The sequence below is a fragment of the Adiantum capillus-veneris genome, chromosome 15, assembly GCF_014529385.1.
Source record: "Adiantum capillus-veneris isolate H3 chromosome 15, ASM1452938v2, whole genome shotgun sequence".
Taxonomy (NCBI): Eukaryota; Viridiplantae; Streptophyta; class Polypodiopsida; order Polypodiales; family Pteridaceae; genus Adiantum; species Adiantum capillus-veneris.
In genome coordinates this window covers 107,774,295-107,846,383 of record NC_140945.1, presented here as the reverse complement: position 1 = coordinate 107,846,383, position 72,089 = coordinate 107,774,295, and the positions used below count along the sequence as shown (strand labels likewise).

The 72,089-nt window shown below is 43.5% G+C and overlaps 1 protein-coding gene across 2 annotated transcripts; it reads left to right on the top strand.

Annotated features, from left to right (window-relative positions):
• The first annotated feature begins 24,689 nt into the window (after nt 1-24,689).
• On the top strand, nt 24,690-71,502 carry LOC147441232 (putative alcohol acetyltransferase). Of its 2 annotated transcripts, none has more exons than XM_086482908.1 (5): nt 24,690-25,100; nt 38,701-38,936; nt 70,719-70,828; nt 70,914-71,063; nt 71,190-71,327. In XM_086482908.1, exons 1-5 carry the CDS (start codon nt 24,869-24,871, stop codon nt 71,218-71,220), a joined length of 759 nt encoding a protein of 252 aa, XP_086339034.1. In that variant the 5' UTR covers nt 24,690-24,868; the 3' UTR covers nt 71,221-71,327. The 2 variants fall into 2 exon arrangements, with proteins under 2 accessions (XP_086339034.1, XP_086339033.1); XM_086482907.1 differs by having other exon boundaries at nt 24,694-25,100; nt 71,244-71,502.
• Nucleotides 71,503-72,089: the final 587 nt, after the last annotated feature.

Sequence of the window (72,089 nt, the reverse complement as noted above, 5' to 3'; positions counted from 1 at the left end):
CCAGTCTCCAAGACACCCTCTAGGGCCTCGTCATCTGTTACTCCTCTACATCCTCCTCCAATGCTAAGTTCTGCCAGCTCCGTGAGTCCGTACCCAACTCACAAGCTCTGCATTTCTATACCGCGACCTTCACCTCCCGCTCTCCACTCAGCTTGTCAACAACATCTCCAACCTTATGACCATGTACGACTCTATGGATGCCGTCATCTTCTAAGACCATATCGTTGGTAATCTCAATAGTTTTGGTATAAATTGCATTAACCATGAGCATCTTATTCTGCGTTTTGCATAATTGTAGTGGTGGCTCGAGAGGTGAAACGCTCCGCTGATCACTCCACCAAGGTGATCGACGTGCATGTGTGCTTACTGGAGGACCTCAACAAACTTAACATGGATGCAAAATCTACACTGGACGTGCTTGCGGTGGAGGAGAGGGTCAGGAATCGACAGGTAGAGGCCTACGAGAAGGTACAATTCATCATTATATTGCATAATTTATAATAACATTAGGGAGTAATGGGCTTGCTACACCCGGGGGATGATTTCCTTTCTTTTCCCTGCTTAAAAGCCCCCTATCCTCCTTAATCTCTCTTTTGCGGTTACTTCTTGCAGGGGGTGGTGGCAATAATCTCTCTCTCTCTCTCTCTCTCTCTCTCTCTCTCTCTCTCTCTCTCACACACACACACACACACACACACACACACACACACACACACACACACACACACACACACACACACACACACACACAAGAACTGCATGTGTCAATTTATAGAAGACACCTCAGAATCTGCGTTCTCATGCACTCTTCACCCAGGCGTCTCCCTTCCCTCAAAGCTAAACAAAATGTTATGGACGTCTATAATAGAACACTACTATGTTGTTCACTCTCTCCCTCGAGATCAATATCAACCCTCACCCTGTGTAGCACGAGTCTTCAACAATTTCAACACCTGTGTGTGCGCGTGCACGCTTTTTGGCAATTCTATCTCGATTTCAATATTAATCTACCTAGCCTAGAGCCTACGCAAGAATTGTTCCATGATTTAATTAAATGGCCCATCGCATTGATAAGACCACACTCCAAGAACACTGAACCTAGGACACATCACACCCAGCTAAACCAACACTCTAATGCCATAGGCCCTAGCAAGCCCAATCTTTTTGTCAACGTTTTAGTGGTGGATAAAAAAGTATTCAAAACAAAGGGCTTATACTGCTTGAAGATTGGATCATGGATCATAAGCAGATGAAGTATAGAAAGCATCGATGAGTATAACTACTGGTTTTATCCCAACATTGGGTGTCATGTGTGCCTAATCACGAATCACTAAATTGCCTAGTTTCAATGGGTTTTGAATCAGCACCATAATGTTTTGAATTGGCATCATTATGTATGAGCGATTCAACAATATGTGTGTTTGTGTGCATGCTAGAGAGAGAGAGAGAGAGAGAGAGAGAGAGAGAGAGAGAGAGAGAGAAGAAATGAAATGAAATGTTATATTAACGTCTTCGAAAGGAGTCCATGTTTCATTTTTAATAAGTGCATCATATTTTGATTGATTGTCACTATCCAATTTTCTAAATTCTATGCTTTATCAACAGAAAGAGGTTCCTCTTCATCACATAAACTACAAACAGCCAAAGCATAACAATTTGATGCATATAATTCCTAGCGAGAACATGAACGAGTACGACTAAACATAGATGCATCCAATTTACTATCAAGCAAAGTATGCACTAGCCATTTTGGCATACCCCTAACCTCAACTCTTTCAACATCAAGTACATCCTGTACATGTGAATTAGTAATATGATCATTTGTAACATTTTTCAAACTCTTGACCATGCATCGTACCATCTCCATAAGTGATATTTTTTTCCTCTTAGCAGCACTATTTTGGGTTTTTGGGTGCAACTTTTTGACTTTTGGAGGTGCAAACAATAAAATAGGTTTTTGGGGGCGGGGAGTGTTGGGATAAACTTAACTTGTGAACTATACATGGGGCCTAGCTACAAGGCTTGCATAACTTGGCTAGATTCAAGGTGCCTAAGACCTTAAGGTTTTGGTGTGTGAATTAGTAGACTAATTTGTGGAAACATCATAGTTAAGCGCATATGTGTAAGAATAGTATTGATATGGGTGTCCCCTAGGAAGGTGTTTCTCCCATGCCATATCAACTAGTATCAATGCCAAACGTTGTTTGGTAAACCTTATAAACCCCAAGGTTGGAGTGTTACCAAAAACCTAATGCTAATGGCTACTTTATCTCTACCCTAGTTCAATGGGAGGCTCTCTACATAGCACCGGGTTATGAAAATTGAAAACCCTTAATTATGGAGTAAACCTAGAAGCAATGATTAATGAGTGAATGAAAAACTCATACCAAAATAATGGTGATGAAATCCCCAAGTTTGAACTATGTGGTGCCTAGCTACAAGGTTTGTGTAAATCGATTAGACTAGAATTTTCCAATGCCTTAAGGTTTATGGGTATGAATGGCTAGACCAGTTTCTAGAAACCACATAGTTAAGAATGCACATACAAGAGTAGTACTGGGGTGTGGGACCTCCAGAGAAGGTGTCACCCCAATGCCATATTAGTATTAAGGAGGAAAAATATTAATTTTGAAAATACTTTTTGGAATCTGGGCCAAGAGAAGGGGGGGGGGGGGGGGGGGGGGGGGGGGGGGGGGGGGGGGGTTCAAAGTGGCTACTCATTGCTTGCACATCTCATTGATGAAGTTTGGTTAAATTTGGAGGAAGCACAAAATTCAAAAATTGGTAGCTTGCAATGCAATTTGCATATAATTCTATTGTGAAGAATGGCACATGGTCGTTGTGTGATCTGGCCCCTAGGAAAAAGATCATTGGTACTTAGTGGATTTTTAAATGAAAAAGTAAGCATAACAGTAGTGTTTGGGTGTGCTTCATGAGAAGGGCACTGATTTGGATGTACTGTTGCTCCCACTTGTGGTATGATTACAATTTGTAGCAATTGTGAATTGGTAACTCATAATGCTTGGAATGTACACTAATTGGGCATAAATACTCCATTTACTGGTGGTGATTTGCATGAAGACGTGTATGTAGTGTAGCCTCATGGTTTTGTTGAAAAAGGGCAAGAAAACAAGGTGTGTAGGCTTAAAAAGGCTATGTATGGTTTGACACAAACACCATGTGCATTCTACAAAAAGATTCACGGTTACTTGGCTGCACATAGTTTTTAGAATATTCCAAGTGATCTTTGTATGTCAAGCATGCATATGATCTATTTTTTATCACTGTGCTTTATGTGGATGACATGTTGCTCACTTCACCAAATGAGGAACGTATTACTGCTTTGAATGCCTCTTATGAAATGTCAAATTTTGGGCATGGGCATAGTATTCAAGCAAGTTGATGGAGGTATTTCTTTGTGTCAAACAAAGTATAATGAGACCTTGTTGCATAGATTTAGTATTGAAGATTGCAAGCCTATTGCTACTCCCACGGAGATAGTTTCATGATGTTGTAGACCACTTTGATGAGATGCATTGTTGTGCATGTGTCAATGTGTTTAGAAGGCTTTGCCTCTACCCATTTTGTCAAATAATCAATTGCCACTAGAATGTATTCACCATGAAACTGATAGAAATGGGAAGAAATGGAATCTACAAACTTGATTTCCCGTTTTGTAAAAGATATTTTTCCCATCATTGGTCATAGTGGCATTTTTTTTGTTTTGATTGGCTCTTTAGTACATTGACACTTATCACACCTCTTTATATAAGCTTTTGCATTCATTAAGAGTGTTGGCAACCATATTTTTGTCTCTAAATTTAATGCTTGGTAAGTCCAAAACTACTATGAAAGTAATAAAAAATCATTTTAATCGTTTGAAAACATTTTGAATATCAAAATGAAAATATAATGTTGGATGAGTAATTTGTTGTTTTAGCCTAGAGAGAGAAAATATTTGTGTCTAACTCAAAATAGACTACGGACTTAGCAAGAATGGAAAGACTAAGGCTAAGGTATTAAAAGAACCTTAGAACATAAAGATTTGTTGTAAGGGTTTCGACTTAACTTTTGGGAATAAAATGACTTCAAAAGGATCTCAAGACAACATTTTAACTATCCAAGAAGTCTCTATGGAATGGGGGAAATAGGTATGTAAGTGTCCAAAGCTCAAGAAATGTCAAAATAAGATAGCCCTAGAGTGATAGGCATATATATAAAGCACGATGAAAAATACCTCCTAGTGAGGGAAAAAAGTGCGCCGATGGTCCTAAGTGTGTTCACACACATCACTACCATATACATGGTAACAAATCCCCCCTAGGAGTGATGAAATGAATGAGAGCTGGGACACAATGTATAAGAGGTACAATGCCCTATGAACATTATTGATTAACAAAGGGAAGCAAGCCCAAAGCTTTGCAAAAAGCTTCTCACTTCTCACTTCTCACTTCTCACGTGACAATGCCTTTGTATACAAATCTGCAAGGTTTTCCTATGTTGGCATATAAATCAAGTTGATCTCTCTTGCCGAGAGTCTCTCCCTAACATAGTGATAATGTCTCTCAGTGTGCTTTGTGAGAGCACAAAAATCGGGTTCCTTGCAACTGCCAATGCACTCTAATTGTCAGTGTAGATGAGAGTGCCCGCCAACTCCCAAATCAACCATAAGGTGTTTGAGCCACACACACTCAATTATAATTGTGAAAGCTGCATTGTACTTAGCCTCACAACTAGAGGTGGTTGCATTAGGTTGCTTCTTAGCCAACCAAGATATGCATGAACTGCCAAGCATGAAACAAAAACTACTTATATATGTTGGAATTAGGGTTGTAGGGATGCAGATACAACTTGGAGAAGATGAAGAAGCTCAAGGAACACAACAGAGAGTCTATTTCTTAGTGGAAAATAGAAAGATGAGTTAGCCCTAAAATGATGGGTGCATATATAATACACGAGGGAAAAAAACCTCCTAGTGAGGGAAAAATGCCATAACAGTCCTAAGTGTGTTCACACACATCACTACGACATATATGGCAACAAATCCCCCCTGGGAGTGATGCAGTGAACGAGAGCTGGCACATAGTTTATAGGGAAGTACCACGCCATAAGGACACGATCAATCCACAAAGGGAAGCAAGCCCAAAACTTTGTGGAATGCTTCAAAACTTCTCACGAGATAATGCTTTTGTAAATAGATCTGCAAGGTTGTCTTGTGTTGGCACAAAAGCAAAGCTGATCTCTCTTGCTGAGACTCTCTTTGTAACATAGTGATAATGCACCTCAATGTGCTTTTCTCGAGCATGAAAATTGGATTTCTTGCAAATGGCAATGAGCTCTGATTGTCAGTGTAGATAATTTTGGTACTGTCTTGTCCAACACCCAAATTAGCCATAAGGCATGTGACCCAGACACACTCAATTATAGCTATGAAGACTACCTTGTACTCAGCTTTACAATTGGAAGTGGTCATAGAAGGTTGACTCTTGCTCAACCATGATAGGCATGAACTGTCGAGCATGAAACAAAAAACGCTTGTGAACATTTGTGTGTCATAACAACCAGCCAATCTAAGTCCAAAAAAACATGCAAATTTGGCGGTAATAATTCCCCTTGGGATAAAAGAACCCAAGATGTAAAGTGCCACTCAAGTAGTGAAAGATCCTTTTAATAGGCTGCTCATGCTTAGATCCTAGGATATGCATAAATTTAATGACTTATGAGATTGCAAATTGAATATCTAGCCTTGTATTGCATACATAAATAAGGAATTCAACATCAATCTCTGATTAAGACTGAAATCAACAAGATCTCAAGCATCATAAAGACTCAATTTCAAACCTGTTTTCATTGGAGTAGCAATAGATTTGCAGTCCTCAAAGTCCAAACTTACATATTAATGTTTCTATGTATTTTCCTTTATGCAAATCAGTCCCTCCATTAGAGTGATTAAATTATATTCCCGAGTACTGATGCAAAAGCCCCACGTCTTTCATTTTGAAGTGGCAATCAACTCAGCCTTGATTTCAACAATGTATATTTTAGGACCAATAATCAGCAAATCATCTACATAACAACGATGAGAAATATATCAACCTCATGTTTGATAGACAAAGAACTCTCACTTGGATTGTTATGAAAGCCTTGCTTAACCAAATGAGTATCAATTTTCTCATACCAAGTACACAAAGATTGCTTCAACCCAAACAAAGCTTCTCACATTTGCACACTTTATTTTCTTGTCCTTCCTTGACAAAAACCACGAGGCTATGTTACATATACTTCCTCAAATATATCACCATTCAAAAAAGGAGTAACAATGTTTGATTGATGCACATTCCATCCAAAATGAGCAACCAATGCACATAGAAAACAAACAATAGTCATACAACAAGTGGGAGCAAAAGTCTCTTCATAGTCAATGCCTTTCTGTTGTGCATAACCTTTTGCAACAAGTCAAGCCTTGTAGTGATCAATCTCACCTCGTATTAATGGCCTTTTTGCCAAAGAGGAACATAAAGTCCATGTGTCATTCTAATTGCAAGGCATCCATCCAATTTTTTGAATTCTATGTTTCAACAAAAGAAAGAGGTTCCTCTTCATTACACAAACTAGAAATAGTCAAAACATAACAACCTGATTCATATGGTGCATGGCAAGAACCTGAACAAGTACGACCATACATAGGTATATCCAATTTACTCTCATGCAAATTATGCACTAGTCATACTTCTAGCCTCTTTATTCTTAGCCCTTTCTAGATCAAGTACATCATGTACATTTGCATGAATAATAGTTTGTTCCATAACATTTTCAAAAACCCTCATAGGCTATACATGTGCCTCGTTAAAAATTCAAGTTTCTACTATTAGAAGGAGGCAACAAAGTGCCACATATTTGTCCTATGAGCTTACATTACTATCTCTGGTACATGATAACGAAGACTGAACAAAATCTTTCACAAATACAAGATCTCATGAAACCAAGCTACATTTTGTTTGCGAATGGTATAACCTATAACCTTTTCTTTCAACATTTTAACCAACAAAAATGTATTTGACAGCCTTATCATCCAACTTTCTATGCTGTGTTTCTGGCACCAAAGCATAAGGTAAACAACAAAAAATGCACATGTGATGAATAGATGGATTTTTATCATGGCATGCTTGATAAGGAGTCATAGACGGCTTTGGTAGGACACGTGTTAAGTACATAAGTAGCACACATGACAACCTCAAGTCAAAAAAATGTTGTAAAGCTTGACTATTGACCATACATCGTGCCATCTTCATAAGCAACCTTTTCCTTTCAGCAATGTCATTTTTCTACAGTGTATATGGCACTATACATTGATGTTTTATCCCACGACTAGCCAAAAATGCATTAAATTCATGAGATAGGGTACCCATAGTACATTTAGAGACATTTTCAACCATAACCACAAATTGTTTGAAACACATGCACTTCGGACTTAGCTTTAAGCGGATACACCCATGCATGCATGGAGTAGCCATCAATGAAAGTCACAAAGTATAGGTAGTTACCCAAGGATGGAATTTTCATAGGCCCACAAACATTGCTATGCACTAGTTGCAACTTGTATGTAGCCCTTCTTGAATCATCCTTTGGAAACTTTGAATGCTGCATCTTATCCAAAATACAACCTTCACAAACATGCTTAGAATATGCTTCAAGAGGCGGCAAGGAAGCAACCATATCAAATTTTTGCAAATGCAACAAATTGGAAAAATTTAGATGCCCAAAATGTGCAAGCAAAAGCTCGCATCTGAAACAGCCTTTGAATTGACAACTACATTTGCAAATTTTTTTTTCACACTTGTCATACAAGGTGAGCTTATACATCCCACAACACAAAATGCGAGATGCAATAACTTCATCACCAAAACTAAGATCATGAACTGCACATGTGTTATCCACAAATTTGACACAAGACTAAGTCTTGCAAGCGCAAATACAAATAAAAGGTTCGTTTTGATCCTTGGTACATAAAGTGCATCAACATGTCAAAGAACTACTCCCTTGATCAGATAAGATGCATTGTTGCCAAAAGTGATCGTACTTCCATGAAGGACACTAGAGGCAAACAAGTCATGAAGCAAAGTAGTGTGCTTTGTAGCACCACTATCAAAGTACAAAACATGTGACTTTGCAGCAACTTACATACATGCATCATGGACAAAAGGATCATAGATACAATTTGCACTAAATGCCCACTTTGCATCTACATCAATATCACAATCTCCATTAACAAAAAATTTTACAATAACTGCATTAGTAGTGGATCTCGCCTCGTTCTTCTTGGCCTTTTTTGCCTTTAACTTAGGACATTGCTTTATCAAGTAATCATTAGCCTTGCAATAATGGCAACACATTTTCTTCTTGACTTTTTCACCAGAATTTCTAGATGATTTGTTGCTAGTAGAAGCATTAGATACAAGTGATTTGCTACTCACTGAAGAACCATGAGAAGTGGCTGCATTGCTATTACCACCTTTTCTTTGAGCAACAACAGAAGCCTTTTCAACTGCACACTGTTTAGACTCGTTCTTTCTTGAAAGCGACTCCTATAGTAGCAATGTGCACAATGCATCAAACTTGAAAGCTTGAGGGTTTCCTTTGGTAATGAGTCTCTAAGTACTAGCAAAAGTCTAGTAGGAATTTGGCAATGGATCGAGAACACCTGCACACGTGAGCTGTCAAAAATAACTTCGCATGTAGAAATGAGTTGCTCATTGATATCGTTGATACCCACAACTGTCCATATCATCTTCCTCTTACATAATCTTTGACTCCAATTCTTTATGCACCAATGCAATTTTAGCCTCATTGCAACTTGCATAAAGACCTGCTAGAGTATCCCAAGCCTATTTTTTTGATTTTGCTGAGGGAATGTGAGGAGTAATAGTAAACTTCATAGGTAATGCAATCAATGCATGAGCCTACACATCCCAACGAGATTTCTCACCCGTAGACAAAACAACTCTAACAGCAATAAACCTGCTAGAACCTGTAACATCCTCAACAAAGCCTACATCCACAAAAGGCGGTTGTACACCGATGCCATGCACAACATTCCAAACACCCTTTGACACAAGAAGATGTGTCATCACGTAAGCCCACATTGGGTAGTTATCCCCATCCAACTTATACTCAACAACAAACATCTTGAAAACATGTGTGTTGTTGTCAGCCATGGTGAGTCACTATATCTGATGTGAAAAGAGCTCCAAAAGAGGAAAAACAAAGTAGGACTAACATGTGCTATATAGCATAACCCGAAGAGAACTATAAGAGACCTACTTTGCAAAGAATTTCATTGACAAAAATTTTGCACAAAAGAACAAAATTGCATGCACAATACTACCTGTGGTGGAAATGGTGGTGGCGATGCTAGTGAGTATGCCCACGAGGACACAACCTGCTCTAATACCAATTATTGGAATTAGGGTTGCAGAGATGCACCCACAATTGGTGAAGAAGGTCAATGCACAAAATAGAGTATATATTGCGTAGTGCGCAAATAGAAAGATAAGATAGCCCTAGAATGATGGACATATATACAATGCATGGGGGAAAAAACCTCCTAGTGAGAGAAAAATGTCCCGATGGTCCTAAGTAAGTTTTCACACATCACTACAGCATATATGGCAATAGTAGACACTCGTCATACGAACCAACCCAATTTGAGTCAGAAAAAGCATTTAAATTTGGTAGCAATGATCTCTCCTTGGGATAAAACAAGCCAAGATGTAGAGTGCTACTCAAGTAGTGAAAGATCTGCTTAACTGCTTGTGAATGCTTAGATCCCAAGCTATACAAAAATGTGCTCACTTGTGAGATTGCACACTGAATATTTGTCCTTGTGATGCATACATAAATGAGGGAACCATCAGCTGTTTGGTAGAGAATAACATCTGCACATTTCTAGCATCATGTAGACTTATTTTCAAACTTGTTTCCATAGGAGTGGCAATTGGTTTGCAATCATCAAGCCCCTGCTTAGAGAATTTTGCGGATACTTTGCCTAGCATAACGCATTACCCTCATCACACTGCTTAAATTGAATGCCCAAATAATGATGCAAAAGTCCCAAATCTGACATCTCAAATGTGACATTTAAATTAACCTGAAATTCGACAATATGTGTCTCATTTGGACTAGTGTATAGTAAATCGTTGGGAATTTTATATTTGCGAGCTTTTGTTTTTGAGCTTGTATTGTCGAGCTTTTTAATGCTCGTATTACACTAACAATATCTTCAAATATTAGTGTGGCATGTGAAAAGTCTACATAAGATTGTGCCTTACTTATCTCACTCAAGAAGGAGAGCTGCAACTTAATTTTCTTCTAGGAGTAAGCTATTGAGTTTGTCATGTGGAAGCATTATATATCATACAACATGTTTTTTTGTTATGTGTTGCTGTTCGAACTCTGAGCGTATTACAGGAATCAAAGACTATTTTGTCCCAAGTGTAAGATGCGAACACAAGACATGAAAGATATATGCTAGCCTAGAGTGAAGTTGCACATTTGCCAAGATTTCTCCTTTACAACGGGGTTATGATCCCATTGGTCCTGCGTAAATGCCCAAGTTTAATATCATCAGCATTTTGCAAATTTCAATTGTAAATCTCTCTCAACCTTCAAGTAGAATCACTAGACGTGCCTACTAGTGGTGGTTAAAGGAAGAGGGTGGGGCTACCAAAGAGGCAAGGCACTGTTGGTGTATGAGTACATGGCCAATGGGAGTTTGGATAGCTTCTATTCGGGAAGAAAAGAAGGGATGGAGAGGAGCTAGATGCGGGAGGAGGAGGATGAGGATTCTGGTCGGGCTGGTGCACTCGAAGGTGGTATTATAGAGCCCTCCTTCGTGCCTAGCACCATGTGCTACTTATATAATGCATAGTTTTGAGCTACTGGCATATTTTCTAATTGATCAAATGGTACAATGTTGCAGGTGGGCCCAATGTTAGTATGCAGTGCAATGCTACTATTGGCCTGCATGATACGTCCTTCATGAAAATTTGTAGTATTGTCAAAACCATGAAAACTTATTAAATTCATTTTTCCTCTTAAAATTAATTGCTAGATATAATTGTAGATCACCCATAATATATGTTCTTATCATTTGAGGGCAACATAAAGACAACGTATAGGTACATTTTATACAAAACATTATCCAATTTATTTGTTTTCAATGCACCATAGGGCCCACAAGGGAAGGTGCTTATCTCTTCCAAATATTAGCCATGAAACATGGTCGAGCAAGGGCTACGTACCATCGGGCAAGAGCCACGTGTAGGCATCACCATGGGCACCTAGGGTACATGACTCCTTTACATCCATGAGCTAGTAAGATATGGAGCATAGTCAAATTTTAGGGCCTCACATAAAACATGATATAGGTGCACTCTTGCTTCTTGCAAACAACATTAAAAGATGCATTTGCATGCCACCTTCAAAAGGACTATATATATAGCGATATATATATATAGAGCGTATGAATTGCGATGAGAAATATAGACAAGCACATGAGTTGTGATAGAAAGATGGGCCGATACAGAGAGACATTGGGGGGGGGGGGGGGGGGGGGGCTATGTTTCATTAAGGAATGGATAACTTCTCCTTACTGAATATTTTGTGTAGATCTAGTTACCTCCTTGTGTAAAATTGCAAGGGTTGGAAGCAATTGTACAGACAGAAGGGTCTATGACCAAGGTCCATGTGTTGCCAAGATCGGATCATGAAGACCAGAACCATGACTCTTGGCAAGGACAACTAAAGAGGCCTGTTCATAGCTTTCGCAATAAAAGGTTGTGCAAAATGTGACAAAAGATAATATAAAGGCTTTAGAGCGATGGTTTAATTGATGGGAGCAACAAATTGCCAGTGGAAACGAGATAAACCAATGATATATTAATATGTTCTTTGATTTCTACAACATACATGGAAATAGGGATTCACGTATATATGGTTTTTTTTGGTCTTGGATTTATAGGCCAACAAGAGTCCTTGGGACAATACTCAAATTTCAAGCGCAAACTAAATGCCCAAATAATGATACAAAAGTCCCAAACCTAACATCTCAAATGTGACATTTAAATTAGCCTTAAATTCAACAATATGTGTCTCATTTGGACTAGTGAGTAGTAAATTGTTGGGGATTTTGAATTTGCGAGCTTTTAGAATTGAAACATTATTTTTGAGCTTTTTAATGCTCGTAATACACTAATAATATCTTCAAATATTAGTGTGGTATGCGAAAAGTCCACATTACATTGTGCATTCTTTCAATCACCGAACAATCAAATGTACAACTTGAAGAATAGTGTAAGGGACCTGTTATGCAAAAAATTACACTGATAGAAATTCTACACAATAGGACAAAAATGCATGCGCAATAGTGCATGTAGTGGAAACGGAGGCCCAAATGAGTCCGAATGTAAAATCTTAGCAAAATTTTGAGCCCCAAAAATCTGTCGACCTATTGACACTCACAAAAGCTCACTTAAATTAGAGAAAGTGAGCAAGTGGATGCTGGCGATGCTGATGACTATGCCCAAGAGGACGCAACCTGCTCTGATACCAATTGTTGGAAATAGGGTTGCAGGGAAACACACACAACTTGGAGAAGATGAAGAAGATCAAGGCACACAACAGAGAGTAGTATTACTTAGTGTGCAATGAAAATATTACTTAGCCCTAGAGTGTTGGGCATATATACAATGCACAAGGAAAAAACCTCCTAGTGATGGAAAAAATGCCCCGACGGTCCTAAATGTGTTCACACACATCACTACCACATGTATATGGTAACATGTGGACGATTGTGAATTGCAGACCAATTTCTAATCATTGTGGATTGGTTTTTAACAATTTGGACTCTCCATAGGCTATAATGCCATGACGGATGACCTATCGGATGATCAAGACCACGATCAAAGCGCCATGACAAAGTGCCATCCGGGGTTCAATGGGTGAAGACGTGCAAGCCGGAGTGCACAGGAGACCGGGCAAGTGTGGACGAGATGCCACACACGAAAAATCCTAGGAATGAGAAAGGCTTCTTCATTATTCTCATCTATGGTTGGGTGGTGAACTAGGGTCGGCCCTTCTTGTGCACACTCAAAGTAGTGTAGTATGAGGTTATGTGGGTGTAACATTGGTATCAGAGCCGAACGTAGGGCCATGTGTGAGCAGGCCCACACACACCTTAATCTACGAGTGATTGAATTAATGAGGGATTGGAGAATATAAGGCAAATCTAAGGCCTACGAGGAAGAAGACTGTAGAGAGCTTAGGTGCCATGGGTGCACAGAAGTGATCTCTCTCTCTCTCTCTCTCTCTCTCTCTCTCTCTCTCTCTCTCTCTCTCTCTCTCTCTCTCTCTCTCGGCACTCTCCCTACACTCTCTCTTGCACACACCCTCGCCTTTGCCCTCTCCCTCTCCACTTGTCGTCGTTGGACCCCCTACGTAGTCCCTCATTGGTGCTGTTCGCTGGTCCACTGCCGTTCGCTTGCCCCGCCCCCCCCCCCCCCCCCGGCCCATTTTACCATGTGTTGCATTGCACCACCGTGGCCCCTCGCAACCGGTCGACAGCCCGCAACTCTTGCCGATTGCCTAGCACCACCGTCACCGCCCTCCGTCAGCTGCCGAGATCGCGAACTGCAACGTCACCATTTGTCACCAACTGTAGCTACCGCCGCTATTGCTTTCACCACCGTTGTCAAATACGACAGCCTCCTTCAGCCATGCTGTCACGCCATCATTGTGCCACCCATTGCAATTGACAACATCTCCACATAGTTTGTTCCCACACCCTCTAGATTTCTAGGTTTTGCGAGTTTTCTCTCATTAGCTATGGCCTTAACCCCGATCAAAATGGCTGCCCATAGACACCAAGTTCTCTCCTGTTCTTCAGCGCATTTGCCGATCATGGCTTGCATCGATGTTATGCCAGGTTCAAGATCTATAATTAAACCTCGTCATAGATTAAGCCACTCCAAAGCATAAGAAGTAGAAACATAGTTAATGGAATACTTGAAGAAAGGCTTTATTAGGCTTATTTTTAGTTCGTGGGCATCACCTATTCTTTTGGTAAAGAATACGCTTTATTAGGCTTATTTCTACTCCGTGGGCATCACCTATTCTTTTGGTAAAGAAGAAGGGAGAACCTATGCGGATAAAGCTCTTAATCAGATAACAATTAAGAACAAATACCCGAGGCCACATGTGGATAAGTTTTTTGATTAACTCTTTGGGTCAAAGTATATTTCAAAGATAGACGTGAGATCTCATTATCATCAAGTTAGAATTAAACTAGAAGATGTCAAGCAAGTCAACATTTAGGATCTGTTTAGGGCATTTTGGGTTCTCGGTTATGCCGTTTGGGCTAACCAATGCACCAACAACATTTATGACACTTATGGATAGCATTTTATATTCATACTTAGGAAAGATTAATTATCACTGTCAAAATGTATCCACAGAGGGAACACGGATGAAACTTGAGAAAGTGGAAGCTATTCTTAGGTGGCTAGTGCCAAGAAATCTCAAGGAACTACAGATTTTTCTTGGTATGCTAGAGTTCTACCAGCAATATGTGAAGGAGCACGTGAAGATTGTAGTCTCATCGACAAAACAGGTGAGGTCAAAAAGTAAAAGTATAAGTTGGGGGGAAGTCTAGTAGGAGAGCTTTGAAAATCTTAAGGTGGCTACAACAGCTGCACGTATATTGACTATAGTTTATTCAAATGAGCCGTTTGTCTTGGAGACAGACGCAAGTGACTGTACTTATGCAAAGGGGATGCCCGATTGCATTTGAGAGTAAAAAGTTAGATCATGCACGGTAACTACTCGGCCTATGAGCGAGAGTTACTAGTGATAGTACATGCACTTAAAAAGTGGAGACACTATTTATATGGTGCCACTTTTGAGATCTGAATGGACCATGAAAGTTTAAAATAGCTTTTAAGTCCGACTAAATTGAAGGGAATAAAATCTCGGTGAGTGGAGATCATAGAGGAGTTTGACCTTCAGATACTTTACCCAAAAGATAAATATAACATAGTGGTGGATGCACTTAGTTGCATGCTACAATTTAATGACTTAACCTTAACAGTCTTCAAGAACAAGTTCTTGGAATCATTCATGGCTTATGTGAGCATGATCCATCTTTAATAGAGGTTTGACGTGCTATACGTGATTGCACCATCTCATAGATGCAACCACCTCCCTCGTGGGCACCTTGTCAACACGTAGTGCTAGTCCGAAGAGACTGACCATAGGTGCGACGGGTTGGGAAGTGAGAGTTAGTTCAAAGAGACTAACCAAGACTTTTGGGTATAGTTTGGGGTCGGAGAACTCTAATTTAGGCCCTTCATCACCTTTAACAACTAGAACTTCAAAGGGGGGTAATAAACTTTGTTGGGGGGAGAAGTATGTTAATTACTCCATTGACGACGACAGGTACTCACTCTAAAAGGGTAGAGTGTGCGTACCAGCTATTGGTGGAAAATTTTGAGCGTGTATTCTTGAAGAAAGTCACGATAGTGCAAGTGCGGGTTATCTCGAGCTTCAGAAGACCTATGCACTAGTTAAAATACAATTTTATTGGTCTAATTTATTTAAGGGACGTCCAAACTTATGTGCTGCAATGCATAATCAGGTCAATAAACATGAACGTTTCAAGGTTTGGAGACTACTCCACCCTTTAAAGATTCCTTAAAGGAAATGGGAAAGCATTTCCATGAATTTCATTACCGATTAACCCAAAACTAGCCATGGTAATGACTTAGTGTGGAGGATAGTGGACATGTTAACCAAAATGGCAAAGTTTATTGGCACGAAGAAAATGGCTAAAATGCCAGTCCTGGCAAAATTCTTTATTGAACATCTCTACAAGCCACATGGCTTGCCTGCAAATATAGCATCAAATAGAGATAGGAAGTTCAATCTTCAAAAAGTTGGATACTACTCTGAGCATGAGTACAACAAATCATCCGCAATCTGATGGTCAAACCGAAAGAGTTAAGTAAATCCTAGAGAACATGTTTCATTTTTGTATAAGTAAGTATTAATCTAACTACAAAGAGTAAGTACCCATTGAGTTTCTTGATTTCTCTTTCATTTTCTCAACAAAGGTCTTGTTATAAGTATAAGGCCTTTTTCTCGATGGTTTTGCATCATCTTGTACCAGAATTGTGTACTAACATACCTTATGCTCAACCCTCTTCAAGTTCTTTGTAAAACAATGTAGCTACATTTTTGTATTACTTTAGGGTTTTGATAAGTATAAAAGAAAATAAGTCAACTTTGGATCTTCACCTATTAGAGCAATGTCGATTGGATTAGCATCTTTTGGATCATCATAAGATTTTCCAATCTAGTCCATTGTTTTTCAATGAGAATCTTTATGTCTTATAAATTGTATGATTCTCTCTCTCTCTCTCTCTCTCTCTCCCTCTCTCCAAGGAAAATGACACAAATGTGCTTGGAAATGGTCAATTTGATGACTATATGAGCTAGGGGTTTTTAGACCTTATCTTGCCGAAGCATACCGATTTTCCCATTTGGATAGTCGTCGAGCACTCGTGTCGCTTGCTATGCCGACATACCGTGCGCTAGAGATTTCATGCGCTAAAATGCATTAACAACCGCTTGTTGTTGATCATCAGGTACTGATTGGGTACCACAAACTTGTTCTTCATTGGCCATTTTATCTTAGAGCTGCAATGGACAAATAGACAAATATTCAATATCATTGACAAAAATATATTCTCATGATTCAACAATCTCACAGATACACAAAGACAATAGTATCGTCCAAGATGTTGTATTCTTCAGTAGTTGGCAGTCTTATGTTCGCCATGGTTAGCACACGGCCAGACATTGCATATGCAGTGGGAGTGGTCGACAGGTTTATGGTAAATCCATGCAAAAAGCATTGGGAAGTAGTGAAGCACATCTTGAGATACATCAAGGGCTCAGCTAACAAGTGCTTATACTTTGCGAACAGTGATGCATTCATAGTTGGATACACTTATTCGGATTATGCAGGTTGTATGGACACTAGGCGATCCACATATGGCTACGTTTTCTTATTCACTGGAGCGGCAATTTCTTGGATATCATGTATCCTTCAACAATTGGATTTACACCATACATGTTGATGTATGGTTTCCAGCTAAGATTTCCTTTGACTATAGTTATAAAAAAGTAGAAAATTCATTCTATCAAGGATTTCCTTGAAGATATGAATGATAGGCTGAAAGTAGCTAAGGAGAGCATTCATCGTGCATAGGATCGTGCTAAGACGTATGCTGATAAAGAACGAAAAAAGCTACTTTGTAGAAGGTGACTTTGTATTGTTTTTGTGAAGTCAGAAAATGGGAAAGTTTTACAAACTTTTTCCTAGATATTGTGGTCCCTTTGAAGTCCTTAAGAGACTTCCATGTTAATAAATTAAAGAAATTAGTTCACGAGTTGGAAAACGTAGTTTCTCCATAGATTTTGGTTTTGATAGAGCCACCAAAGATATCGCATGAACCAAAAAGGATTCTAAGGTAATGAAATAGACAAACTTGCATAAAATATACGAGGAGGTACTAGTTAAGTGGATTGGCTTCTATGAAAAAACAACAATTTGAAAACATCGTAGTGCGATTCCCAAGATATTTCTCTATATTATTATTGAGGATGAAAACTCTTTATGGGGGGGGGGGGGGGGGGTGGGGGGTGGGGGGATAATGTCATGTAGGCTATAATGCCGTGATGAACGACCAACCAAATGGCCAGGCATGTGGTCAAAGCGCCATGACAAAGTGCCATCTGAGATTCAGCGGGTGAGGACGCCCATGTTGGAGTGTAGAGGCAGTCGAGCAAGTGTGGAGGACATGCTACACACTATAAAGCCCGAGAGTGGGAAATGTTTCCTCATTATTCTCCTCTACGGATGGGTGGTGATCTGGGGTCGTCGTCCTTGTCATGCACACTTGAAGTAGTGTGAGTTTACACGGTTGTAACATGGACCATTCTAGACTATTTGTGGATCAATTTCTAACCTTCCTGACCATTGTCACTCGGTTGCAGACCCTTGCAGATCGATTTTTTGTAATCTAGAACATTGTGGAGCAGTTTGAACTTGGGACCTTTGTAGACCGTTTGTGGACTGACTACGAATCGATTTCTAACTATGAAACATGGTGGGCTCATTTCAAACATTTTAGACCGTTGCAAACCAATTGTGAATCTTTGCGAACCTTTGCAGATTGGTTTGTAAATAGCCGGACCATTGCGGACCATTTGCAAATTGAGTTCTAACATTCTATAATTGTTATGACCCAGTCATCGAGGACCATTGTAGATTGATTTTTAACAATCCATAATGATGTAGAGTGGTTGTAAACTATTGCAGGTTGATTATAAACCCTTGCCGACCCATTTTTAACATTCCAGAGCATTACAGATCAAGGGTGGACTGATTTTTAACAATTTAAACCATTGTGATCCGGTTGCGGATCGATTTTAACAAACTGAAGCATTATAAACCTATTACGGACTCATTTTTTATAATTTAGATGAATGCATATCAGTTGTGTATTGTGGTAGATCGTTTGCGAATCCTTGTCGATAGATTTTTAACAATTTGGATTATTTGCAAACCTATTGTAGATGATTGTGGATCATTTTCTAACATTCCTGACCATTGTGGCTTGGTCCCAGTCAATTGTGGATCAATATTTAACAATCTAAAATGTTGTAAAGTGGTTGGGAACCTTGTGGATCACAACAGACCAATTTCTAACATTCAAGACAATTTTTTAACATTCCAGACCATTGTGAATCAATTTTGGACATTTGTGGATCTTTAGAGCCATTGAAGACTAGTTGCGAAACGATTTTTAACAATCCGGAGCATTGCATACCGATTGTGAATCAATTTCTAACAATCCAGACCATTGTGGAGTGTTGTGGATTGTGGTTGATCGTTTGCATATCAATTTATAACACTTTGGACCATTGTGGGCTGGTTTTAGACCCTTGCAAATCAATATTCCAATACTCGGAACAATTGCAAACCGTTGCGGACCATTGTGTAGCAGTTGTGGATTGATTGAAATCGTGGAGAGAGAGAGAGAGAGAGAGAGAGAGAGAGAGAGAGAGAGAGAGAGAGAGAGAGAGAGAGCATAGAGGGTGAACTTAATTAGTGGCAACAACATAACCATTATACTTAATTAACTTGGCATGGACAATACTTTTGCAAGAGAGAGAATTAGAGAACTTGACAACAGTTGAGGACTAGATTTATGTAGAGCCGGTCCCCCCTCTAAAAGGCTTTTGTATTATAATTTCTCCCATAAAGAGAGACTTGATACAATACAAGCTTTGTGTTCCTTGAGACCTTGATGGTGCAATGAAGATAGAGAGCTTCATACACCATAATTATGCCCGTAACTTAGCTAAATGAAAGCATTAACTTATCCCCGACCTCCGTTCCAAGACCTCAAACACCTTCGAAGGTGGAGAGAGCACACCCCCAGCTTGATTTGGTCGACCCCTCATTGTAGCTAATGCCTGCATTTGATTGGACCTCGACAATCGTTAGCCAATCACATGCATACTAAATGCTCATTGGACCCCTCTTTAGCCTAGCCACAATAGGATTTAAGCACACCATGTGGCTAAGCATAGGGAGAACTTGACATGTGTCCTTGTGCCCTTTGAGGAGGGGGTGCCCTTTGGGTGAGTGAGAGGTTGGTCAAACTTTTCCCTAGCTTTGGGACTCGCTCCCTCCTTTGTAGGGCATCTCTTTGACTCAAGCCTCTCAAGTACCTTACCCTCCAAGCATGGGAAGCTTCTCAAGCACCTTAGTCAACAAGTATAGGCTTAACATGAGCATGGGTTCACTCTCTCTCATGCCCCTAGCTTGTAGGCTCACCCCCCCCTTTGTAGGGTTGCTTGTTGACTTTGGAACACCTTAAGCACAGGGCCAGCTTGGCCAAGGACCTTAGTCATCAAGCATGCCTAGCATTTTAATTATTAAACACCAAATGCATGGGCCTAGCTTAACCTAAGGCTCTAGGTCTAAGGTCTTTTAACACTAACCTTTAGAGGTCTTTAATGAAGCTAACCCTAAGGTCTTTAAGCTCCATTTATAGCTCTTTGACAAACCATCTCTCATTTGGTCCCATTGACTTTGGCTCCGTGTTGAGATAGATCCACAAGCACCTGTCTATATTCTAACTCTTGTTCCCGTTTATTCTCTCACATTAAATGATCAGTTTAATATGACAAAATCATTTGGGTTAGTTAGATATTAGATTTAGAGAGAGAGAGAGAGAGAGAGAGAGAGAGAGAGAGAGAGAGAGAGAGAGAGAGAGAGAGAGAGAGAGAGAGAGAGAGAGATGCACAAGGGAGGAAGGAAGGGGGAGAGAAAGGATTGAAATAACTGAGAAAGAGACGTGGAGGCAAGGGGAGGGAGAGAGCGGGAGAGGTATGTAAGGGGCAGATGAGAAGGAGGTGAGATTGAGGAATGAGAGAGATCAAGGGGGTGTGCGATGATGGAGAGAGAGAGAGAGAGAGAGAGAGAGAGAGAGAGAGAGAGAGAGAGAGAGAGAGAGAGAGAGAGAGAGAGAGAGAGAGAGAGAGGAGTGGGTGCAAGGGAAGGAAGAAGTCAGTGAGTAAGAGATGTGGAGACAAAGGTAGAGAGTGAGCAAGAAAGGCAAGTAGCGGGAAGAGGACAAGGAGGATGAGAGGGGTAGGTGGAGGACGAAAAGAGTGGGTGGCTTTGGTGGCCAAGGAGAGCTGCAATAGTGATACACCTGCGGCCCAAAAAAAATAAATCTCGCTCCATATCCTAACTCTTGATTTCGTCATCAAAATGGATCAACAAAGTATCAAATATTTGCTCTCCCAACCTTTGATTTTTGATATGAATATAAATATTGAGAGGGATGATATATAGGTTCCATGCCTTGAGCTAGATTAGCTTTCAAAACTTACAACACATCTATCTCTCAAGGATTAAAAAGCAAGCAAGGAAGGTTCTTGAGTATTACGAAGCAAAGGCTTCAGAACAATAATATTTTCTATTATAGTGTAGAAGTCATTCCCCACCGCTTGGTTCATGTGCTTGTATAGGATTTCTCCCTCGAATAATTATAAATACTCTTTAAATGGGGGATTGGCCTATCTTTTGGTCCCTAGCACTCCTTCCACTTGCCATGCCGAATATCTAGCGGGCCCATTAGCGCTTGTGACCACCTGTCAATCCCGTTTCTCTCTTTATTCTAGTTTGGCTTTATTTATAAAGTGATATAGTCTATTTAACTTAGTAGGTTGATATTGTTATGCACTCCCATTTGTGATAGTAGTATCAGAGCAAGGCCTCTTTCCTTTCTCCATAAAGGAGGACAACTCTGGGAAGATATGAGAAGAAGCCATTACAAGTCAAGAGAGAAGAAATCATGAGGAGCTTCAAGACATGCGAAGAAGCTCGTAGGGTTGGATAAGTGTTTCCCTTTTGTAAGGAGTCAAGGAGGCACTAAATTCTTTAAGAAGGCAACAAGAGCAAGATACTCAAAGCCCTAAAGAATCAAAGGAGCAGAATACTCGAGTTAATCCAGGACCCACAACTAAGTGAGATTCTCCTCTTTACATTTGGACAAGCCATAAAGCACTCTCTCTATCATCTCAAGTTTCCCTCTTTCAAAATACCTAGGATTGCAAAGTCTAGAAGAGACCGTGCCATTCTTGGAAGGATGGAAAGAAGCCTTTAGACCTCAAGACAAGCAAGTCAAGTTTGAAACCTCCAATGAAAGTAAAGGTATCACAAGGTGTCTATGTTTTATATAGTAATATGAAGTTGCCTTTACCAATGGCAATTTCTTAGAAGATCCAAGATGAGACATGCGAGAATGCACGTCAAGTGAACTCCAAATTGAAGGTCGAGTGTTCATAGCGATTTTTTCCTCTACACTTTGAGGAAGGCATAAGAGAAGAAAGCGATTGGTTTTCCCAATAGGAGCGCAAGAAAGGCATGACTTTTGTGGACAGGTAATGGCCCAATCTTGCTAAGGTGACTCCATCCATGAACCTTTGTGATACAAAGAAGATGAAGAAGTTAAAAGTGGGACTCTTACCCCAACTTCATAGAAGCATGAAGATGAGTCCGAGAGATACTTTGCAAAGGATGATGGAGTTAACAATCAAAGATGAATATTTACACTCTAATCTAAGTGGAATATAATATCTACAGTGGGAATATAAGAAGCATTAGATATCCTTTTTGTTGCCTCTCATAGAAGGATGTGTCGTCATCTTGGGAAAGCCTCACAATAAGTAGATTCAATGTGACTCTTGAGTTTTGTACAAAAGAACCTCAACTATCAGTGAGAGGGAAAGTCTTATATTGAAAGTCACATCTCTAAGAATAAATAAGGCGCATTTTTGCTTACTTGCTTTTTTGCACAAGATAAGGATGTGTTTGACAAAGGGAGTTTAATCTTGGTGTTAATGATAATTGAACTAAGTTTGCAAATTATTCTGTTGATGAATAAGTTTTGTGAATGACGGGAAATACCATAAAATTGATTTGGTACATGATAGTTCTCCATTCTACTACCCAAGTTATTGGGCATTGTAGTTCAAAAAGATCTTTTAGAGACTTAGGCAAAAGGAAGCGTTAACTAAGCTTCCAGAGAGCTTGCATACCTTTTGAGCTTAGAATTGAACCAAATTTCTAGAAGTCATTGCTATGCTTTAAGGGCACAAGGTGTGGTTCTCTTGCTCGAGGCGGTCACCCTTAACTTACATAGGCTATCATGTCATAATTATACAAATTATTTTAAAATATGTTGACTTACATATGGATACATACTAAGGGGACTTAGAGAAAAGAACTTTGTAGTCATACAAAGGGGTACAAACAAATAAAATTTTGATAGAATCTCTCTTACTTTGTGCTCTTGTCCTATTGAGTAAATATTTTGTTCTTCATAGCTATGCTTTAAGGCCAAAACCAAGTCCATTTTTGGCCATTGGGTGAGTTTAGGCACCAATAGGTTCTGTAAGTTTGTATAGACTCATTAAAACATTGGTGTATTCTACTTGCACATAAGGGCCGCCGAGTCCCACTATGTACTGGTGGTATTAGTGGGGTTAAATAAGTTCAATGAAATAATGTTCCCAGAACTTGAAATGGAATTTAGTAGTTTTAAGGAGACAAGCTCCTAAATTGTAGTAGAGCTACAAACAAAGTTTTTCTTGTGGGCCTTTGAGGGACTAACCAATGGAAATTCAATATGACTCTTCAAAGCAAGGAGAAACTTTAGGAATAATTGTGAGCTTATCTAAACAAGGCAATAAACTTCTTTATAAAATCCTGCAGCCACTCACATTCCAGCTTTTAGAAACTAGTGTGACTTGTGTGTAGTAGCATTCCCCTTGATGTGTAGAGTCTATTGCCACCCTACATGGTCAATTTGGATCACTAACCTTTAAAGGTATTGATACTACAAATCTCTTGTGAGATCCGGCTCTAAGTAAACGGTGTGATCATTTTTGACTAGCCGTTTGTGCTGGGAGGCGAGAGTCTTTGCTTTAGAAAAGCACTTTGAGATCTTACTAGTCTACATGGTGATGAAAGAGCTTGATAAGGTGGTGATGCCAATTTGTGAATCCAACTTTGAATGGGACACTTGGAGATGGCCGGGGAGTAACCTCTTTTGGAAACCACATTCTAAAGGCATTTACCACGCATCAATGCACGAGGCTAATTGGTGTAGCCCCCTAAACAAATTATGGAAGAGGCACTGGACGGAAAAACGGTGGGAGGGAGTCATGGAGAACATCTGGAAGCCAAGGTGGCCTCGATATTTTTGTGGAAATTGATGTGGGGTGCTCTGCTAAGACGAACGTGAAGATACAAGAAAGAGGAATCGGGTCCGATCGTTGCTCGGGGTGCAGAATAGCTAGTGAAGACCTAGCCCACCTTTTCGTAGGATGCCAGGCAATCAGTGGCATGGCTTGAAAAATATGCAAGTGGATTCAAAGGACATGGAAAATTAAGTTCTTCAAGAATGATCTGTTCTTTAGTAGTAACAAGTTGGGAAGTCTTGCTCTTCTTGTCTGCACTCAAATAATGAGGTACTACTTCTTTCACCATATTTGGCAAGCAAGCAACCGCCGTGTGTTTGAGGGGGATCTGGCTGTGGCAAGCTTTGGTGAAATAAAACAATAGAGCAGAGTGATGATCCACATGATCGGAGGCAAACAAGCCTCAGAGGACATGGAAAATTAAGTTCTTCAAGAATGATATGTTCTTTGGTAGTAACAGGTTGGGAAATCCTGCTCTTCTTGTCTGCACTCAAATAAGCAGGTACTACTTCTTTCACCATATTTGGCAAGCAAGGAACCGCTGTGTGTTTGAGGGGGATCTGGCTGTGGCAAGCTTTGGTGAAATAATACAATAGAGCAGAGTGACGATCCACATGATCGGAGGCAAACAAGCCTCAGAGGACTGGTCTAGAACAATACACGACATCTTGTAATAAGTAAAGCCTAGGAGTAGTTTTGGTCTCTATGTCAAGCAGAAAACTTGTAGTCCTTTGACCCTCAAGGCTCAGTCCGAGCTTGAGGTTGGTGTATATTCACAATTGTGAGTTTTACAAAAAAGAAAAAAAGAAAAGCACTTTGTGTGATCAGAGCGTGTAGGCTCTTGAGTTCAGAGCAGGGACTACAGATTCTCGAGGATGGGCTTCGTATCCAAGAGTGAAGGGTAGATGCTATGGTCTTTGTCGGAGAGGCCTCTGAGTATAGAGCTGGATAGCCTTCAGACTTCAGAAAAATGGCTTTTGCTACGACTATCCGAAGAAGGCATAATAAGAGATGGGCTCTTGATAGACGAGGGGTAGCCACCATTGCCCATGAGTTTGTGAGAACGGGAGGGACGGATGGAGGTGAGCAGAGGAAGACAGGCATTGTCATCCATGGCCTCATGGGTGCCGGAAAGAACTTGAGGACTCTTGCCAAAGATCTCCTTTCCACTGTTACTCAGAGATGTCCTCCGTTATCTAGAGGTACTGCCTCATAACATACGGCTGCACTGCACTGCATGTGCGCGCGCACGGGTGCACACCCACCCACCTACCCACCCGCACACATGTATGTGAGTTAAAAACATCAGGGAAATGGGTGAAAATTGTAGTCTGTCTGTAGATATTCAACCATCAAAACCTGCACTTGTGTTGTGCTTTTGCCTCCAAGGCAAAGTGAAGGGTGCTGGATGAAGAGATTCAGTCACAATTGTGTCCTTTTTCTTCCAAAAAACAATCTTAGTACTTGTTCCTATTAGGACATTCCCGACTGTCCTTTTCGTGAGCAGAACAGTATGGCCTTCTTGTATTTCTCCCCCTGTTCCCTGCCACCATGCTTGGTCTTCAAGGAGTCTTGATGATATGCTTATGAGTTTTGGGTTGAAAGTTGTGGGCCTTTGTGAAAGAATGTTGCTCTCAGAAAAATACAGTTGAACTGTATACCTTTTTCCCTATAGTCTACTCATTAAGGCTCTCTTTTCATGGACATTAATGACGTTGCTCTCAGCAATGTTCAGTTGCTTTGTATGCCTTTTTTCCTATAGTTTGCTCATTGAGGCTCTCTGTTCATGGACATTAACGACCCGCAAGGGAGACTATAACACCTTGCTGCATGCACATCACCTTTTCTCAAAGCCATAGCAAAATGGAGGTGGAGCGAACTTAGTGATATAGACCAAGATAGACCCCTAACAAGGAAATATTGAAACAGTGACAAGTAGAGTGGGATTGCCAAGAGGCGGGCAGCTATGTAAGTAATCTAAGCATGTGGCAATAGCAGTGCCTATACATTGGCAACTGGTGGGAGGTTCGTCAGTCATTAAGAGACTCAATTATATGCTTATAATCAGCACATTACATTGTAGCCTTGAAGTTAGAAGCTAGAAGAAAGCGGGCACGGACCAGAGAAGCTGCAGGATATGTGCACTGTGTTGGCTTGTCTCATCAAAATTAGTGTTTGGTATGTGTAAATGAATCTTACGACAAAAAATTAATGTTGATCACCTACAAATGCTCCCGTGTCATTAACATACAAGTTAGAGAAATTATTTAATTTTCTATTTTAGGCTAGAGAGAGAAAATTCTCCAAAATGCTCCAAATGGGGTTTTTAAGCTAGTGGGAATGACAATGCCAAAGCTTGGATACACCAGGAAACCTTTGGTAATGGAAACTTTCAATTGTCGTTTGCCAGAGATGTCCTGGACTGTATCTACTTGAGTTACACGCACACACAGAGAGAGAGAGAGAGAGAGAGAGAGAGAGAGAGAGAGAGAGAGAGAGAGAGAGAGAGAGAGAGTGTTTACTGAGGAGATCCGACCCCAGAGACAAATTATTGATTTCTTCACAGCAGACACTAAATAGATAGAGGAGCAGCCACCACTACAAAGCCCGCGGTACTCTTGTTGACCGAGCATTGGAGCTAGGGAGATCAAGACGTCAGGACTGAGGAGAGGAGCTTCATAGCATCGACAGATATTGCAATAGATGATTCAAGTCATAGTATCTCGACATTTATAGTACAAATTAGGATGGATTCATCACCCATAATATCACCTTCTTGTATTGAGCACCCATTGGATCAGTGGTCACACATACCCCACATAGTTCCAACAAGTAGCACCTCTAGATTCATTTTAGTCTCTATTTTTTTTGTACTTTGACATGGTATTAGATTCACCAGTTTGTAACGGATTGGTCTTTTGAAGACGTTAATATATCATTTCATTTCTCTCTCATTGTGTTTAGTTCTCGCAAGTGAAGTGAAGTAGAGTAACCTTGTGTTTGTGTGAAGTACTAGATTTGAGTCAAAATCCTTAACCCTTTCGTTGCATCTGACACTCGGCTATGTCATCTTAGTTGTTGGCATCCGCATTGATCCCAAAAGGTACTAGTGGTCCTACAATGGCGCATTTTGGGAACCATATGGCAAGTGAAATCTTTTCTAGGTTCCATCGGATGTTTTAGGAAATTCATTTAAGACTACACCAAGATTTACACGTTGATCTTCATTGTCAATCTAGTTGTAGTGGTTGATCCCATGGTGAAGCGTGTGGAGGCTTCGAAAAGGTGATCCCAAGAGACACATATGAGATGAACACCTCCGCCTAACCTCTTGCTAAAGTGAATGTAGCATCATTTCTACCCTGTCTCGAAGTATGAAAGATCATGACCTTGGTCTTCTCAAGGTTCATTGTGTCAAAGTCGACGATGCGGAAGCGTAGAGCAATTGGGAGAATATGAGAGAGAGAGAGAGAGAGAGAGAGAGAGAGAGAGAGAGAGAGAGAGAGAGAGAGAGAGAGAGAGAGAGAGAGAGAGAGATGAAATGTTATATTAACGTCTTCAAAAGGCCAAAATGACCTATGAGACCAGAGCGTTACAATGGGGTGGATCTAATACAAACAAAATGACAAAAGAAAATACTATGGAATTCTAAACTGGTAGGTGTGAACTAAGCAGCTAGCTGGGATAGCTAAATCACAAGTCACAAGAGATCCAGCATCGAACGCTAGCGGATCTCATCAATCTCCTCCATGGTCAGCAGTTTGATCGGGCGTCATGCATGTCGGGCCAAGGTGATCCGAATCCTCTGATGTAACCTCCGTCGATGCTGTGTAGTCCTCCGCAATCGTGGGCGTCTCGGGCGCTGGATCTCCCCAACTCAGGCGCTCGTTCGATCAATGTGCCTTTGGTGTGAGGCGACAAGCTCTGCTGTGGTAGTAGCTCCTCCGGGTGTCCAGTGTCTGCTCTAGAGAAGTCTGTGATGTGTCTCTGGGACTGGCTGGCCTCTCCTCTCATCAGGCTCTCTTTGTGTCTGCGCAGCTCGAGTAGAAACAAACCCAGGCATCTTTGATCCTCGTACCTTGTGACTATGGAGAGTGGTCCAAAGCCCTCGTATCTCGTAATAGACGGAGCAGTGGCATGTGTAGTGCAACTTTGTCTCAGGCTCCATGTCACACAGGGGGCATGTCTTGGCCTCTGTTGGCACTTCGCTGTATCTCCGAGTCTCGATCCGCGGCTGGTGTGAAGATGTGCGTATCTGGCCAATAGCACACCGTATCCCATGAGACAAGTGGGTGTCCATGTATCTGGGCCTCGTCACAAAACCGTCCTTCGTAAGTTGGAGAATATGCTCTCTGTAGAAAGCCATCTTCGTGCCCAGCTCCTGTGCTGGCTGTATCCATGTCCTCTTGGTGTCTAGCTGAATCAGGTCCTGGCGGATGAGCCCGGTGGTCTCGGACTGTGTAAGAGTCAGAGAGGGTGCATCCAATGAGTACTGGAAGGGGGGCAATCCATGTACCCCCACCCATGAGTGCGACCTGTCCTCCCGCGATGATCCAATAAAGGCCCCCATATCTCAGCTCCATAGAGCAATGCAGAAGCCACCCATGTATCAAAGAGTTAGAGCTTCGTCCAAGGCTCCTGACACTGAACCTGTGAACATGTCCTCTCCAATCTACCCAATGCCAAATGGGCTCTAGTCAATCTAGTCTCTGCTGCTCTCCTCAATGAAAAAGCTAGTCCATAGAGCAATGCAGAAGCCACCAATGTGTCAAAGAGCCAGAGCTTCGTCCGAGGCTCTTGAAACTGAGCCTGTGAACACATCCTCTCTAATCTACCCAACGCCGAATGGGCTCTGGTCAATCTAGTCTTTGCTGCTCTCCTCTATGAAAAAGCGGAATCCATGTCCCTGCCAACGGTGCACCTCTATCACCATCTCTCTCAATGTAGTCAGAAGCCTCATCCACATACATACCAAATAGGGTAGGAGAGAGCGGGCAGCCCTGCTTTACCCCAATAGTGGAGTGAACCAGTGTAGATAGACCCTCTGAGGTGCGTACATGCCCTACTACTGATCTGTACAATGCCATGATCCCCCAAATGAGCTCTGTGGGTACTCCCATCCATAGTTACCCAGAACGGGAAATCGGGACGGGGAACGAGGAACAGCAACATGCATGAAATGCCATTCCTTGTTTCGGATACTCACGTTTGAAACACGGAACGGGGATCCGGAACGGGAAATTGTGATGGGAACAGGGAACGGAGACCTGGAAATGGCCATTCCCTGTTACTATACTCCCATCTCCTGTAATTTGCGCATCAATCTAGCTCTGGGTACTATGTCAAATGCTTTGCGGAAGTCCAGAAAGCTACAATAGATCCGTCTCCCATGGGATCTACCCTCCTCGATGATGGCTTGAGTGTCAAGATATGGTCAAGTGTAACAAACTGCTGACGTATCAAAGCCTAAAGAATGGGAAACCCTAACCCTAAAACCTGCAAACCCTAATTTTGGAAACCCTAACCCTAAAACTGCAAAAATCCTAACCCTAACCTTAAGGGCAACATGGCAGATTTCCGAAAATTGCGCTGGCTGATGACGTGGCAGGCTGTACGGATTTCCGCGTTTTGCGTTGGTTGATGATGTGGTAGGCTGTACGGATTTCCGTGATTTACGTTGGCATCTTTTTAGCTTTGCTTTTGGACCAGAAGCTTTTAAGTTTAAAGGCTTTTTACTGTAACTGCTTTTCAGGCCAAGGGCCTTTAAATATGAGGCTAGGGCTCATTCTCTGGCATGCTTCAGTATGAAAGTGCAGAGTTTGGAGTACCGGCTTGTACTGTGTTGATGCAATATAAAGAAATACCGAAAGGGGCGCCAAGGTTTGGGGCCAATACTCTCTGGGGTGGAATTCCGCCACTCCGTGTCGCGTGTCGTCTCTCTCTCTCTCTCTCTCAGTTCAGTTGTTATTGAAGTGTTAAAAGCTTGTTCAGTCTGTTCTTTTCTATTGGCACGTGGTGCCCGTGTTGTGCCAGTGGTATCAGAGCATCAGGCGTGTGCTTTTCTGAAAGCATACAGGTCCTACAAAAGAGCAGACAGAGCTATATTGGAATTTTATTTGAGGTATCTGCGCCCTCCAACCCGGACCTAACAGCCACTCCCACCCTTACTTCATCGCGCATCGGCTACGCTCCCGTCTTCACCGCAGTGTCTTACAGGGCATAAGCCAAGTAAGAACCCAATACTTGGAATTCATGGATTCAGCAGAATATTTGCAGTTCCTGCTCAACGATCTCCAGGACATTCTTTCGCGGCATCCTCAGCAGAATCTTCCGATGCTGCAAAGTTTTCAACAATTTTTGAACTACATGTTACCCCCTCTGATGTCCCAGGTGGTACCTCCTCCTCCGACACCAGAAAGTACGAGAGCTTCCAACCGGCAACCTTCTCAGCCGTCTGTTCCAATTGGGGGAGTCTTCAGGAATATGGTGCAGCCATCTGACCTTGATCCAGTGCAACTGCCTTTGCCACTGCCATTTCCCCCACCTCCACCACCACCGCCACCAAGGTACAATGGTTGGAACCCATATGGATAGCCGTATTATCCATACCCGGGATATGCGCCTAACCAACCCAAAGATTTCAAGGATGGTGGCACGACAGTCAAATTTTTCACTTTTTCCGGGGTGAAAGATCTCAAAAAAGCATTGCAGTTCCTATAGCAATTCGACAACATCTATGCTTTGGGGAACTATACAGAAGAATCCAAGATTTCTCGAGCAGCGGGATTTCTTAAAGACAATGCTATGCAATGGTGGAGTTCAATCGCGACACAAGAACATGCTCCAAGGACCTGGCAAGCTTTCAAGCAGTTTTTGCACGTAGTTACATGACTTCGATGTTTGAAGTCCGGATTTTGGCAGAGTGGGGCAACTTGAAAATGCTTGCCACCGAAACCATGGACGAATATAACCAAAGGTTTCTCGACGTGTACCTTCCGGTGTCCTTTTTTAGATCTGTTCCCTTGGAGGCCCAGTGCGAGCGATACACCATTGGACTACCATCACCATTGCAAGAATATTGTCTATCCAAGCAAGTCTCTACCATGCAAGAACTTATGGACCATGCCGCGGTCGGCTACAAACTGATGAAGGGAAAGCTAGAGTTTACCACAGAAGAATCTCCGGCCGCTAACCAAAACTCTCGACAACAACGAACAAGTTCTCAAGAGTCTCGTGAAAGTCAACCACAAAGGCCTCGTTTAACACCTCAACAACGAGACACCTTACTACAAGAAGGCCGATGTTTTGGATGCTTTCAAATAGGACAAACTATTTTGGTTGTCCCCAACGCACTGACAGACCTGCGGAGCTGACTCCCGCGTCGACGGTCGACAGAAACCCAGGACCATCTCCAACCAAATGAGCTAAACCGGCCATTGGATTAGTATCCGACATCTATGGCATACGCCTTGAAAGTACAAATGAATTGTGTCGAGCATATGGCAAAGTCAACGGTTTGAAAGCCCTAATTTTCTTTGACCCAGGAGCTATAGAGAACTTTATCCATCCACAATTCTTGAAGCAGATGGACTTTGATTATGATGCAGAGGGTCGAGAAATTGAAACTGAGCTAGCCATAGGGCAAACTCAGAAAGTGGTACCACTCATTGGTGCTCTTCCAGTGACTATCCGAAATTATAATGGAAAAGCCGATTTCCACATTATGAAGTTGGGCAATTGTGACGTTCTATTAGGCATGCCTTGGCATGACAAGAATGATGCGACTCTCCAAGTTCGGAACCGAACCATCACCGTGATGCAAAAGGGCAAGCCAGTCGTCCTCAAAGTTCGGTTGTCCGAACAAAACCGTGAATGAACTCTCTAGTTATTCTATAGTTAGATACTTTTGAACTTTGTTTGAGAAAGTATTGTTTGAAGCTTTATTTGAAATTTGTTTGAAATGGATGGTATCTATTTTGAACCTGTCTTGGTGCCGATTTGAATTGTTTGACTTTGGTTTGATACTGGTTTCAATGATTGGTGATTTTACTCCCGGGTGGAGAAGTGAGAAATGATGTTTGAGAATGTTTGTTCATACTCATGGCCCGGACCCTTGTGGTTATTTGCGCGGGGAGTATTGAATGTTTGAAAAGTGCTTTTTTTTTAAAACTCGTGGCCCGGACCCTTGTGGTTATTTACGGGGGGAGTATTGTTGTTGTTACTCATGGCCCAGACTTGGATGGTTATGCGGGAGGAGTATTAAGAAGTCTGAGTAGTGGTTACTCTCAGCACCTCCAAATGATGCAGGTTACGGTCTGGGGGGCGTTTGGTTGTAAAAGGCCTCTATATCTCATGGCCCGGACCTTGTTAGGGTATGCGGGAGGAGTGATGAGGGAGTCGTTGAACAGCTCATGGCCCGGACCTGGATGGTTATTTGCGGGGGGAGTGTTAATCGGCGGCTTTATGTTTCTAACATGCATATGTGAGCATTTGTGTTGCATTGTGATGTGCCAACCACTGAATATTCCTAATTGGATGAGATTGCCTGGATATGTAATTTTAGTGCATCAAGACACCCGTGGAAGATCAGTACGGTCTGGGTGTGATGGCTAATTTTACTACGCTAGAATATCAAGAGTCCCGATCTGGAGAAAGGAGAAGCTAACTCCTTGATCAAAACAGCCGAAAGGAGAAGCTAACTCCTTGATCAAAACAGTCGAAAGGAGAAGCTAACTCCTTGATCAAAAGAGCAGAAAGGAGAAGCTAACTCCTTAATAAAAAGAGCAAATTGATTGTCCCTCGAAATGTCCCTCGGAATGACCCTCGGAAATTTTTGGGCTAACTTGAGTTGTTTTGCAGATATGCAGTAATCGCGGACGATATTGTCTTTCAAGAAGGGGAGATGTAACAAATTGCTAACGTGTCAAAGCCTAAAGAATGGAAAACCCTAACCCTTAAACCTGCAAGCCCTAATTTTGGAAACCCTAACCCTAAAACTGCAAAAATCCTAACCCTAACCCTAAGGGCAGCGTGGCAGATTTCCGAAAATTGCGTTGGTTGATGACGTGGCAGGCTGTACGGATTTCCGTGATTTACGCTGGCAGCTTTTTAGATTTGCTTTTGGACCAAAAGCTTTTAAGTTTAAAGGCTTTCTACTGTAACTGCTTTTCAGGCCAAGGGCCTTTAAATATGAGGCTAGGGCTCATTCTCTGGCATGCTTCAGTACGAAAGTGCAGAGTTTGGAGTACCGGCTTGTACTGTGTTGATGCAATATAAAGAAATACCGAAAGGGGCGCCAAGGTTTGGGGCCAATACTCTGTGGAGTGGAATTCCGCCACTCCGTGTAGCGTGTTGTCTCTCTCTCTCTCTCTCTCTCTCAGTTCAGTTGTTATTGAAGTGTTAAAAGCTTGTTCAGTCTGTTCTTTTCTATTGGCACGTGGTGCCCGTGTTATGACACAAGAGTAGAAAAACCTCTCCTGAACCGTGCCTGCTCAGCTGCACGCATTCCCTCCCTCTTTGCCCATCTACTTAGCTGCTGCTCAAGAATGGATAGTGCGATAATTCCCAGGCTCCATAGGGTCTCCTGACTTGAAGATAGGTACAATCGTAGATAGGCTCCAAGTATCAGGCAAGCCCTCACGCATGGCACGGTTAAACATAACTGCTATAAGCTCTGCTAGAAGATCTCTGGCATGCATGAAATGCTCAACCACTAAGCCATCATGATCATATGCTCTCCCTGTCCTCATCCTGTCAATGGCCTTCTTCACCATCTCAGCCGTGAAAAAAGCACATGTGCCTGGGCATGGATCGAGGCGGTTGGGAAGGGGCGGCTGTCCAGAAACTGAGTACAAAGATGATGCGTACTAACCCCAAGTTTCTGTAGAGGTAATGGCAAAGGGGGGGGGGGGGGGGGGGTGATTGCTCATGAAAGAGCCGCCATGCCTCACGTGAGTCCTGACTCAAGAATAGTTGGTATAGATCTTACCCTAGTCGAGCCAAAAATGCCCTCTTCTTTCGCCTCACTAGGCGTCGGAAGTCAATTTGTGACTGTCTGTGAGTGATGTCCCCCAAAAGCACCTCCCTCTGAAGTCTAGCTGTAGTCTGGCGGCATTGCTCATCATATCAGCTGTTCTGAGGCAAATCCATGTGCAGCCCCATGTCTATCAAGTGCCGTCCATACTCAGTATGTTCTCCATCCTGTGATAGTTTGGATAGGCCCGTCTCTGCAACACCAGCTCTCTCAGCATCTCCTCTGTAGTATCATAAAATACCATCTATTGATGGGCAGTCCTAGCATTGAAGTCCCTTAGAATGATAATGTCACCATCTCTAGAGAATTCCCATATGTCATCATCCAAAATACTAAAATAGAGAAGGGGGACTGTCCTCTGGGTGGTGCATATACTGACGTACTCAGGGGAAAGTAGCAAATAGCAATGTAAAGATATCTGCCAGTCTCTGCTCTCAATCTCACCCACATGTACCTAGCTTGCTCATCCTTGCGGGCTATATGTATCAATGGTTGCAGCTCCTCCATGAATAACACTGCCACTCCTCCTGAGCCTTGCCCTCTGTGCTCTGATCGTGTCTCCTGTCTACAGGCTGTCTCCCATCTGTATCCACTAATGTGAGGCATAGACTGCCCAGGGGCCTGATGTGTCTCAGAGTAGAAGGTGATGTTTCTCCCGGTAAAACTCTCCTCAAAAGCACCCACATCAATACGCATAGATCCATTACAATTCCAGTTAGCTACTTTGAGTGTGGTCCCATAGGCCTCACACCGGCATGTGGAGCGTGGCTCCAATATCACCACTCTTCCATCTCGGTAAAAAGCAATCTTACTTTTTTCTCTTGCCGCTCTAATCTCTGGCATTACCTCCTGCATATGGGCGACCTGTGAGAGGGTAAGGTCATCCCCGAGAAAGATACCCGTCTTCTTAAGAGTTGGTCTCTTCTTCAAAAAGTCCTCCTTCGCTTCCATGGAGGGAAAACGAAGGATGAGTGCCCTTTTTTTCGAGGTTTCCCCCTTGCTCTCATTTTTTTTGTTGCCCACTCTCCAAGCTCTCGAGTGCATCGGCTCATGAATCCCCATCAAAGCCATGAGTTCTTTTACCTCTTCGTTTACATTATCTTTGTCTTTAAGGCCACAAATTCTCACATGTAGAGAGCGTACACGTCTTCTTTGCTCCTCTTCTAGTGTCAAGTTGATAATGATGGGTGTGGATGTTGTTTCCTTGCTTTTCCCTTTCTTGGCAACCTCAATCCATTCTCAGCCTCATCTGCTTTCTGTTGAGTATTTGTAATAACGTCCACCCAAGAAGTCGTCATTTCTTTATGCTGCTCTTTACCCTCTTTGATGGCTCGCACTTGCTCTTTGAATGTGTTGAGTTCTTCTATTACAGAGGGTTGCAATTCTCTCTCTTCAAGCGTGTTTCGTGATCGTGCCTCAGTGAGTTCCTTCTTGAGTGACACAATCTCTTCGTCTTGGGCCGTCACATGATCTCCCATTGCAGTGATCTTGCTTTCTTGGGCCAAAACGCGATCTTCGAGCATTTTTATTGTCCCTAATAGGTGGCGGTTGATCTTGTTAATGGTTTCGATCATTTCCTCTTTGCACTTTTGAACTGCATCTTCTAAGGGGTCGGGCTTATCATTCTGTTTCCATATTTGGTCGTTGCCAAAAACAAGAGGAATTTTGCAGCGGAAGGAGACTTACACGCACAAGTGCTTCCACATTATGCATACATGTTCTCCCACATTAAGCATACATGGTGTACATTTCTTGCAATTTTTGCAAATTACACCAAAAGCCCGCTTTATGCAATTTCTGCAATTTTTGCCAATTTATGCAATCTTGCCAATTCTACAATTCTGCTAATTCTGCCAATTTCTGCTGTACCCCGGGGAGGGGGTGTTGCAGGGAGAAACGCGAGGGGGAGGGGACCGGGATTGGGGGGGGCTGGTCAGGAGGCAGGGGGGGGGGGGGGGGGGGGGGGGGGTTGGGGGGGGAAGGGGGGGGGGGGGGGGGGGGGGGGGGGGGGGGGGGGGGGGGGGGGGGGGGGGGGGGGGGGGGGGGGGGGGGGGGGGGGGGGGCTGTAGAGACAGCGTGAGGGCAAGGCGGGGTCGTAGAGGGAGCGCGAGGGGGAGGTGGGGTTGCAAGGAGAGAGCATTGAACCAACCAATTGGGCAATGAAATAGATGACTTATACAGTGGGGGCTATGTGTGCCTACCCAAGATTTTGACAAATAAGTAAAATAAATACCTAAAGCCAAATAAATATTTGGATCACATTGGGCCATTCATCGAGATGCTATAACTTTAACACATTGTGTAAAAAGTTATCTAATGCATGTAGATGTTGCTAGAGGCCTCGTGGCGATCAGACACCAATATAATATCTTTAGCATAAAGCATAATATTAATTAAGGTGCGTATGCCCTATCAACTACCTCATTTTTGTGCTAATTTTTCCGATTTAATGCTTCTTTTAGTGCTAGGCTTCATTATGGCTGAGTCTGCCCTTGATCTCCGGAGTCATGACAGAAACTCAGTATGCTGAACTTTGTGTTGATGTATGCTCATGTGTGTGTGCGTGTGTGTGCATGTGGTGTGTGTTGTGTTGGGGAGCATATGTTAGTACCTAGTTCTACACCCACTATTGGGCTCTGATGACGTTAGTGGGGATGTCGTGGTATTTAGTCAATACTATGCATGATGGAACTGATGGTTATATTGTCTTGTGGGTGACTACCATGGGTCTATACCTTGCACTTTCCTTCAAGGGTGAATCTGGGCTTATCCTGGATTCATCTAGGTACATAATATTAATTAAGGTATCTGTGAAGTCGACTCCATCGCCAGTCCTGTCCGTAATAAAGGCAGAGACCATATCAATGTTGAGACCAAAAAGTGCAGGAGACATCGGGCATCGTTGCTTCAAACCAATGGTGCTAGCAATCGTCTCTGACATGCCTTACCTTCTGGCAATGGACCCTGTAGAATACTTGCTTGTACAATGCATAGATATCTCATGTCAGATCTGATGGTATACCAAGAGAGTGTAAGCACTGGAAGAGCCTCTCTTGTAGTTGCATGAAAGGCTTTGCGGAAGTCCACGAAGCAACAATATTGTGACCGGCAAGCCAGTGGTGAGCCGGTGAATCCACAAGCAAACACATGACTGAACTTGAAAAATGATAACACGTGAACTTATAAGAGAGTTGGAGACGAGACATATAGTGGCGGAGTTTCACTCCCATATGCACTATCCCCTAATTCAAGCGACCTGCACAAGTACTTCTTTTTATATTGATAGTGGGAGTACAACTAGTGAGGAGTCACTCTGCAGATGTGTAACCATACACAAACCTGAAGTGATTTCCCAAGGCATCACTTATAAAGGCATGTGGCCAAAAGCCAAAGCTCTGAATTGGCGTCCAAAAGCTAGCACACATCCAAAAATGAATGCTGTCAATAACTAATGCCAAAGAGCTAGGAAAAAGTGCCACACCAGCATCCTGCGAATGATGCCGCGATTCTTGCTGTGATTGGCGGCATGAGTCTTGGGATCGTATGTATGCCATGCCATCTCTCTCTCTCTCTCTCTCTCTCTCTCTCTCTCTCTCTCTCTCTCTATCCAGTCGGGTTTGTCACTACCATGTCATCACTTTGTGACATAGAGCTTCTCTTCCTCACTCTTGCCCGATCAATAATTACACCTCAAAGTAATTAGATGGTCAATGGTAGAGAAAGCTCTCCTGAAGCATGCCTGTCCTCGTGATCTTAAGTCCTCACGCTCAGCTTAAGAACTGAGTTCCTGCTCAAGCATTCCGTGTGCCATATAGATTGGCCAAAATATGGCCTATCATGATGGTCTTGTAGTTGCTCGGATCGAGCATATCACCTGCTTTGTGAATCCGCACAATGGGTGTGCATCGTCCACGCAGGAGGTGAACCGTCTACTAGTATCCTGTTGAACAGGTGTGCAAGAAAAGGGGCTTATATGAGGTGCTCACCTTGTTAGCTCATGTTGTCAGCTGTCCGTCCATGCTGGAGGAGGTGGATAGCGTCCTTGTCGGTAAAAAAGTCTCCATTTTTTTGGGGGTGGGTGTACCAGCATGCTGAACGAATAGATTCTGTCCATCCTAAGAATATCTTTGGATGTAGTATGAAAAAGGTTTCTGGGGTGATCGTTTCCCTATATGCCACTGCTGAAATCCTCAGCGTTTGGTATCTAGCTACAATCTCATTCTACTTTAGGATCTGTTGGCGACATTTGGTTCTGTCCAAGAAAGCCATCATCAAACTCTCAATGGCAAATGGCAAAATGGTCAGCTGCTGCAGCTCGTTCCTAGAGGTATGTTGTATAGTCTCCCCAAATAAAATGTCAGCTTTTGCTATTTGAAACTGCTGCTATTGATCAAGCATTCCATTTTTTTGTCTATCCTCTCCATCAAGGAGGCTCCTAGGCACTTCTGATCTACTAAATTCTTTGCTGAAGAGGTAGTCGTACCCCCTTTAATCTGATATGATACTGGGCATCTGCAAGTGATCTGCAAATGAAGCGCTTTGCTTGTATCTCTTACCAGCATAATCTGCATATAAGACTTGAAGTGTGTGCGTGTGCTCTTCTTGTCTCTGATTATGCAGATTGCTTTAACATTCAACATGTTGAATGTATTTTTTTAGAGGCATTTTTCCATATAGTGCTTGTCTTTTAAGTAACTTATCTACTGGTTTCAAAGTTGCTCAAAATTGGTTTTTGCCATATGTATTTATACTCTGGTTCCTTAATGCAGGTTGGGAGTTAGTGTTAGTTGACTTAAGAAACCATGGTAATTCTGCTGGTTTGAAGCATCTCAGTCCTCCTCATAGCATTCAAACTGCAGCTATGGATATTGCAGAGTTAGTCAGATCGGAGCTGAAATGGCCTGATGTTGTCATTGGGCATTCCCTGGGTGGTAAAGTTGCCCTTGAGTTTGGAGAGAGCTGTGCAAATGGGCGGTTTGGGTCTTCAGCAGTCAGCCCCAGTCAGGTAACTTTGGTTAACTCTTCTTCCGTTAACAACATTATCCTGGCCCTAAACTTTCGGCTAAAGCTGCTCTTTACCACGTCAGTTTTGGGCTAAGTTTTATAGTCAATCCTGAACTCTTATCAAAGTAACGGGAGGTAGCGGTTTAAGCGTTTATGTCTTCTTTTTTGATTTGTTTTTATCCTGGTAAGTAGCTAAGATCACATTGGACTCATTAAGATGTCATGGCTAGTCATTTCATCCTAGTTTGACATTTCATATCAAATTCATCGAGATACTTTGAATGCACTAGTGATACAGAGATGGAATGCTGTAGACATTCATCCTCAAACTCATACAAACCATGAGTCCCTAGAGGTATCATCTTCATAGATATCCAAGTTTTACTGATTATACTGTTGCAACAGGTGTCACATGCACATGTTATACACATACTCACAAACATACACATCAAACAGGTTTGTGACAGTTAAATTCAGTCATGGTTTGTGCCAAAGTGATTTGTCCATTTGGCACATCAATCGGCTTGTGTCAAGAAAGTGCCTGAGTGCATTGATAAATAAATCCAGTGTTGATTTTTACCAATGTCTACATGGTTCTGTAGTGTGCCCAGCACACATACCTTGGACAACCATGCCTATATATTGTTAATTTGACAGAATCCCATGTTGATTTGTGCGAGTCATACATGACCCATAGTATATACAAGACATATAGCTTGTCGAACCATGACTTTCTGCTATTAATACCGACACATCAGCTCAATCTGGTATGGATTAGGTATATATAACAAATTTGAATAGAGAAAATTGAAATCGGAATTCAATCTGGTTTGTATCAGCCATAAGTGGTCTTCTTTCAGATACATTAAAATAACACTGTAATTTGAGTATTTTTCCTCGCAATCATTAAGCAAAAAGTATGACATATGTCCTTCAAGAGGATGCTGCATGTGGAGGATAATTGATGTCTTCTATTAGCTTCACATCCAAAGTGTTATCTTTTCTGTTTGTGGAAGGGTGATCAATTTCTTTTGGGAATGATGAATTGCAGCATTCCTGTGAAACTATGGTATTCCCAAAAAAACATCCAATTATGGAAGTTTCATAATATGAAGGCTAACAGGTCCCAAGTATGTTTGCACTTTAACTTGTAAATAGCTGCAATAGGCATCATATCTCCATTGGCAATATCTGATTTGTTCGAATGACCGATATAAGCATAATCAGTTTCTAGTTGTCCAGAAAAATGTTTTGATAGAAAATTCTTTGAAGCTGTGGATTGAAAAAAACTAAGGCTTTCTCACCGTTGACCTGTCCCCAAGCTCCGCATAACTTACAGTTCTCATCATGACAAAGAGTCCAAGTTGTATCTACAACTAGACCAACAATAGGCCTAGTTAGACTAGGGGGTCTGAAGCAGAAGGAGGCTTCTTGAGAAGTGCACAAGTGTGAAGGTGTGACCAATTTGAAAATAGTAATAACATTATTTTTTGTTTCTCAGAGCTTCTTGTTGTCGGGGAGAGATTGAAAATCCGAAAAATCTTCTGGAAGTTCTGGGGAGGCTCTGTCACAAAATTTGGAGATCAATTTACCGGTTTAGGAAGGCAACAGTGTAGTGGTGATCTAATGATTATGTAACAGGATCATCTCTGTTGTTGGACTTGTTGAAGTCGAGGGATCCATCGTAGTTGAATTGAATCATCACTCCTCTTGTGAGAGTAAGATAAGGCTGTGCTATGATACCATGAAAACGAGCTGACAACTCGACAGGCGGGGAGTAATGCACAGACTTGCAAAGATAAATCTTGATAGAACAGGACTTGGAAAATAACTTGAGGTATAGACTTAATCATTTGTATAGAGAAGGGTGAAGTTTCGTGCCTAAGCTAGGCGTCCTTGGTGGTAACTCTTTATTTATTAATGCATCAATAATTTGCAATAGTTTTCTACAAGCTGAGAGACAGAATCACTCTTTGGACCATGTGGAAGGCTCATTGTGCTCACATTTTTCTCCTACATCCACCACTTTGACAGCCAATTGGAGCGAGCTGCTACATACCCTTTGCAGCCAGTGGGATACTTCAGCAGGCTCCTCCAGGGCAGCAGAGGTGTAGATGCTCCTTCCTTCACACAGGGGCGAGATCTTCAGTCCTTTTCAGTCGGGACCATGGTCACATCACATGGCATTATGCGCCTCCCTAGTGGTTCATTTTGCAATCCTCATCCTGACCACCTTGATATCTGCAGAGCCACTTTTCTTGCAAAAGAAAAATAATCATATTTAGCTCTGTCTCTACAATCTGGGTCACCAGGCGAGTCACGTTGCAATAATAGCTTATTGTTAAAAAGCATCCGCGTCGAGAAAAGCTAGCGTTAATCAATCTGGGAAAAGCGTTTGGGGGAGATAAAGCACGGCGCTAGTCAATTGGTGCAATGCCCCCATGGCAACAAGCCTCCACATCATTGTCCGATGACATCTTTGTCGAGGGGTTTGATTCTTAGAGCAGACCATACCCGCTTCTTGGTTACTCTTTCTTTCCCTGGGCTTTCTGTCTATATATGTGATGTCCTTTCAACGAGGTTTCCTGCTAGGACATAAAGGAACACACATCCCACCTCCGACCTCCAGCATCCTCAGCACCACCCCAGCCTACTTCTCCCACTCCATCCCAACTCTACCACACCTCCAAGTCCTTGTCACTACGAGGCTACTACCACCTCTTGATGCCCTGATACCTCGGTTGTCGTGCCGATGACAGCCCAAGGTAGGATCCGTATGCACGCATGGATCTGTACAGTACGGTACGTCCGTACGGTACACTGCTGTACTGTACGGATCCGTACTGTATGGGAAAAAATTTGTTGGAAAAAAAACCCAACGCATCGGCAAAATCTGGTTCGCCCTTCTTTAGCCTTATCCCAGCACCTAATTTGCAGACATTCTCTGCAACAGTGAGCACAATTTCCATTTGCAGAGCCTTGCGCAGAGACTTCTCGAATTTCTCACGCGATAAGTGACCCCCTCTCAACTCTCTCTCTCTCTCTCTCTCTCTATGACGTCATGGTTCCAGGCTCATGGATTCAGTATAGACAGATTGCCCCCCTTCCAGTACTCATTGGATGCACCCTCTCTGACTCTTACACAGTCCGAGACCACCAGGCTCATCCGCCAGGACCTGATTCAGCTAGACACCAGGAGGACATGGGTACAGCCAGCACAGGAGCTGGGCACAAAGATGGCTTTCTACAGAGAGCATCTTCTCCAGCTTACGACGGACGGTTTTGTGACGAGGCCTAGATACATGGACACCCACTTGTCTCATGGGATACAGTGTGCTATTGGCCAGATACGCACATCTTCACACCAGCTGCGGATCGAGACTGGGAGATACAGCGGAGTGCCAGCAGAGGCCAGGACATGCACCCTGTGTGACATGGCGCTTGAGACAGAGTAACACTACACATGCCATTGCCCCGTCTCATAGTGCCCCGTCTACTATGAGATACGAGGCGGCTTCCACTGCTTGTTCAGAGAGGGCTTTGGACCACTCTCCAGAGTCATGAGGTACGAGGATTACAGATGCCTGGGTTTGTTTCTGCTCGAGCTGCGTAGACACAGAGAGAGCCTGATGAGAGGAGAGGCTAGCCAGTCTCAGAGACACATCACAGACTTCTTTAGAGTAGACACTGGACACCCAGAGGAGCTACTACCACAGCAAACCTTGTCGCCTCACACTAGAGGTACACTGATCGATCGAGCGACTGAGCTAGGGAGATCGAGACGCCCACAACTGCGGAGGACTACACAGCATCGACGGAGACTACATCAAAGGATTCGGACCACTTTGGCCCGACATGCACGACGCCCGATCAGACTGCTGTCCATGGAGGAGATTGATGAGATCCGCCAGCGACCGATACTGGATCTCTTGTGACTTGTGATTTAGCTACCCCCAGCTAGCTGCTTAGTTCACGCCTACCAGTTTAGGATCCCATAGTACTTTTATTTTATCATATTATCATTTTGTCATTTTATTTTGTTACTCTGACTTGGTATCAGATTCACCACATTGTAACGCTCTGGTCTCATAGGTCATTTTGGCCTTTTAAAGACATTAATATAACTTTTCATCTCTCTCTCTCTCTCTCTCTCTCTCTCTCTCTCTCTCTCTGTCGCCCCCCCTTTCTCTCAGAGGTATTCTCTCACGAAAGCATGAGGGTTTTTTTGTCTTTGCTTTCCAATGTGTAGGTGCACCATGCCTCGCAAACCAACCCAATCTGGAACGCACACATGGATGTCATTAAGGTGGTGAATACAGGAGGGCAAGCAGGATGAGGAGCACGCACTTGGACTTGCAAGTATGTGGAAAGTAGAAGACAAGTACAGTGACGCGTGTGTTGAGGCACCTTACTGGCATCGATACTACTGGGCATTGCGGAGGATGCAAGCTTATTCCACCAGAGATTAAGGATGCTTTGAAGCTAGAGAACTTCCTAGCAGGGGGTCTTCCCTCGTCCAAGGGTAAGAAAGCACACGAGGCAACGCAGGATGCCTTGCAGGATGCGTCGTTTGGAGATTTGACAGATGCGCATACACAACAAAAAAAGGACACTAGCAAGAAAAGGGCTCGTTACTCTTAGGATGTAGATGAGGATGTATATCAGGGGACACGCGCGTATGCACAATCTACTTTGCTCATGTGTCCACGCACAATCTTGGGTAAGAGAGCGGCAAAAGATTGCAGAGACAGAGATTGCTTGCACTCTCATAGAGTGCAACATTGCATTTAATGTCTTGCGGAGAGAGCAATGAAAGCGAATGGTTCGAGCCATTGCACAAGTTGGCGCCACGATTCCTAGAGTGGCTTGGACTATCAGAAGATGCGCACGTCCATGTTAGATGAGCAGCCGAGCGATCATGGACAGAGCATTGGTCCCGATGAAAGCTGGGTGGCAGCAGCAGCAGTTTGGCTACACTATCATCTGCGATGCGTCGGTGGGGTGATATTCGCAGACGCCACATTTTCAACATCCTTGTGTTCTCTTGTCTTGGTACATACTTCCTACGTGCCATGGATGCGGGCAAGGTGGGTGAGCGAATTTCGGCGGAATTTATTTTTGGGCATATCAAGCAGTCCATCAATGAGGTCGGCAAGTAGAATGTGGTGCAGATATTCCACATTCCTTGGCTCCCTTAAAATCCCTTGGTCATATAGTTTGCAAGTTGTCACCAACAATGCGTCCAACTCCAAGGCCATGGGGGAGATGGTTGAGACGGAGTTCCCTCGCATAGTTTGGACTCCATGTGTTGCACATTGTCTCGACTTGCTCATGGAGGATATTGGCAAGTTGTCTTGGGTACAGCCTATTGTTTCTAATGCAACGAAGATGACTACTTTTTCCTGCAAGAAGCATCAGGCACTGCCATATTCAAGAGTCACAGTACACTAGACATGGTGCGTCCCTCGAAGATTAGGTTTGCATACATGTACCTAGTACTTTAGAGGCTTTGAGGGATCCACTCTTGCAGACAGTTGTGGACCCTTAGTGGCGGTTTGATGCACCATGCACAGACTGAGCCTACGAGGTACATACAGAGGAAAGTGCTCGATGAGAGCTTTTGGGCAGAGGTGCACTCCGTGGCAGTGGCGATCCAACTTGTCTACATCCTCTTGTGTGTGATAGACATGGAGGGGTCCACTCTTGGCCTTGTATACATTTATTCATGCAGATGAGGCGTCACTTAATAGCATGTACCTCTCTGACATCGAAGCGGTATGTCAACGCATTTGGTACTATATTTTGGCTCGGCCTTGGCCCTTGATTCTTATATGTTTTATTTTGTTTTGACTTTTAAGTCTTGTCAAACTTGAGCCTTGACTTCGGAGTCTTGTGAATTGTAGGTGGGATGACATTTTGGCTATTGTGGAGAGTGGTGCCCTCTCTTTGTCCAATCACTTAAGTTGTTTTAGGTTGTGACTCCTCATATTACCACATTTATGGGGTTGTAGGTAGGAACGGGGGGGGTTGAGCAACCTTGGATGATGGATCACCCCTATTTATAGCAGTTAGTTATAGACTCTTGAGCTGAAATTGCCTGTTGGGCTTGTACTAACTCTCTCTGTTCATTCTCTTGTATTTCTCTCTCTCTCTCTCTTCTTTCAACATCTCTCCTCCACTGTGTCGTCCTCCTTTTTGTTGCAACTTTGACATGGTATCAGGCTTATGTTCTAGCTTGGGATTAGGGGTTGATCCAAGTGCTGGAATTAGTGAGTAGGAGGGAAACTTGTGGCTGTGTTTTCGTTGTGGATTAGGGCTTGCTCTTGCTGTTGGAGTCCCTCCCCCACCCTGGCTTGGAGATCAAAATGTGCCCTTGTCCTTCTTAGGGAAGGGGAATTCCCTTGGTTGGCCTTCGAAGAGGAAGGCCCATCATACACTTCGCCCGTCATCGTGCAAGGCAAAAATGCACCAACCCGTCACTCGATACCCTTTAATTTTCTCGCTCCTATGAAATATTCACTTGCTATTATAAACTGTTGACGTGTCAAGTCTGTAAGGTGCAGCGGAATTGAGAGTTATAGTGTTAGCCGCAAATTTTATGACAGCATCAGTCTCACGAAACCATTTAATGCCTAAAATCATATCACATCCTGAGAGAGGAGAAACAACAAATCTTCTAGTGAAGGCAGTCTGTTGAATTGCAAACAACACATCAAGGCACTCCTCAGTGATGAGAGCGTCCATACCGGGACGAAAGCCAGAGACCTCGATAGGAGATCTTGGACTAACTTCGAGGCGGGCTCTCTCAACAAGAGAGGAACTAATCATATCATGCATACTACCTGGGTCAAACAATATGACAAAGCGGTGCCCCGACGTACGACCATAACATTTAATGAGAGAATCATCAATGGGAGGGTCCCGAGAGACTTTGGACACAATCGTGTTATCATTCATTGCATTGACAGATGTGGTGGGTGCTGTGGGTTCTTTAGATTGATTCGATTCAAGCTTAGGACATGTTCTTTTTATGTGACCCTTAATGTGACAATGAAAACAACGACCTTCCTTAGAATACGTGCTTTGTTCTACCGACGTGATGTATCCTCCTACAATCCCTTGTGCTACCTTTTCATCTGGAGTAAGCTTAGGTTTAGCAGTTGTGTCAGCCTTACCCTTAGATTCATTGGAAGAATTCTTTGATGAGAGACTGTTGGAAGATTGGTTAGAAGAGTTATCATTCTTACCGTCTTACCGTTCTGCGGGTTCTGAGAAGTTTGCGAGGTACTTGTGAAAGTCCTGTCTCCTTAGGCTTTCCCTTGTTGTGCTTCATCTCCTGTGTGAGAGCAATCGCTACCGCCTTGTTGAGATCGATTGGATCGAATACCTCGACATCGTACTTGATATACTCGTTCAATCCAAAGAGAAAAGCCTCTTTGCACTCATCATCCAACATGCGTAATTGGGTACCTAGCTGCAAAACACGATTAGAAAAAGAAATAACCGGCATACCATTTTACTTGAGAGCTCGCCAATCGTCCTTCAATCGTGCGAGGTACTGAGGTGGCATAAACCGTGCCTTGAGCTTGTCTTGGAAATCGGCCCAACTAAAAGAGAGGGGCGTGAAATCGTCGGTTGCCTCTAGGTGTGCGGCTAGCTGTGCCTCTTGCCATGCGTGGTACCAATTAATGGCATCACTGGCAAGGTACATAGTTGCCGTCAAAACATTGCTATTGCTCGTCTTCTTAGTTGTCGCAAAATAAGCATTAAATTGATGCAACCAAGAATGAATAATTGTAGCATCCATCTTACCGTCATACTTACTGAAAATCAATTTTTCTGTAACTGGATGGTTGGAATCCGCGTTGTGGCTTGCGCCACTTGACGAACTCCCGATCTTTGGGTGGTTCGGTCTTCGAGGCTAGGATTTTGGCAATAAATTCTTGATTGCGAAGCTCCCTTTGAGCTTCACGCTCGGCTTCCTTTTCTGCTTTTCGTTCATTTCGTTCAGCGCGCTCGCGTTCGAGAGCAAGTCGATTTTCTTCTTGTTGTGCGGCAAATCTTGCGTTTCTTTCGTCGCGCTCGCGGTCCTTGGCTGCTTGATCTGCGGCCATTCTTGCAATTCTGTCGTCGCGCTCACGGTCGTGAGCAAGGCGCTCGCGTTCTAAAGCAAGGCGCTTGTCTTCCTGTTTGTCCATCATGGCCATCATCTGCTTGACCATTGCCTCTATAGGGTCGGGTGCACTTGGTGGCGTAGATGGCGAAGGGGGAGGGTTGAAGAAATCATCTCCGGGTGGGGACGAGTCTTCGTCGCCTCTCTCATGCTCATCACCTGTATGCGAAGTATCCATTCTGCTTCGGGTGACGACCATGCACTATAATCTTGGGGTCTTAAGCTCGCGAGGAACTTGGGTTCTTGAGGGTCTTGAGGTCCTTGATTCGTGAGAATCCTGGGTTCTAGAGGTTCTTGAGGTTCTTGAGTCTTGAGGGTCTTGGGTTCTTGAGGGTTTCTTTCGCTTGCAAATCGCGTTGGGTCTCTTCACCTGAGTTCTTCCCTTTTCTGTGGGTGCACCCCTTGGCGGCCTTGCGCTCACACCAAGGTTGCTTTTTCCCACCTCACGTCGATTGGCCGGCCGCTAAGTGCACGGTCCGCTCTCAATGAGTGAAAAGAGACACAAGGGGAGGTTGGACAAGCCCTTCTTTCATGGGATTCCTGTCACTCTTCAACAAAACATGATTAGGAATCGCAACGCCCAAGTAAACTTGGGTTCGTGCGATCGCAACTAACAAAAAAAAATTCTTGTGGTTCTTTCCTTGAGTAATGCAGAACACTTCCAAAGCTTTGATACCAATGTTAGGTGCAGCGGAATGAATGTTGTATTTTCTCAAGATTAGTGATCTATATGTGCTCAAGGTTCCTTTTAGTTCTTAGGGAAGGAGAGAGCCTTCCGTCTTTATGGAGAGTGCTGTGGTTACGAACAAAGTGAGTGGATATTGTGCGTGCAAGTGAATGAGACTGAGAGAAGGAGAGAGAAGAGATATGACACCGGAGAGGTTGTAAAACCCTCCTCCGAAGGCCCCACTCTCGTCGGCGAGAGTGGTCTACTTTGATTGCACAAAGGTGTACAATGCGAATGCAATGGACTGATGCAACTTGGACTATGCCGATGACGACGACGGTGGTGACGACAACGACTTGATGGCTGAAATCTGAGATCTTCTAATCGCTGAATTCTGGGACTGTTTCGGTGGCTGAAAATGACTGTTTTGGCTGTGTTTTTATGGCTGAAAATGGGGGAAACATCTGCAACCGACTTGGGGGAGTTCTACTACGGTGTCATAGGCTGGAATCTCTGTGTATTTTCTGTTGATGAAGGCTGAAAACAAAAACGCTGTCCTGCTGCAAAAACGCTAGCAATATGCTGAGGTTTTGCTGTCCTTCCCTAGCGTTAGTGACTGATGAAGAAAACGCTGAAAGGGCTGATGATCTAGCGTTAGTAAAAGGGGCTGAAAACGCTGAATAGGCTGAGGTGTCCTGGCGTCAGTAATGCTGAAAAACGCAGAGGTGATTTGGAGGAAACCGCTAGGCTTTGGTGCCTTCTGACGATGCTACATGCTGGGGGAAAACCGCCAAGAAAGGGGAAGCTTCTATGGCAATGGCTGATGCTGAGGATGGGGACTGCCCGGCGAGGATGTAGTCCAAAAACGCTGGGGTGCTGAGGGGGGGGGGGGGTTTACTGCTGAGAAGTTGCCTGTTGAGCGGGAAGCTCCTGCTGCCTCTTCTGCCAGAAAGTGCTAGCTTGGGTTTGCTTATATGTTAACTTAGTAAAATTGCCCTACCTACTTTTGTTGGAAAGTCACTTAAAAATAATAAGTGAAAATAACCAATAAATAGGAAAATAGGCTAAATGCACTGGAAAATTCCCCTAACTGAATCTGATGGATTCTGAAGGGAATACCGATGATCATGCTGTGTGCAACCGGAGGATATGCATCTATGCTAAGTGACTGGGCATGCACGGTCTACGAATAGACTCACAAAAGTGCCAGATCACTGCTAATCTAAACTGACTGAACCCTGCTATGGTATAGCTTGTCCACGGACACATAGGGTTGGGATGTGTCACGTGACAAAGTCACTGAAGAACAGAGCCAACCTTCAGATCACGGCCGAGGGGCCTAAACCCTAAGAAGCAGAAGCAGTAGAAGGAGATGACTTGGCAACTGTACGGATTCACGGAATTCACGTTGACATGCTGTACGGAAAACCCGGATTTTGCGTTGACATGATGACGTGGTAGACTGTACGGATTTCCGCGTTTTGTGGTGATTGGTGACGTGGCAGCTGTACGGATTTCCGTGATTTACGTTGGTAGCTTTTGGGCATCGTTTTTGGACCAGATGCTTTTGAGTTCGAAGGCTTTTCATGTAAATTGCTTTTGGGCCTAGGGCCTTTAAATATGAGGCCATGGGCTCATTCTTTAGCATGCTTCCTGGAGAAGGTGCAGAGTCTGGAGTACCGACTTGTACTGTGTTGATGCAATATAAAGAAATACCGAAAGGGGCGCCAAGCTTTGGGGCCAATACTCTCTGGGGTGGAATTCAGCCACTCCCTATCGTGTGTCGTTTCTCTCTCTCTCTCTCTCTCAATTCAGTTGTTATTAAAGTGCTAACTGTCTGTTCTTTTCTACTGGCACGTGGTGCCCGTCTTTTGACAGTGGTATCAGAGCATCAGGCGTGTGCTTTTCTGAAAGCATACCAGTCCTACCAAAGAGCAGACAGAGCAAGATCGCACTTCCAAAGCTCACTGGAAATTTTAGCCTCGTGCTCCAACCCCGGACTTATTAGCCATTCCTACCCTTACTTCATCGCGCATCGGGCGCGCTCCCGTTTTCATCGCTCATGTCTTACAGGGCATAAGCCAAAAAGATCACTTGGAAGAGAAGGATCCAAGATTTGTTTCGAATCACTGTTTTTCTCAAAAGCAGTGCCATGCAGATGGTTATGTCTATAGCTACCAAGCCGCACACCCCAAGGACTTGGCAAGCTTTCAAGAAAAATTTTGCTCGAAGTTATATGGTTTCTGGCACCTTCTGGCAGAGTGGGGTATCCTGAAATGCTTGCCACAAAAACCCTAGCAGATTATAACTTGCAGTCTTTAGACATCTCTCAACAGGTGTCTCTTGTTGGTAACCTCGGAGGCTGGAGGTCCAGTGTGATTGCTATGTCTTGGGACTACTATCGTCACCAAACAAAGATTGTTTGTCCAAGAGCTTATGGACCATGCTGTGGTCGGCTACGACCTTATGGAAGGAACCCAACCCTAATTTTTTTTGGTGCAGGTTTCAGGATGGAAAGTCAGTCGACTTTTCGAGCTCGGCTGATGTCGAGATTGCTTTTTAAGTTTGAGTTCTGTTTGAGAACTTGTTTGGTGATCATGTTTGGAATTTGTTTGAAATGGATGGTATCTGTTTTGAACCTGTCTTGGTGCCGATTTGAAATGTTTGAGTCTGGTTTTAATACTGGTTTCATTGATTGGTGATTTTTACTCCCGGGTGAAGTAGTGAGAAATGTTGTTTTGGTATTGTTTGAACCTCGGAACGACACAGACGGGATGTCTGGGGAGCGTTTCGTTGTATGCTAGAAAACCTCCGAACGACGCAGACGGGATGTCTGGGGAGCGTCTAGTTGTATGCTTGAAAAATATTGTTGTTGTGACTCCCGGCCCGGGGACCTGGATGGTTATGCGGGAGGAGTATTAAGAAGCCTGAGCAGTGGTTACTCTAAGCACCTCCAAACGACGCAGGCTGCGGTCTGGGGGGCGTTCGGTTGTAAAAGGCCTCTATATCTCCCGGCCCGGACCTTTTTAGGTTATGCGGGAGGAGTGATGAAAGAGTCGTTGAATATCTCCTGGGTCGGACCTTGTTAGGTTATGCGGGAGGAGTGTTCATCGGTGACTTTATGTTTCTATGTCTTGTAACATGCATATGTGAGCATTTCTGCTGCAATATTGTGATGTGCCAACCACTGAATATTCCTAATTGAATGAGATTGCTTGGGTATGTAATTTTAGTGCATCAAGACACCTGTGGAAGATCAGTGCGGTCTGGGTGTGATGGCTAATTTTACTACGCCAGAATATCAAGAGTTTCGATCTGGACGAAAGGAGAAGCCAACTTCTTGATCAAAAGAGCTGAAAGGAGAAGCCAACTCCTTAACAAAAAAAGAGCAAACTGATTGTCCCCTGGAAATTTTTGAGCTAACTGGAGTTGTTTTGCAGATATGCTGTAATCGCGGACGATTACTTTCTTTCAAGAAGGGGGGATGTCTCAAATGGCCCATCATACACTTCGTCCGTCATCGTGCAAGGAAAAAATGCACCAACCCGTCACTCGATACCCTTTAATTTTCTCGCTCCTATGAAATATACACTTGCTGTCACAAACTGTTGACGTGTCAAGTCACCAAAGAACAGAGCCAACCTTCAGATCACTGTCAAGGAGCCTAATCCCTAAGAAGCAAAAGCAGTAGAAGGAAATGACATGGCAGCTGTACGGATTCGCGGAATTCATGCTGACATGCTGTACGGAAAACCCGGATTTCGCGCTGACATGATGACGTGGCAGTTGTAGGGATTTCCGCGTTTTGCGCTGACTGCTGACGTGCATTGCTTTTGGACTAGATGCTTTTGAGTTTGAAGGCTTTTCATGTCAATTGCTTTTGGGCCTAGGGCCTTTAAATATGAGGCCATGGGCTCTTTCTTTGGCATGCTTCTTGGAGAAGGTGCAGAGTTTGGAGTACCGGCTTGTACTGTGTTGGTAAAATATAAAGAAATATCGAAAGGGGTGCCAAGGTTTGGGGCCAATACTCTCTAGGGTGGTATTCCGCCACTCCGTGTCGCGTGTCGTCTCTCGCTCTCTCTCTCTCTCTCAGTTTAGTTGTTATTGAAGTGCTAAAAGTCTGTTCTTTTCTATTGGCACGTGGTGCCCGTCTTGTAACACTTGCTTTTGGTGTACCTTTTGTTGGTCCATATTTAAGAGGAGCCAACATACAAAATAATGGTAATATTTGCAACTATGAGACAGCTATGTTGATCTCTCTCTCTCTCTCTCTCTCTAGATGCTCTGAAGAGTGAGGCTCCTTGGGTCTTTCTATTCTTACAAGGGATGCCCCAAAAGCAGAGCCCCAAAAGCTTCCAAACTTAAGAGCAAAAAGTCTCAAAAGCAACTGGCTCCAAAAAGCATTAGCGCAATTTGTGGAAATCCGTATAGGCTGCCACGTCAGCACCTATCAACGCAAATCAGGGAAGTCCGTATGGTTTGCCACGTCAGCCTACCGTACTGCCTGTCCGTATTGTCTTGCCACGTCAGCATGCTGTACTGTCTTGCCACGTCATCTACTATGTGCGTGTGTTTTTCGGGCAGTATTGCCACGTCATCATTTTGTAACGGAGAATGAGCCCTTGGCTCATATATAAAGGTCCTTGGCCCTTCTATAGCAGTTTACATGAAAAGCTTACAAACTCAAAAGCATCTAGCCCAAACGCTGTGCTGAAAATCAGCTAGTGCAAATTATGGAAATCCGTACAGGTGCCACGTCTGCACAGTCAGCGTAAAACGCAAAATTCCGTATAGTCTGCCATGTCAACAGTCCAACGCGAATTGCGGGTTGTCCGTACAGCTGCTGCCACGTCATCGGTTCTCCAGGCAAGTCTTCTAGGTGCTTTATTTTAATGCCTTTAGTCACTTAGGGTCCCATTGGACGAGGTCCCATAAGTTGGTGGGAATTCTTTTTTAAGGATTGGCCTCTCGGTAAGACTTTGCAAGTTTGTAAGACTTCTTGTGCCGCTTCTAGTTCTTCAATGGCTTGACACATCAGCAGTTTGTGAACACACACACTCTCTCTCTCTCTCTCTCTCTCTCTCTCTCTCTCTCTCTCTCTCAAATAAATGTCCAGACCCACAACTTAGAACGTTGCACGGCCAATAAGGCATGAGGAATCCTTGGATTCAAAATACCTTAAAGCGTCGGTTGCTATTGTCTCTCGAATCCTCAGGCAATGTCCGATCCTTGCCCCAACTCATTTATTGTTGAAACCTGTCTCCTTGACTCTCAAATGCTATCTCCTCACTACCTCAGAGAAATTTGTGCCCAAACTCTATCGCGTGTTGATTGCTCACACCCGGAAGCTTGTAGTCACAAATGCGCTAGGTAGACACTAGGCCATTGGAGGAGGAGCTTAGAGGCCATTGAATTCTAGAACCAACACGTAGGCGGCAAGCATTGTGAGAGTGTTTGCCTCAAACTTCAACTTCCTCATTGTCTACATTTGTAGAAAAAAGCACAAGAAGTGAGCTACGATTCTCGAGTCTTGCTGCATTTTTTAAAGGTCTTCGTTAAAAGTAACACATTAGAAGTGTTATCTCTTCTTTGACTTAGGAGGTGGGACTCAAATTTTAATAAATATAACCTTATAATTTACCACCTTAGAACTTAGGCTCTGGTTTGTTTTCTAATTTATAAGCAATGCTCTGTAGGGACTGCTTATTTTGAGAGACAAAAACATTGCACACGGCTTTTACATGGACCATACCCCACCATTACAAGTCGACGATGCGGAAGCATAGAGAGAGAGAGAGAGAGAGAGAGAGAGAGAGAGAGAGAGAGAGAGAGAGAGAGAGAGTTTCTTGAACCAATCAACCTTCGCAATGAATAACTGAAATGTGTATACAATGGAGGCAAGGGTTGCTTATATAGCAACCTCAATAAATTGCCCTACCCCAGACTTTGACAAATAAGTAAACTAAATATCTAAAAACCAAAAGAAATAATGGGATCACATTGGGCAGTTCACTTGAGATGCCAAAACTTTAACACCGTCTCTGCAGCTCATAGTGGACATCAATAGTGAGACCAAGTCGATGTAGAAGCTACCATGGACACCCCAACACTGGCCGGGATACTGGGTACACCTCAGTTTTGCTACCCTCAACTTTGTACCTGATAATAATGCCATCTTGAGCATCGGTTGCCTTTGTAGAAACTTTGAACTGTAGACCACACTACGTCCAATAATCCCCATTCGTGAACTGTGAACACATCACGTCCAAAATATAAAACCCCAAGATAATGAAATGTTGGAACACATCTTGTCCATAATCCGACCAATAACTCCAACACAAGTCCAAATTAATTATAGGGAGCACTCCTTGCCCTTCTATGTGTCACGTGACACATCCAACCCTATGTGTCCATGGACAAGCTACAACATGATCAGGGGGGGTTCAGTTCAGTCAAGTCAGTCTAGATTTAGAAGTGATCTGGCACTTTTGTGAGTCTATTCATAGACCGTGCATGCCCAGTCACTTAGTATAGATGCATATCCTCTGGTTGCACACAACATGATCATTAGTATTCCCTTCAAAATCCATCAGATTCAGTTAGGGGAATCATCCAGTGCATTTAGCCTATTTTCCCTATTTTTGGTATTTTCACTTATTAATTTAAGTGACTTCCCAACAAAAGTAGGTAGGGAAATTTTGCTAAGTTAATATATAAGTTAGCACTTTCTAGCAGAAGAGGCAGCAGGAGCACATGCTCAACAGGCACCTTCTCAGCAGAACCCCAGCAGTACCCCCAACGTTTTTGGATTTCCTTCATCGCCGGGCATTTCCATCACTTCGCGTTTTCAGCAGTCCCATGATCGCCATCCTCTCCAGTTCCCTAGCGTTTGCAGATTGTCCCAATCGCCAGCAGATGTCCAGGCAGCCTAGCGTTTTTCACTAACGCTAGAACAACAGCCAGCGTTTTTGGTTTTCAACCCTTATCGCTGCAGAAGAACAGCGTTTTCAGCCCTATTGGACAGCAGCAGATTCAGCCCTAGTTGGTTGCAGAGGATCCCCAATTTCAGCCCATAAAAACGCAGCCAAAACAATCATTTTCAGCCACCGAAACAGCGCCGAAATTCAGCAAATAGTAGACCACAGATTTCAGCCCTAAAGTCGTCGTCGTCATCGGCATAGTCCCAAGTTGCATCAGTCCATTGCATCGGCATTGTACCACTTTGTGCAATCAAAAGTAGACCACTCTCGCCGACGAGAGTGGGGCCTTCGGAGGAGGGTTTTACAACCTCTCGGGTGTCGTATCTCTTTTCTCTCTATCTCTCAGTCTCATACACTTGCACGCACAGTGTCCATTCACTTTGTTGTGATCATAGCACTTTCCATTAAGAAACGGAAGGCTCTCCCTTCCATAAGAACTAAAAGGAACCTTGAGCACAGTTCAGAGCACTCATCTTGAGCAAAGCGCAAACAATCATTCCGCTGCACCTAACACTGTCACTCACAAGCCTCTCTTGCTAAAGCTAGTGGTGACAACTACACTTTGACTAGAAATCCGACGTCGAGGCCACTGTGGCCGCCACCACGTGTGCCATGCCAATCTCCTTTGCCAAATCTTAATTACCGTAACGTTTGTCCAACTTGCCTTTGTTGTTGTCTATCTGTGAGTTCTTGCTTTTGCCTTTGGCTTCAAACACCCGAGCCAAACAACGCCTCGTGTCACATTCATAACAACTGTGGTCGTACCTCGTGGGTACCAAGGCAGCTAAGTGAGTATTGGTAGTGCCATCCTTGTCCAGCTTGCCTTTGCCGTTGTCCTCTAGCAAACTCGTCCATTTTTTTTTTTGACTTCACAATCTTGAGCCAAACAATTTTTCGGGCTCCTTGAAAAATTGTGCCGATGCATAGGTTGGTAACTGGATGATGGATCTGCTATCCATAGCCATTTGTTGGTTTTGGTCGTTCTCGTTGCGGGCGCTTGAGCCAGGGGGGCCATGTTGAAGTTGCAAAATCTGGTAATCTTGTACCTTTTCGCACTCCAAGGGTGGCCGCACAAATCCCAAGCCGTAAGATCTCCAATCTGTCCCTCTCTTAATCTCCGATTTCTCCACTCCTCTACTATTCCGCAAGGCCGATCCTCCAAAACCTCGTTGCGGTTGCAAGGCCGCGTTCAAATCCTTGCTACTTTACCTTCCAAGCCGCTTCTTTACTCCCTCGTACAAGCCAATGGCGCAGTGCCAAAACTCTCCCTCTCTTCACCTTTGTTGTCACCTCGCCTCCTCGCGGGGTCGATCGCCCAAGGGGAACCACCCCTACCCGCTAGAAACAACGTTTTAAAATGCTAGCAAAATGGGGGGGGGGGGGGCTCTGTGGGTTGGTGCTGCGTTGGCAGCGTTTCAGAATGCAGGGTCTGGGAGAGCAGTCGCCAAGGGGAGCCTACCTGTGGACAACGGCGTTTCAAAATGGAGGGCGAAGGCTCACACTGGCGCCGGGGTGCAAACAGTTCTTGTCGACGTTTTGAAATGCGTAGTAGGGCAAAGAGCGTCACCAAAGGGCTTTGGCAGCTAGCGTTCTGAAACGTTGCAAGAGGCAATGTGTAAACACCGCCGGCAGGAGAGCTACGTAGCGTTTAGGGCAGCGTTTTGGAATGCCAGAGCAGAGAAGGGCGGCTTCAAGCACGACACAGCTCTGATACCATGTCAAAGTCGACGATGCAAAAGCGTATATATATATATATATATATATATATATATATATATATATATATATATATAGAGAGAGAGAGAGAGAGAGAGAGAGAGAGAGAGAGAGAGAGAGAGATGAAATGAAATGAAATGTTATATTAACGTCTTCAAAAAGGCCAGAATGACCTATGAGACCAAACTGATACAAAAGTGGTGAATCTGTTACAAAGTCTGGGTACCTTAGTACTAAAGTACTGAGTGTGAAAAGTGTGAAAATAAATGTGAAAAACTAAATACAAAGTATTGAATAAACTTCTTAGGAGCATTCTGGGTGTCTGGCTAGAATGCTTCTAAAGACCAATGACAACCCCATGCACAATGCACATCACGTGCCACGAGGGACATGAACTCCATAAAGTTGAGGCTTTTATAGAAAACATATTCGAAGAGAGACCCCTAGAAATGGATGCCACCACATTGGTGGGCGTGCCACCCCACTCAACATGTCCATTGCACAAGAAGACAAAACCAAGCATGACACTGCACACCATAAGCCACCAAGAGAAACTTCGTGCCACCACAAGGCTCGAATACAAATCAATTGATCCAAATGAAACACATTTGAGGCACACTTTAGAACTTAGGCTCAAGTTTAACCAAACAACCTTATATTTTGATGTTTTATAAAATTGTCTATAAAGGTCATTGTCAAAACTTGCCCTTCCTAGTGAAGGCTTATTTTCAAAGGACATGTCCACGGAGAAGGGGTTTCTGTCTAGCTTGCTCTTCAGCGGGAAGACCTCACATACACACAACACACACCCTGCTCCCCCCTCTCTCTTTTCTCTCCTCTCTCATGAATGTTAACAAGTAATCACCCAGACACACGTGGATTGTGCAAGTGTAATACACTCTGAGCTTTGAAGTGACTTGTGATAAGTCGTTGTTTTGGACAAAACTGAGTGGGGGAAATTAGATGATATTTAGCCTTCTTACGGCTTTGGATGGTCAATTGTATAAAATGGTCAAGGATGAATGTTAAGTTTTACTTATCTACTTTATAACATTACTTAAATTTTCATTTTGCGTTTTGCCTTTTTTTCCCAGGATTTAGACTGTTTCTTCCGTTTCCATTTCTTTGTTTGTCCCTTGTCAGAGGAGGCGGGAGATCTACCCTCTTGAGGTTGGATTGCAGCTTGACCTCGATTTATGCATGTTTGAGGAGGATTCTTTTTCTGACTTCGTATTGTGTGACCATGCCAAAGAAAAACTTCGTAGACAATTCAGGAGAAGGTGACACCGTCATTGACTTAGTGGATGACTCCTTTGAACAACCCAATCAGTGTACTCACGATGAAGAGTTGCAAGTGTCACTTGATAGAAAGAATCCGTGTAAGAGGCTTAGAAACTTCAAGAGAGAAATGAATAGCAACACACGAACAAAAACTTCAAAATCACTGAACTTTGAGAGAGAGAGAGAGAGAGAGAGAGAGAGAGAGAGAGAGAGAGAGAGAGAGACGGCCCGGCATAGTTTTGTGCCCCAAGTATTGGCCGATTGCCACTAGCCACATATGCATCACCATGCTCACTCGTATAAAGAGATTGACGTCAAATCATCTCCTCAATGAGAAACGCACTATCAACATCGTTGAATCCCATGATGATGGTAGCGAACATAGCAAGAAAATGGCATAAGTTGGGAACAACTTATAGAATCCTTTTGTCCCTGTAGTCATGCCACGTCATCATTTTGTGACATTCCGGTTCTATTGGTGTTTCCCCAAGATTAGAAGCTTGACTTTGCCAATTGGAAATGTGTTTATGGAGGCAATGAGAAACTTTGAACGAACTTGATGGCACATTCTAAGATTGAGCGGCAGGAGGTTCCTAAGGAACACACGCTTACGTCCAGGGAGGCTGACCAGATTGAGGAGTATCGACAGATTCTCCCAAGGAACATACGCTTATGTCTAGAGGTTGACCAGATTGAGGAGTTTCAACGCTCATGCATTGACTTAGTGCTTGGATTCACTCCAACTTCTTTCTCAATCGTACTTGAGAGGCACTTGTACACCTTCGGAGTGTGACAAATGCTTGGGGATCTTGCTACTACTGGGATGCTCTCTTCTTCACATTTGGATCTTTTATGCGTAGAGGCTTGATTTAGTGGCCTCCTCGAATCTGACAGAAGGTAAACAGATAACCCCTAATCTCAAATTTTTATGTATGTGATGATGAGGATTGCGAATTGGGGGAGTAGAACCAATCTTAGCTTGGATATTTGAGATTCTTTTTCGGTTGCTTCTTTCATGCGGGCGAAGGCTTGCCTCATTGATCCTGCCTTCATGGCCGTCTCTTATGATGTTGGGTGTTTGCCCTCACATTGTTGAGATTGAGGCTGCTTCAATGCAAATTTGGCATCGGATGTTAGATGTGTTTGTTGTTTGTGAGAGCATACTTGTTGGTGGGGGCTTTTTGTTCCATAGGGCACTACACTTTTTGTGAAAAATGAGTGCATGTTATTCTTGGAGACTTGGAGCAAGACACTTCTTAGCATGTTGGGATTGCCTTTAATGAGTCCATGTTTGAGCCAAATTAACTGGATTTTCATTGGGTCCCAATTTCGGTTGTTTTATCTGCTAATGTATGTGGATGGCTGCTCGTGTCATGGCCCATGTAGTTGTCCCCTTCTTATATGATATGGAGGGTGGTTTGTATGCTTTTTGACAAAGTTGGCCTATACCTTTGTTTTATGTCACACCAAGTTTGGGCAGTCAACCAAGTCTGGAGAGCAAAAACTTGAATGGTTCAAGCGAGGAAAGTTTTACTTGTGGAGTAGTGAGACACAAATGCGCACAATAATGAAAGAGGAAGGAAGACAAGGCAGAAACTTGCACTTGGACTAGAAAGCTCCATTTGGCAATGATCTTGTCAGTGTAAAATTGAAAAGGGAGTCCATTCCCATTGTATGTGCTTTTGCAGTTTTCAAACTCATGAAAATACATCTGTCTGCCTACTTGTTTTTTTGTTAGAGAGAGGGATCAGTCTGAGACCAAGTCTTACTCCTCTGTACTGAAGGAAGAAAGGTTGAAGTTGCTATAGGTCGACTCTGATTCATTCTCCGAGAGTTTACCAAGTGAACTTTCTCCTTAGTGACCGGAGCATCACCCCATTGACCTTGTTCTTGGGAGTCGACCCCCTTCCAGAGTTAGTACAACACCTCAGTCGATGCCTCCATTCATCAAGGGACTCATTCAACCCAATGCTTCTATTTTTTTCACTCCAGCATTTCTTATCCGGGAAGAGGATGTGTAGCGAGTACAGAGCACTCAACAAAATAACCATCAGAGAACAGTTTTCTGTTCTTTTGATAAAGGACGGGTTGTAGGGATCTACTTGTTTCGGTCGGATATGTGTAAGAAGTGTTTATGACTTATCACCAGAGTCTGATTGCATTTGGGGACCACTTTTGGCTTGTATGAGTTTTTGGTAATGCTCTTTTGTCTTACCAAAGTCTTTACAGACTTTGGTCCTAGCACCCTCGGCAGTAGATTCAGTACCCTCGGCAGTAGATTCAGTCTCCTCTATTGTGCGTGTGACTCGTACGTAATGCCGACGAGCATGCCTTGTCACAAATTGCTTGTGTCAAGCCACTAAAGAATGGAGCCAACCTGCAGATCTTGGCCGAGGGGCCTAAACCCTAAGAAGAAGCAACAGAAGAAACAAAAGTAGCAAAAGATGTTTTACCAACTTATAACGTCTTGTGGAGTGGCCTATTTTTAAAGAAGAGTTCCCACCAAGTTCAGACCAATGGAATAGATCCCGGCTGAGGTGCCTAAAACCTAGAAGAAGAAAAAGAAACAGAAGTAATCCCCAACCAACTCATAGATCAACGGCGAAAGTGGTTGAAACGAAGTCAGACAAGTTTATTACCTCAAAATATGATGATATGGCACTTGTACGGACATCCCGAAATTTGCGGCAGATTTTCAGAGAAATCCCGAAATTTTAGGAAAGTGTTCTTTTGGGGTCAGCTTTTCATATTTGATGCGTTTAGGCTTTGGGCCTTTAGATATGATCCTTGGGGGCCCTTTCTGGCACTCTTCAGTGTGCAGATTGCAAAGAAGGTGCTCCCCGGTTGTTGTAATTTGCCAATCAACAATAATAAAGAAATATTGAAAGGGGCGTCAACGTTTGGGCCAGTGCTGTCTTGGGGTGGAACTCCGCCACTTCCCGTCTCGTGTTGCGCATCTCTTTCAGTTCAGTTGTTATTCGAAGTGCTTAACGTTGTTCAGTCGGTTCTTTTCCGTTGGCACGTGGTGCCTTTCCGTGTTACAATGGTATCAGATCTTCACGCATGTGCTTTTTTGAAAGCATACTGGTCCTATCAAAGAGCATACAAAGCAAGATGGCGCTTCCAGATTTTATGGGAAATTTTATGAAAGAAGCTTTGTGATTGACCCCGGACTTATTAACCACTCCCACCCTTACTCCATCGCGCAACGGGCGTGCTCCCGTCTTCATCGTTCTGTCTTACAGGGCCATAACGATCACTTGCAAGAGAAGAATCCAAGATTTTGTTTCGAGTCTGTGTTTGTCTCAGAGACATTGCCATACAGTGGTGGATGTCTATAGCTACCAAGCCGCACACTCCAAGGACTTGGCAAGCTTTCAAGAAAATTTTTACTCGAAGCTAGATGCCTTTAGATATCTTCCATCTTCTGGCAGAGTGGGGTATTCTGAAATGCTTGCTATGGAAACCCTAGCAGATTACGACTTGAAGTTTTTGGGTGAGAGATGTCTCTTCTGAAACCGATAACCTTGGAGGTCCAATGTGATTGCTATATCTTGGGGCTACCATCACCGCCACAGGAACACTTTCTGTCGAGGCCTCTTTCGACTATTCAAGAGCTTATGGACCATGTTGCGGTCGGGCTATAAACTTATGGAAGAAATCTAACCCTAATTGTTGGTGCAGGTTTCAAAATGGAAGGCCTGTCGACTGTTGAGCTCAATTGATGTCAAAAATGCTTTTCAAAATTTTGTTTGAGAACTTGTTTGGTGATTCTGTTTGGAATTTGTTTGAAATGGATGGTACCTGTTTTGAACATGTATTGGTGCCGATTTGAATTGTTTGACTTTGGTTTTAATATTGGTTTCATTGATTGGTGATTTTACTCCCAGGTGTAGTAGTGAGAAATGCTGTTTTGGTATTGTCTGAACCTCGGAACGATGCAGACGGGATGTCTAGGGAGCATTTTGTTGTATGCTTGAAAACCTTTGAACGATGCAGACAAGATTTCTGGGGAGCGTTTCGTTGTATGCTGGAAAACCTCTGAACTACACAGACGGGATGTCTGGGGAGCGTTTGGTTGTATGCTTGAACCTCCAAGCAACGCAGATTGCGGTCTGGGGAGCGTTTGGTTGTACCAATCCTCTAAACTCATGGCCCGGCCTTTTTAGGTTATTTGCAGGGGGAGTGACGAGGTAGTCGTTGAGTAGCTTCATACCACAAATCGTCTGTCTCGGGGGAGTGCTCAGCGCTGTTGGTTGTGTCTTGTAACATGCATATGTGAGCATTTGTGTTGCACTGTGATGTGCCAACCACTAAATATTCCTTATTGGATAAGATTTTTCTGGGAAGCCAACGGCCCAGGATATCAAGAGTTCCAATCTAGAATGAGACTCCTTACTGGATGAGATTTTTGTGGGAAGCCAACGGCCCAGGATTTCAAGAGTTCCAATATCTGGAATGAGACTCCTTATTGGATGAGACTTTTTGGGGAAGCCAACGACCCAGGATATCAAGAGCTCCAATCTGGAATCTGAAATTGATTGTCCCTCTGAATGACCCTCAAAAATTCTTGAGCTAACTTGAGTTGTTTTGAAGATATGTTGTAATCGCGGACGATTACTTTCTTTCAAGAAGGGGGGATGTCACAAATTGCTGACGTGTCAAGCCACTAAAGAACGGAGCCACCCTGCAGATCCTAACCAAGGGGCCTAAACCCTAAGAAGAAGCAGAAGCAGCAAAAGATGTTTTACCAACTTATAAAGTCTTGCCAAGTGGCCCTATTTTAAAGAAGAGTTCCACCAAGTTCCGACCAATGGAATAGATCCCGGCCGAGGGGCCTAAAACCTTGAAGAAGAAGAAGAAACAGAAGGAATCTCCGACCAACTCACATATCAGCAATCGAGGGGCCTAAAAAACCCTAAAAGTCAAAGAAAACTTGCTTAAAGCGCCCGAAAGTGGCCGAAACGAAGTCAAAGAAGTTTATAACCTCAAAATATGATTATGTGGCATCCATACAAACATCTTGAAATTCGCGGCAGATTTTTAGAGAAATCCCAAAATTTTAGGAAAGTGTTTTTTTGGGGTCAACTTTTTTCATATTTGATGCTTTTAGGCTTTGGGCCTTTAAATATGAGCCTTGGGGGCCCTTTCTGGCACTCTGCAGCGCAGAGATTGCAGAGAATGTGCTCCCCGGTTGTTGTACTTTACGAATCATTAATAATAAATAAAGAAATACCGAAAGGGGCGCCAGCGTTTGGGGCCAGTGCTATCTTGGGGTGGAACTCCGCCATTCCCCATCTCATGTCGTGCATCTCTTTCGGTTCAGCTGTTATTTGAAGTGCTTAAAGTTGTTCAGTTTGTTCTTTTCCGTTGGCAAGTGGTGCCCATCTCCGTTACATGCCTTGAAACCGGCCCTTAGGGTGGTAGACTTTAGCTTTCACCTGATTCTTTACTTGATAACTTTACTTGACTTTACGAATAAACGTGTGACTGGAATTAACACTTCAAACAAAGCACGGCTTAGCAGCTAGAGTGCTACCAAGCAGACAGTGACACCTTGTAGGCCTCAAAAGTTGGCGCCCCTTTCGGTATTTCTATTATTATAAAGCTTGGGAGAAAACTTGCAAGTTCCTACGAGCTGTCCCGCTTTTACCGGGCTGAAAATGGCCTACTCCAGCCCGATTTCGGCAGCATAACCGCTGTAGGAGGCTTCACGGACAAAATCCCCATGCCAAAGGTGACTTTCCCCGCGCATACGGACACTTTTGCAAACCTGGCGAGAATCTGCAGCACGCTGAATTCTCAGTTTTCTGCCCTAAGAAAGACGCACCAGATCACCTGTAGAGTGATCCCATCACTTCGCTGAAGGTCTGGGGGTATTAGGGATCAAATAGGGTCAAAGCCCTAAATGTTAGGTTCAGCGGAATGAATGCTGTATTTTCTCAAGATTAGTGATCTATATTTGCTCAAGGCTCCTTTTAGTTCTTAGGGAAGGAGAGAGCCTTCCGTCTTTATGGAGAGTGCTTGATCACGACAAAGTGAGTGGATATTGTGCGTGCAAGTGTAAGAGACTGAGAGGAGGAGAGAAAAGAGATACGACACCCGAGAGGTTGTAAAACCCTCCTCCGAAGGCCCCACTCTCGTCGGCGAGAGTGGTCTACTTTTGATTGCACTGATGATGCATGGAATGATGCAAACGGGGACTATGTCGATGACGACGACGATGACTTTAGGGCTGAATTTGGTTCTCTTCTATCTGCTGTCCACAAGGGCTTAATGGCTGAGAATCTGGGTGATCTTGGGGCTGTTTCGTATGGCTGAAAATCCCTGTTTTAGTGCTGTTTTTATGGCTGAAAATCTCTGATTTGTAGAGGCTCATACAAATGACAAAAACGCTGAGGTTCTTGCAATGATCAATCTGCGTTTTTGGGTTGATGTCGAGGGCTGAAAACAATGCCTTGCTGCAGGGCTGAGGCTACGTTTTTGTGGCTGAAAAACGCTACTTCATGCATGAGTTGCTAGCGTTAGCAAAATGCTGAGGTTGGCTGTCGGTAGGGGAGACAAACGCCAGGAAGAGGGAGCTTGATGGCGATGGGCTGTTGCTTGAGAAATGCCAAGGGAGGGAGAGAGGATGGCGATGCTAAAACGCTGAGGCTGATGGTGGAGGTCTCACCAAGGATGGCTTGGGGAGGATCTTGCTGAGAGAGGGAGGGAGTACTTGTTGCTTGGGAAAGCCTGCTGTGCTCCTTGCTCATCTGCCAAATTGTGCTAACTTGGGTTTGCTTATATATTAACTTACCCAATTTGCCCTAATGAGTACCCAACAAAAGTCACTTAATAAATAAGTGAAAAATGTCAAAAATAGGGAAAAATGGGACAAAGTCACTTGAAAAATCCCCAAACTGACTCTGATGGAATCTGATGGAAATGCTTATGCTTATGTAGTGTGCAACCAGAGGGTATGCATCTACACTAAGTGACTGGGCATGCACGGTCTACGAATAGACTCACAAAAGTGCGAGATCACTGTTAATCTAAACTGACTTGACTGACGGAAACCTTGTTATGGTGTAGCTTGTCCACGGACACATAGGTTGGGATGTGTCATGTGACATCCCGTCCTTTTCAAAGTGAGGTACTGGTACCGAACTGTATGGCGTCGAGGGAGATCGCCAACAGCATTCGGAATCCTGGAAGGGACTCTTCGCCGGCCCACTCTGATGTGTGGGTCGTGCTGTACTTGAACTTCATAAAGGTCTGCAATGCTTGCTTCTTTGGGCCGCGCCAAAAGCGACACAAAGTCTTTTGAATCTCCTTTCTTGCGTCAACTTCGTCTAGAGACCTGCTTCTTTCGTCGTCAAGAATCTCCATGGCTGAAAATTCCTGAAACCATCTCCAATACAAAACCATGAACATACCCATGCCATGTAAAGTGAAGGAAAAAAATCTTGTCTTCTCTAAAGACTGTGTATGCAATGTCGATGAACATAGAGACGGAGTGACAACCCGTTCATCAAACACATGCAAACAATGAGATCGAATCTTTCCTGTTTGATCAAAATCAGTCAATTGTGGCAAATCACATTGGAAATGCCCATGCTTGGTGCTCATACTGTCATATGCTCTTTCGGGTACTGTGTCATGCCATGGAAGAGACATGGAATGTGACTTCCTTGAATGCATACTTTTCAACTTTTCATGAAAAATCCGCATACATTAGTGCTCATCCATGAGAGAAACGTGCTCAATATACAATATGTCATGCCTAGGAAAAGGGATCACATAACGATGCTGACTAAAATACAGGAAACGATCACGAATGAAACACTCGTACAATGCGTGCTGACTAATCATGCGAACACATAATACTTCCTGTAAGGGTTCTTTGGACCTAAGCTCGAGAGCCAAGATCGGTTCTTCCTGAATGATCGAATCGTCCTGTGGGGGTTCTTTGGACCTCGACTCGAAAGCCAAGATCGGTTCTTCGTGATTGATCGAATCTACAACGAGGTTAGCTTCGCTAGAAAATGCATCCACTAACACATCATCCTTGTGAACAATCACATCATCTTCATGCAACTCATCATGCTTGTGAGAAATCACATCTTGATCATGCAAATCATCATGCTTGTCTTTATCATCCATTATCATTCAAATCATCATGCTTCTCATAATCATGCAAATCCTGTGTGTCATGCTGTGGAGAAAAAGAGATTGAGAGAATCTCCTTATCCCGTACCCTTTCAATCTTGTCTTGCATATTAGCAATGAGAGAGGGAGAATGAACTATCCTCCTACAATTCCTTGTGCTACGTTTTCATCTGGCGTAAGCTTAGGTTTAGCAATTGTGTTAGCCTTACCCTTAGATTCATTGGAAGAATTCTTTGATGAGAGACTGTTGGAAGATTGGTTAGAAGAGTTATCATTCTTACCGTTCTTACCGTTCTGAGGGTTCTGAGAAGTCTGCGAGGTACTTGTGGAAGTCTTGTTCTCCTTAGGCTTTCCCTTGTTGTGCTTCATCTCCTGTGCGAGAGCAATCGCTACCGCCTTGTTGAGATCGATTGGATTGATTGATATAGTCGTCTAATCCAAAAAGGAATACCTCTTTGCGTTCATCATCCGACATGCGTAATTGGGTACCTAGCTGCAAAACACGACTAGAAAAAGACATAACCGGCATACCATTTTGCTTGAGAGCGCGCCAATCGTCCTTCAATCGTGCGAGGTACTGAGGTGGCATAAACCGCGCCTTGAGCTTGTCTTGGAAATCAGCCCAATCGAAGGAAAGGGGCGTGAATCCGTCGGTTGCCTCTAGGTGCGCGGCTAACTGTGCCTCTTGCCATGCATGGTACCAATTGATGGCATCACCGGCAAGGTACATAGCTGCCGTCAAAACTTTGCTATTTCCTGTCTTCTTAGTTGTCGCAAAATAAGCATTAAATTGATGCAACCAAGAATGAGTAACCGTAGCATCCATCTTACCGTCATACTTACTGAAAGTAAACTTCTCTGTGACTGGATGGTTGGAATCCGCATCGTGGCTTGCGCCACTTGATGAACTTCCACGATCTTTGCGTGGTTCGGTCTTCGAGGCTAGCACGTGGGAAATAAATTCTTGAGTGCGTAGCTCCCTTTGAGCTTCACGCTCGGCGTCCCTTTCTGCTTTTCGTTCATTTCGTTCATCGCGCTCGCGTTCGAAAGCAAGGCGATTGATTTCTTGTTGTGCCAACGCAACGCGATTCGCTTCCAAAGTGACGCGAGTCGCTTCTTGTTGTGCCAGCATCATGTCCATCATTGACTTGACCATCATCTCCATAGGAGTTAGTACAACTCGTGGCGTAGATGGCGAAGGGGGAGGGTTGAAAAAGTCTCTTGGTGGGGAAAAATCTTCGCCGCCTCTCTCATGCTCATCACCTGTATGCGAGGTATCCATTCCGCTTCGGGTGACGACCATGCTCTATGATCTTTGGTTCTTAAGTTCACGAGGAACTTGGGTTCTTGAGGGTCTTGGTTCTTGGGTTCTTGGGTTCTTGAGGATCTTGAGGTTCTTGAGGTGTTCTTTCGCTTGCAAATCGCGTTGGAGAAGGATCTTCTCTTCACTCGAGTTCTACTCTTTTCTGCGGACGCACCCCTTGGCGGCCTTGCGCTCACACCAAGGTTGCTTTTTCCCACCTCACTTCGATTGGCCGGCCGCTAAGTGCACGGTCCGCTCTCAATGAGTGAAAAGAGACACAAGGGGAGGCTAGACAAGCCCTTCTTTCTTGGGATTCCTGTCACTCTTCAACAAAACACGATTAGGAATCGACACGCCCAAGCAAACTTGGGTTCGTGCGACCGCAACAAGCAAAAAAAAAATTCGTGTGGTTCTTTCCTTGAGTAATGCAGAACACTTCCAAAGCTTTGATACCAATGTTAGGTGCAGCGGAATGAATGTTGTATTTTCTGAAGATTAGTGATCTATATTTGCTCAAGGTTCCTTTTAGTTCTTAGGGAAGGAGAGAGCCTTCCGTCTTTATGGAGAGTGCTTGATCACGAACAAAGTGAGTGGATATTGTGCGTGCAAGTGTAAGAGACTGAGAGAAGGAGAGAAAAGAGATACGACACCCGAGAGGTTGTAAAACCCTCCTCCGAAGGCCCCACTCTCGTCGGCGAGAGTGGTCTACTTTTGATTGTACTGATGATGCATGGACTGATGCAAACGGGGACTATGTCGATGACGACGATGATGACTTTAGGGTTGAATTTGGTTCTCTTCTATCTGCTGTCCACAAGGGCTTAATGGCTGAGAATCTGGGTGATCTTGGGGCTGTTTCGTATGGCTGAAAATCCCTGTTTTAGTGCTGTTTTTATGGCTGAAAATCTCTGATTTGTAGAGGCTCATACAAATGACAAAAACGCTGAGGTTCTTGCAATGATCAATCTGCGTTTGTGGGTTGATGTTGAGGGCTGAAAACGCTGCCTTGCTGCAGGGCTGAGGCTGCGTTTTTATGGCTGAAAAACGCTACTTCATGCATGAGTTGTTAGCATTAGCAAAACGCTGAGGTTGGCTGTCGGTAGGGGAGACAAACGCCAGGAAGAGGGAGCTTGATGGCGATGGGCTGTTGCTTGAGAAACGCCAAGGGAGGGAGAGAGGATGGCAATGCTAAAACGCTGAGGTTGATGGTGGAGGTCTCACCAAGGATGGCTTGGGGAGGATCTTGCTGAGAGAGGGAGGGAGTACCTGCTGCTTGGGAAAGCCTGCTGTACTCCTTGCTCATCTGCCAAATTGTGCTAACTTGGGTTTGCTTATATATTAACTTAGCCAATTTGCCCTAATGAGTACCCAACAAAAGTCACTTAATAAATAAGTGAAAAATGTCAAAAATAGGGAAAAATGGGACAAAGTCACTTGAAAAATCCCCAAACTGACTCTGATGGAATCTGATGGAAATGCTTATGCTTATGTAGTGTGCAACCAGAGGATATGCATCTACACTAAGTGATTGGGCATGCACGGTCTACGAATAGACTCACAAAAGTGCCAGATCACTGCTAATCTAAACTGACTTGACTGAGGGAAACCGTGTTATGGTGTAGCTTGTCCACAGACACATAGGGTTGGGATGTGTCACGTGACACTAAACCTACAAAAATACACAGCAGGCTGTATTTTTCTGTTTTGGGCTTCGTTTCGCGTGCTGGTCACATCCGTAGCAAGCCCTCGAGCTCCCACACCTGTAGGGCTACTTGCCCTATGAATCGGGCGAGATTTCTTGTGTGAAATCTCTCCGAATTCACCTGTACTTGCTGGGGATTATCAACTAGCTAATCTAGTACTTGTGCAAGAGGCCCTTGCCTCGGCAATTGCGCATGAACGCACACAATTGTACATATAGATGAAAAGCCCTCGAGCAGGGCATCACGTTACTGTATTTAAAGGGGGAGAGAGGTGTGCGAGAGCGGAATCATCGCGCTACATAAAGCAAGGGAGAAGGCAAGCTTTCCATTGAAGTTGTGATCACCTGCACCCACTACTCACACACATAGTAGCATTCGAATAAGTGAAATTCAGCCTCTCTCTAATTTTTGGGCTCCCCTTTGCTGATGCGTTAGGCAAAATCACTTGCAATCGCCAAGTGTCCAATTTGCCTTTTTTGAGTTAAATTTCTAGTACCCACCAACTTATAAAGTGTAGTGAGGGGCCTAAATGACTTTGAATAGAGCTTAGACACCCTTCTAGCTTGGATTTCAGTGCCGACTGGCCCGACCATCTCGTGGCGACCTGCCCTTCCCGACTGCGGGTGGAACTCTCGGCTGTCGGCCGTCTCTCACTGGCCACACAATGTCCGGCCATTTGTGACTTCAAAAAGAGGGTCCCAAAAATTTAATAAAAAACAAGGAAAAGAAACCAAACACTAAGGTTAGTGGTTGCCACAGCCTCGTGACATGTCTTATAATCTCCTCCTCCTTGCCCTTGGTGTGCATGAGTCGTATTTCTCCTTTTTGGGCATCTTTTTTTGCCTCTTTATGGAAGTTTCTCTTCACTACCTCCACCGAACTCCTTCTCATTGCCGCATCTTCCCCTCGATACGTTCAGTAACTGATTTGGTGACCCTTCTTTGATGGTGTCCGTTTCCGCCTCCACAATCTCTCCTCCCTCTTGTTGGTGGAGGTTGCCGGTAAGGATGCAACGTCCGCCTTGAGCACATAGAATGCCTTTTGGAATATAACTTTGGCCTTTGGGCCCTGGTCTATAGACCTTGTGGCAAGGGTGGCCAAAAGGCTTAAAAACTGACCGTAGAGAGAGTCTACAGCACATAGGATGCCTTTTGGCATATTACTTTGATCCTTGGGCCTAAGCGTCTAGACCATGTGGCAAGGGTGGCTAAAAGGTCCCAAAACTTCCAAAGAATCAGCCCTCCAACCTGCAAGAGAATGTAAGGCCAGATGGTCAACATTCAAATCGACTGGACAAATTTGGAAGGGATAGGACATACTATACGGGACAGTTTGGGCCAAATGCAGCTGTTCCTACATCAGACAAGTACAGCACCTGACTGATCTGTTTTATTATCTTGATGGAAGACGTCGCGCCATGTTGTGCAACATACTTCCTGGTTGCTAATGCAGAATTTTGTGACTCATGTCTTTTGCTGGAAATTATAATTAAGCTGGAGTGTTCCTTAATGGATTTTTCAAGAAACACTGGTGATGGTTCTCCACCATTCAGTTTTCATCAGAAAGTGTTGTGACTTAGTACAGCCAACAAGACTGCGACTTTAAGAATTAGAGCCTTGATGGGACGTAACTGTTTTTTGCAAATAATAGAATGTATAACTTTTTGTACTGTAAAGCTGTCAGGTATATGTATGTAGAAATAAGGTGCTCAGTTACTTGTGGTTGGTAGATTGAGGAATGTGTAGCTCACTAGGTTGTATGCAGCAAATAGTGCCATTCTGAATTTTGCAAAACTGTGATTCAGAGCAGATATGGGTTTTAGATTCTGTACCTTGTAAGATAGATATCGAACAAAATGGAGAAGTGGAGGGGGTTCTCAAGACCATTCAAGAACTTCCAAATATATTACCTTCTCGCAGGTTCACCATTGCTTGCACTTTGGACAGACTGGCATTCTTTAAGTGGTCATTTATTGGATGAGTTCCTAAGCTACATTCACTGCAGATGGCTTGTGGAGCATCTGGTAGGGAGAGGCTTCTCCAAGTCGCTTGCTGACTGGCTTGGAACAAACCTCAGGAGGGTTGAACCTTCAAATGAGCAAATGACTTGGATATTTAATGTTGAAGGCATTTACGACATGTATCTTTCTTACAAGTAAGTTTCTTTAGTTCCTCCCTGAGATTTAATTGCAATGTTTGCTAGCACTTTTGCTTTTGCGTTTACTTTCATGGAGGTATCTAGGCTATATTTTCCTGAACAAAAATTAGCGTTTTTTTCCAGATCTTCACAGTTAAGTTGCAAAGAAAGCTAAATGGCACTCCATGTTTTATACAGGCAGAATGATTACTGGCCCTTCCTGGAGTGCCCCCCCAAAGGGGTTAGATATTGGCATTGTGAGGGCTGAGAAAAGTGATCGATGGCACCCATCCTTATTGTCTCAGTTGGAAGATCTGGCTACTGCTAGTAAAATCTTAAAACCAGACCAAGGGAGGGTCTCCTACCATGTACTTGAGAGGGCAGGGCATTGGCTGCATGTAGATAACCCAACTGGTTTGATTGAAATTTTGGCTCCGTCACTGGTGAAATTATCGTCCCAAGGATCTTAAGAATCTCTTTTTGTGGGTAATAATGGTTACATCAAGTCATGAGAAGTTTTGATTTTGATTGTTTTATTGAATGAACAAAGCCCAATATCACAATAGGGGACCGTATATAAACCGCGGTTGTCTTTTGGCTCCATCGTTGGTGAAATTATTGTCCCAAGTATCTTAAGAATCTCTTCTTGTGGGTAATAATGGTTACATCAAGTCATGAAAAGTTTTGATTGTTTTAAACAAAGCCCCATTATCACAATAGGGGACCATATGTAAACAACGGTTGTCTTTATATTTCCCGACTTTATACAAAAAGCAGAGTTGATTGTGTTTCCCGATCTTGAAGTTTGAATTGATCGCCTCGTGATTGTAATGAGTGATATCGTCAATTTAACCGTGGACTTGGCCATGAAGGCTGTGAACTTGCATAAAGGCAGCAGTCATCTGATTCCATTACTAGTGTTCTATTGTGGTGTTAATTACTATTATTCTTAATAATTTCAATGCTTATCATAATTAATATTATTCTCAATTTTATCATTATTTCTAGAGGGGGACCGTATATGGACCGTATATCGGATATACA

What these genes read in the sequence shown, in the direction of transcription:
- LOC147441232 (XM_086482907.1), top strand. Translation starts at nt 24,869, where the DNA reads ATGGCTTTTGCTACGACTATCCGAAGAAGGCATAATAAGAGATGGGCT. An exon ending in ATGTCCTCCGTTATCTAGAG is followed by an intron (nt 25,101 to 38,700) that starts GTACTGCCTCAT and finishes TCCTTAATGCAG; the next exon opens with GTTGGGAGTTAGTGTTAGTT. An exon ending in GACATGTATCTTTCTTACAA is followed by an intron (nt 71,064 to 71,243) that starts GTAAGTTTCTTT and finishes TGTTTTATACAG; the next exon opens with GCAGAATGATTACTGGCCCT.